At 39.6% G+C, this 61,378-nt stretch overlaps 3 protein-coding genes and 1 long non-coding RNA gene across 4 annotated transcripts; 1 reads left to right on the forward strand and 3 right to left on the reverse strand.

Moving 5' to 3' along the window:
• Positions 1–23,218: 23,218 nt before the first annotated feature.
• LOC141822453 (uncharacterized) lies at positions 23,219–25,137 on the reverse strand. The gene is made up of 4 exons (XR_012601260.1): positions 25,008–25,137; positions 23,800–23,849; positions 23,580–23,709; positions 23,219–23,355 (listed from the first exon to the last, which is right to left on the reverse strand). It is a non-coding gene; the product is annotated as an uncharacterized LOC141822453 (long non-coding RNA).
• A 549-nt stretch (positions 25,138–25,686) lies between these two features.
• On the reverse strand, positions 25,687–29,515 carry LOC141822358 (uncharacterized). The gene is made up of 4 exons (XM_074709803.1): positions 29,295–29,515; positions 29,130–29,210; positions 28,967–29,024; positions 25,687–25,980 (listed from the first exon to the last, which is right to left on the reverse strand). The coding sequence occupies exons 1-4, from the start codon at positions 29,513–29,515 to the stop codon at positions 25,921–25,923; spliced, it is 420 nt and encodes a 139-aa protein (XP_074565904.1). The 3' UTR covers positions 25,687–25,920.
• A 20,925-nt stretch (positions 29,516–50,440) lies between these two features.
• On the forward strand, positions 50,441–51,885 carry LOC141815548 (cyclin-D6-1-like). The gene is made up of 6 exons (XM_074703500.1): positions 50,441–50,652; positions 50,747–50,834; positions 50,917–51,012; positions 51,091–51,292; positions 51,405–51,535; positions 51,643–51,885. Exons 1-6 carry the CDS (start codon positions 50,492–50,494, stop codon positions 51,883–51,885), a joined length of 921 nt encoding a protein of 306 aa, XP_074559601.1. The 5' UTR covers positions 50,441–50,491.
• Positions 51,886–52,562: 677 nt separating this feature from the next.
• On the reverse strand, positions 52,563–58,035 carry LOC141819317 (uncharacterized). Its single transcript, XM_074706657.1, has 4 exons — positions 58,026–58,035; positions 57,811–57,890; positions 52,927–54,888; positions 52,563–52,739 (listed from the first exon to the last, which is right to left on the reverse strand). Exons 1-4 carry the CDS (start codon positions 58,033–58,035, stop codon positions 52,563–52,565), a joined length of 2,229 nt encoding a protein of 742 aa, XP_074562758.1.
• Between the last annotated feature and the right edge of the window lie 3,343 nt (positions 58,036–61,378).

Genomic DNA, 61,378 nt, shown 5'->3' on the forward strand with positions numbered 1-61,378 from the left:
GGGGGATGAGGTAACGGTCTTTGTGGGGCCTCTCGTCGTGCTTCCCTTTGAGGAGGTGCTGGAGCGGGTCTCCTGTCGACAGGAGGAGCGGGACAGTGTCGCCTCGCCTGGCGAGTTGGGTTTCCTCCAAATGCATGTACTTGTCAGCACGCTCCAGGAGTTTGGGGAAGCTAGGGGGCGGCTTCTTAACTAACGAACGGAAGAAGTCCCCGTCTCGCAAGCCTTGGGTTAAAGCGCTGGTGAGAACGTCAGAGGAGTGGAGGGTTGCTCCAGTGCTTCTTTATTGAAGCGATGAAGATAATCCCGCAAGGTCTCCTTGGGTTGCTGCTTCATCGCAAAAAGAGTGAGTGGAGTTTTCTGGTATCTCTTGAAGCTAGAGAACTGGTGTAGAAACATTTCCCTGAACTCGTCGAAGGAATGGATGGAGGCAGGTGGCAGGTGATTAAACCATCGTTGCGCCGATCCGGAAAGGGTATTAAGGAAAACCCGGCATTTGACTCCGTCAGGATACTGGTACAGCAGGGTCGCATTTTCGAACCTACCAAGGTGGTCTTCAGGGTCAGAGGAACCGTTGTATTCCCCTATGGGCGTAAACTTGAAATGTTGGGGCAATCCTTGCTCCAAAATTTCCGTGGAGAAGGGGTTCTTGTGTAGCTTCATAGGGGGAGCTGATGGGGAAGCTATAGGAGCCTTCCCCTTAGGATCATATCGCCTATTTCCCCCAGCATGGGATCCGTGGGAGTCTGCTTCGGTAGAGCACCCACCACGGTTCGAGGAGCCTTGGGGAGGTAGAACCTCCTCCACAGGTGAAAGTCTATGAGCCCCTACAGGGGCATTGGTTGCGGGTGCGGGAGGAGGTGGTGGCTGACCGCGAGCGATCATTGCCTCCATCACTTCCTGGATGACGGCCCGTAAGTCGCCTCCTTGCCCCAGGTTTGGGGCGCCATGACTAGTAGTATCTGGGTCTCCTTTCGTCCGTCATGCTCGCGGTTGTCGGTGGTGCGTCTGGTGGTGACCATCGCGTCGTTCAGCTCAGATTTCCCACAGACGGCGCCAAAATGTTCCGGCCAAAAACCGACGACAGTCAACCCACCGGTCAAGGATATGCCACCTCAACCTGTGCGGGCCCGAAGAAGAAGGGGACCTGCAAGATCACTGAAGAACGAACGGATTAGCTGGCGCCGGGAAGTCCCGGCAGGCCACTCCGACGCTCAAGTTAGGTTTCCGGCGGAGGAAGTAGTAGTAGTAGAATGAAGAGAACAGTAGTGAGTATGCAAGAGATTCGATGCCTTCTCCATACCTGCGAGAGAACTGATATACCTGTGAAGAGAACCTTCCATCTGCCAACGAAGCAGGCTTTGGTGGTATCCGGGGGGACAGTATCTGATGCTGTCTGACACCTGCGCCAGAGGGATGGCATCTGAGGGACAAGGGCGACATGTCTGTAACCGTCTTCCAGCGTGGCGATGTACCTTACTTCTGTCGTTTAGCCAAAAAGGGGAAGATGGCAGCCACGGAGAGGAGGATCGTGGGGACATGAGTGTAACCTTTCCCTGCACACCAGTTCACATGCTCTTTTGTCTGTAGTGTTAACCGGACTTGAGCTAGGATTACTATCGAAGTGGGAAAATATCCGGGACCGACAACGATCGGGTTTACCCGGGACCAGTTATGGTGTGTGTTGCCCGGGTGAACCAGACACCGTGGGTGAATGGCCGGGCAACTTGACAAGCCGTACTACAATGAGCAGATAAACCCAGTTTAGGTTGATTGAGTGGGGTGATTCCCGGGAAATGCATTCGGAAGGTAAATTAGGCTCGGGACTGATCATGCTTAGTATTAGCCGGGCAAGCCATGCGCCGCGGAGGGATGGCCGGGCAAATAAGCAGTATGGATACAGCGAGCAGGTTACCCGATGCGTATCCCGGGAAGCGATCCTAGGAGGCAAGAGATGCTTGGGAATGATCATGCTCCATGTGGCCGAGCAGTCCTGTGTGATAGGGATGATGGCCGAGACATAATATGAGGGTCTGGGAGTGTGTTTCCCGGGAGATGATCCAGCAGTGTAACTGACATCCGGGAGAAGGTATAGACGATGACAGCCGGGTGAACCGTGCATCGTATAGGGATGGCCGGGCACGGAACCTTAGCTGAGCAGGGTGAACCGGGAGCTGAGCTCCCGGGAGATGGTCTATCAGACCCCTCAGATTCCTTAACTGAGGGTGTCAACAACGAGACCGTGGGCCCTGGAGCTTGCCACGTCAGCCAATCTGTTGACCTTTGGGGCCATGCATGACCGGGCAAGACCACCTTGACCGTGGGCCCCGAAGCCGGCCAGGCTGGGCGATCTATTGACCGACCGCGCCACCTCAGGCCCGGCAAGACTTACCACATCAATATTAGTGTGACAATGTCATGTTAAAAAATGATCCCCTCAGTAAAATTCCTGGCTCCGCCCTAACCACCACATTGGCCGCAGCTTTGGCCGTCTTGGTTGTTGCTGTAGCCATCTCCGCCTTGCATGAATGTAAGGTGCGCGCGATAACAACGGGTCTGGATGAACCGCTATGAAATTGTCTAAATTTCATTCACCGCAAAATGATAGAAAGATGTACTGTTCAAGATGTTAGGAAGCAAGTTCCTAACATCCAAGGAAATTTCGACGTGCGCATAAGGGCCTCAAAGTAATTGCCAAGTCCGCCTTACCATGATACTTATATAATTTGCTATTAATTATGTCAAAATGGACTTTACTTGAAGGGAATATGTGTTCATGCCAATCACTATCGTTTCATTTAAAGAAATTAAAACAGAACTCGATAAAAATTAATTTCCTTGCTCACTCATTAGTCATATCATTATTTTAATCTTCTACATGTTACTTTTAGTCGGTAGAAATTACAACATCTTCACGTCATATTAACAAGATTGGACGTCCAACTATAATTCACGATATGTAATGTAATTAGTAGGAATTAGATTACATAATACTTAGGCCGACGTTCTAAAATGTCACACCTCATTCAGGCTCCATGTCTCCTCTATTACAAATTATTACGATTATAAAAAATAAATCTTCTCTTAAAAAAAAAAAAAAATCTTCTGCCATGGCCATCAATGAGAATGACCCGAGAAACAAGCTTTTGTGCAATTTGTTTCTATCAAATAAACACAAAATTCCAATGAATGTGATTTCTTATTGACTCTTCTTTTCATTGTATTTATAAATATGATAATAAATCTTTTATTTTCCACAGGAGAATAGTCATATGTTCATCTTCCATTTATATTTTATTGTCCACAACTCTATTTTCCATAGTAGCTATTGCTTGGCCAAATAGCCCTCGCTATTAAGATAAGAAAAAGACATTTCAAATCCTAACGTCTTATTAATAAAGTCTATTTTAATTGTGTGTTCTATAAAAACTTTTTTATCTATGACAACTGTTGCAAAGACTCAAGAGTCATGCAGAAGTCTTTTGCCACAATTATTATCGTAAAAAAATAATTCTAAATATTATAATTTGCAATTGAATAATGTCATCTTAAATGCTTAAAGATCTACAACCACATAATATATATATATATATATATATATATATATATATATATATATATATATATATATATATATATATATATATAAAAGGTTTCGACAATGACTTATAGCAGTGAGTGCAACATTGTCGCAAGACAATGAGATTTTATAATAAAAAATTATTTGAAAAATTAAACAACCATGAATTGCATATATATATATCAACGATATATCCAAAACTAAAAATTAATTTTCATAATCTATAAGTTGAATATGGATAAATCATTATAAATTAATTTTTTGATAAATGAGAAATTAATATTTAAAACTATTTGAGTTATTAAGAGTTGATCCAATTAAAATCAAATAAAAATAGTAACACCTTCACGAGGGAGGTCTATCTAGATGCGAACATATTAACTCTAATATGTATGAATGTTGATTTTTGTGGAACTACGAAGGGGTGGGAAATTGATTGGAAAATGAGATCTACAAAATCTTAAAAATTGATTATGTATAAAATTAAAATATTTAGAGTTCTATTTTTACGAAATCGAAGATAAGCCAGAAAAACTACAAGTGGCAACAAAAGCACAACGTACTTAGGCCACACACGTAGCCTAAAGACGTATAGCTCATGAGCCCAAAAGGCATATGCGGCCCAACGAAAAGATTGTATCTACCACGGGAAAGGGATCCTTCGATTGCCAAACAGGTGCATTGAGAATTTAAAAGAGATATAATCAACATCGTCATACTATTGCTCCACAAGATCAAGCCATTGACTTGTCAACAACCCAACTGATTGGACTATAAATTCATGGTGGTGATTGTTGCAACCTCAGAAATCCTAAATCATCGATCTTGTGTCAAAATGAAGGGAAACAAATTTAGATCTCCTTCTCTTTTCATATCATTGCGATGACTCAAACTTATACATTTTGGATTGAAAAAGTCACGATGGAAGTTGTTTGAGAGAAATATCCATAAAAAATTTTCAGGTTAAAATAAATTGATGTTTTGGCCAAATTTTTACAATACTCCTCTTTTAGCTACATAACTATGTTCTCAATTTTCTCCTTTTTTTAATTTTTTGGATCATTTAAAAAAATCTAAAATTTCTCTTCCTTTTTTTTCTTAATTAAAATTTATTGGATCTACCTTCAAAATTCCATCATGGATCACAATAGCAAGGCAATCTACCAACTAGACCCAACCCTAGGTCGGATCCGGCTCGAACCCGTAATCAAGTCAACAGACTGAATACCCATTGACTGATTAAGTGATGATATCAGTCGAGTTTCTGATCAAGTTTAGAGGCTTCTGTAAGCTGCTACAATGCTCATCAGTTCACAGATCGAATACATCAACCGATTATTATTGTAGAAAAAATATTACAATAAAATAATATTCACAGTTATTGTAGCAGCACTATAGTGATACTATAGCAACATCATAATAGTATTGTAGTAACCATATTTTTATGGTTTTGTGTTTGTTAGTCAATCAACCACTACAAAAAAAATACTATTTTAACAACGAAAATTTGCAACGAAAAAAATTCATTGCAAATTTGCAACGAAATAAATATTCGTCGTAAATTTGTGTCGAAATTAGCAATGAAAAATAATTCGTTGCCAAAATAGCAACGAATAATTTTCGTCGTAAAATTCGTTGCAAAAAGTATTTTCGTTGCAAAATTCATCGCAATATTTCCAACGAATAAAAAGTTCGTTGCAGATTTGCGACAAAGAAATTTTTCATCGCAAAATATAATAAATTAGCGACGAATCATGAATTCGTCGCCAATCGGCGAGAATTATTAGTCTGTGCCTTCTTGCACACATCTTTTGACCAGTCTTTTGTAGGGAGAGATTTTCCCTCTGCATCTTTGGGTGTCTCGAATCCATCTATAATGCTGAATCAGTTGTCAATATCATTCATAAGATAATACTCCATCCTACCTTTCCAATAGGCGAAGTCATTTTCGTCGAAGTACGGTGGTCGTGCGGTGCTATAACCCTATTAGAACGCCATGAGTTGCTCTGGTTGATTGTTAGATCTTCCGAAACGAACCGTGCTATGAAACCACTTGTTAGGATCGGTTGGTTCGTTAGAGGGGGGTGAATAGCATTTTTCGAATCTTCTTCGTTTGTTTCTCTGCAAGAGTGTTAGCGGAAGCAAAATATAATAGAGAAAACAAAGATCAGCGCTAACCCGATTCTTTTTACTTGGTATCCACCTCCGCAGAGGTGACTAATCCAAGGATCCACACGCACGCACACACCCGCTGCACTATGAATCGTCTCCTTTTCGAAAACCTCGAAGGCGGAGAAACCTTTACAACCTTTTCGATCTCCTCACAAATGATATGAAATAATATTTAGGAGGAGAGGAAGAAAGCACAGAAACAAAGAACAACACGTTCTCAGAAGAAGCGCAAAGAGACACGAGAATAGCAAAAATCTTGAGTTGATCTCGAGCATGCTTCTTTTATATTTCTGCAACATCAGTCGACTGCTGGCAGGGCCAGCCGACTGGTGGCTTCAATCGACAACAAAATCTGGCATTAAAGCGCATTAAATGCTTGCCTTCTTTCTGCAACGTTCAAATATCAGTCGACTGATCCAATACCAGTCGACTGGAATCAGTCGACTCCAATACCTCAGTCGACTGCCCAGTCGACTCCTGTCTTCCTCTGGCTCGACTGAACTTTCTGTGTGCGTCTGATTTATGAGCAGTCGACTGCTGGCAGGGCCAGTCGACTGGTGAAGCTGAAAAATCACATTTCAGCTTCTCTTGACCTAGACCTCGGCCTTCAAACACCTCCCATAGCCTCGTGCCTCCCCGGGATGCTCCATCATCCTCGCACTAGCCTGAGATGCTTCCATCAGCTTCGTCATGTCAAGTCTTTGCCAAGACTACCCACTTGGACTTTTCCTTGCCAAGACTTCCCACTTGGACTTTTCCTTGCCAATACTTCCCACTTGGACTTTTCTTTGCCAAGACTTCCCACTTGGACTTCTTTTGCCAAGACTTCCCACTTGGACTTTTCTTTTGCCAAGACTACCCACTTAGACTTTTTTTTTGCCAAGACTACCCACTTGGACTTTCCTGCAAACTTGCATCACACATGTTAGATCACAAGTATTGCCTAACTTCAAACATGGTTTAGCCAAACATTGAAACTCAATGCACTTGGGGCAAAGATTGCACCAACATTGGTAAGCTGCGTTACTTTCTAGGTCTTGAGATTTTCGACATGGCAGATGGTATCTATTTGTCCCAGGCAAAGTATGCTTCTGACCTCATCTCCCGTGCTGGCCTGACTGACAGCAAGACTGCCTCGACTCCACTTGAGGCAGACTGTCGTCTCACTCCTCTCGATGGTGCCCCTCTTGAGGACCCCACGCTCTATCGTCAGTTAGTGGGCTCCCTGATATATCTGACAGTCACTCGTCCTGACATAGCTCATGCAGTTCATATCGTTAGTCAGTTCATGACTAGTCCCTGTACAGCTCATCACTCTGCTGTATTACGTATTCTCCGCTATGTTAAGGGCACTCTCCTACATGGTCTTCACTTCTCTGCTGATTCATCATTGGTACTCACTGATTACTCTGATGCTGATTGGGCAGGCGATCCCACTGACCGACGCTCCATCACTGGTTATTGTTTCTTCTTGGGTGATTCTCTTGTTTCTTGGCGAAGCAAGAAACAGACTGTTGTTTCTCGTTTCAGTGCTGAGTCAGAGTATCATGCACTTGCTGATTCTACTTCTGAGCTTCTTTGGATTCGACGACTTATCTCTGATCTTGGCATTTCTCAACCGCCAGCCACCGATCTTCATTGTGATAGTCAAAGTGCCATTCATATTTCTCAAAATGATGTGTTTCATGAGCGCACTAAGCACATTGAGATCGATTGCCATTTTGTACGGCAGCATGTTAGTGCTGGCACTGTGCAGTTGCGGTTCGTGTCTACCGAACATCAAATTGCAGATGTCTTCACCAAGTCTCTCTTGCCGGGTCGCTTCTATATGTTATTGAGCAAACTCAAGCTGATCTCTACTCTACCACCTTGAGTTTGAGGGGGGTGTTAGAATATTAATATAGATTATTAATATATATATATTATGTTACCCGATATTATGTTACCCGATATATGTGACTCGGTCTAAAAAATATTGCATATATATATGGCTATAACCTGTATTATTTTGATTAATTCAGAAAACATATGATTATTTCTGACAAAGACTCAGTCCTAATTAGTTCGAATTAAGTGGGTTGAAACCTAAATTAGCCAAGCCCATTTAGGTTAAATAGGTCAGATCTAGAATTAGGTTAAGACTATGATAAAATAAAGGGGATGAGAAGATTTGTCTCGCTAAGACGAATCAAACAAACCTGGGTTAGGTCAAATTGAAAATCGCTTGGTTAGTGAACCAAACGAACCAAGATTGAACCAAACTGAACCAGCTTGATTTGGTTCGTACCGGAAGAGATTTTGATAGAATAAAATGGATAAAAGGATTCGTCTTGCGAAGATGAATCCAACAAAACTAGTTTGAGTCAAATCAGATATCGTTTGATTGGTAAACCAAGCGAATCAAGATTAAACCCAGTTTGCTATAGTAACCGATTCAATAGTTATAGTAAGCCTAGGTTTTTTAAAGTCGGTTTAGCTTGGTTATTGCGCCGACTAACCCACCATTACTGTATATTCCTTTTTAAATCAGGAAATCGATTCTTTAATCCCGATTCCCCTTCTCCTCTTCTCTTCTTCGTTCCTTTGCTCCTTCGCCCGCTATCTCGCCGCCATCGACGCCACTGTTGTCGCCGGATCACCAACACCTCCTCCCGTCCACCTCACACGAAGACCACCGCAACTCTGTTCCCCTCCTCTGCCGACGCCGCTGCCCCTCCTTTACTGACGATGCCACCGCTCAATGCTGAACGCCATCGCCTTCATCCTCCTCGCCGCTGCATAGGCCGCCGCCGCCGCCCCTTCACCACCTGGAGAAGATGCCCACCGCCGCCGAGGCCTCCGCCATAGCCCAGACGCCGTTCTCCTCTCGCAATCCCCTATTGCCCAGCCGCCGCCACACGCGCTGCTCAGAGACGCCGCCTCCTTCGCCGGCAAGCCTAAGGACAAGTTGATTAAGGTTTTCTTTAGTAAGTATTTTGATTTGTTGTTGGGATTTGTCGATTCCCCTAGCTTGTTCTACTTCAGTGTTAAGAATTTACGAATTTGATTTTGTGGGATCTCGGTTGGGCCCAGAGGATGGCAGAGGAGCAGCGACGATGGACCTCCTCCAAATGCTACCGCGATCTCAGGGGGGGCTCAAGCCCCCCCTCGCCCCCTTGGATCCGCCACTGCCTCGGCCTCCCCTCCTCCACTATCTCCATCATGATCTCCACCACAATAATCAATGCACCGTTCCCTTCACACAATTTCATTTTTATTAACATGGAAGCCCAAGTTCCTTCACAACTCACTTCCATTAATAGAGTCTTTGACTATTGATTTTTACCGGGACTTGACTATATATTGACTAGACTCTGTCATGTAATTCCATCTGCTTACCATATCAGTGTTATTTGAGATGCTACATCAAAAATCATCTCATTTCCTATAAATTTATTTAATATGATTCAAACAGTATATCCAAAATTAATTGGTTCATAAGATCCAAATATTATAAGGTAACACTGGATTAATAGAACTGCAAGATTTTGCAAATGGTAAAATTAAAAAACAAAAATAAAAAAATAAAAATTTGGCGCATTAGAATTAGTATAGAAAAGAAATTAAATGCAATCCATAAGTTACTACTGTTCTAAACGATTCCTCACGGAGCATCCGCATCCGATAGAAAGGAGGACTCCACGTGAGTTTGTTTCTCACTTTATTAATTGTCGTCCACTGGAAGGACAACATCTCCAACTCACTAGGTAGTACGCATTCCATTAAAAGGCTCACAGTAGTCCTCTATCAAAATTATATATATATGGATTCTTAAATTACTAAATAAGATATACCATATAAAATAAATAAATAATTAATTAATTAAACTTATCGACTTTATAATATATATATATATATATATATATGTGGATATGATTTTGCAAGACAAAATTAAAGTGTCATCGATAGTTGGAAGTCTGATATGACTTCAAAATCGAAATCTACGTTTCGCGTAGATAAATCTAGACTATTAATTTGCTCAAAACCGATTACGGGTGAATGAGAAATTAATTGACTAAAGTTGTGTCCAAAATAACGTTAAGGAAAAGATGGGGTTTTAGTCCCACATCGCTAACCGGTGCAAGCTAAAGTTTCCTTATATGTGTTGCTGTGTTAATGGAGTTAACACAAAAAGCACAGGTACTCTCTACCCATGGGCGAGCAGGTGCTCGCACCTGCGAGCCCGCCACCTGTCACGTGCGCAATGGGCGCTTTGCACTTTGCACTTTGCACTTATGCGTCGTCGCGAGGAGCATTCAGGAGCTTAAATTTATGCTCCAGGTGACATTGCAGTGCCTGCGTGGCACTCGGGTGACGTGTCAGGTGCGCATGTGACGTGGCATTGCCTGTGTGGCATCCGCGTGGGCAAGAAGAGATGACTGGGTTGTTGATTGGGCAAACAGATGACAACCGTTGATCAAAGAGGTGTGATGCATCGCTTGTGATGCGATCTGGAGCGTTGGATCGCGAAGAGTCACGATCTGACCGCTTGGGAAGAGACTTGATCTGAAGCGTCAGATTGAATGGATCATCAGATCTAGATCCGATGGCTAATGACAATAGGCGAGATCTGAGGGTTACAACCCTTCAGATCTGACGGATGAGATTAAAGTGGGCTATGTGAAGGGTTACAACCCTTCAGATTGGACGATCCAGATCGATCCAGCCCAAAGAACACATCCTCTCTTCCAAAGGGCATTCAACCTCTTCAATTGGTATAAATAGAACCCTCCAGATGCTGAAAAAATCATCGAATTCATCGATTCAAGTCTTCCTTGTGCATTCATCCATCTAGTGCATTCGGAGTCCAAAAAGCCTACGAGAAAGTTCTTCGGTCTCGGAATTTGGAGTGCTACTATTCCGAGACATTCGTCGTTGTATCTTGGGAACGAATTGCTGCTGTCCGTTAGCACCGTAGCGGAGCAATATCATTTACGAATATAGTATTCAACACTAGCCTCGACGATCCATATCAGTTTGCGTACTCCCGGAAGCTACCGGAATTAACAGTCGTAAACGATATTTGTGCAAGCTGATATGGCTACCAACGACGTTCCGACGGCCGTTCCTACCGCTATTCCGCCGACATCAATTCCGCACGGAGAGAAGCAAGAGAAGTTCAACGGAGCCAACTTCAAACGATGGCAGCAAAAGATGCTATTCTACTTGACAACGCTAAACCTCGTATGGTTTTTGCGTGAAGACCCGCCAGCCGCTACGGATGGTAGCAAGGCTGCGTGCGATGCGTGGTCGCACGGAGATTTCCTATGCCGAAATTATATTCTCAACGCATTGGACAACTCGTTGTATAACGTGTATTGTTCATTGGAGACGGCAAAATCTCTGTGGGAATCACTTGAGAAGAAATACAAGACAGAAAATGCCGGATTGAAGAAATTCATCGTCGGCCGATTTCTGGATTTCAAGATGGTGGATTCTAAGAGCGTCGCATCCCAAGTCCAGGATATGCAATTAATAGTACTGCATGATCTGGACTCAGAAGGCATGAAGCTGAACGAGTCATTCGCAGTAGCTGCAGTAATCGAGAAACTCCCTCCATCATGGAAGGATTTCAAGAATTACCTAAAGCACAAGCAAAAGGAGATGGGACTGGAAGACCTGATCCTGAGGCTACGAATAGAGGAGGATAATCGAAAGTTATCCGACTCTAGAGGAACAAAGCGGACTATCGACGAGATGTCCAACCTGATTGAGCCTAATGCCAAGAAGACGAAGCAGTTCAAAAAGAAGGCTCAAGTCAAGAAGTTCAAAGGCTCCTGCTACAACTGTGGGAAGTCAGGGCACATGTCCAAGGACTGCAGACGCCCGAAGAAGCCAACTAGCGGGCCAAAGAATGCTGCGAACCACGTCGCAACCTCTCTTGAGGACCTGGATCTCACTGCGGTCGTGTTCGAAGCCAACATGGTGGACAACCCGAAGCAATGGTGGATCGATACTAGAGCAACCCGCCACGTCTGTTCTGACAAGGCTATGTTCTCCAAGTATACCCCAATAAGTGAAAGAAAGCTTTATATGGGCAATTCCATGACATCCCCGATTGTTGGACTCGGGAAAGTGGTTCTAAAGATGACGTCCGGGAAGGAGCTAACTCTTATTGATGTGCTTCATGTTCCGGACATCAGGAAGAATTTAGTTTCTGGATCGGCACTTGTGAAAGCCGGATTTAAACTAGTGTTCCAGTCCAACAACTTTGTACTTACGAAGAACGGTGTGTTCGTAGGTAAGGGATATTTGAAACAAAATTTGTTCAAAATGGTTGTAATGACTGTACACCGTGATTTTGATGGTAATAAAATAAAAGCTTCCAGCTATGTTGTTGAGTGTTTCAATTTGTGGCATGATCGACTCGGACATGTGCATAATAATACTCTGAAATGTCTCATCAAACTGAATTTATTACCGAACGTCAATATTGACGAAACACACAAATGTGAAGTGTGTGTGGAAGCTAAGATGATGAAACTACCTTTTCATTCAGTGGAAAGGTCAACGACTCCTCTAGAGTTAATACATAGTGATCTATGTGACTTGAAATTCGTGCAAACTAGAGGAGGTAAAAAGTATTTCATTACTTTTATCGATGATTGCACGAGGTTCTGTTATGTCTATCTTTTAAGAAGTAAAGACGAAGCCTTAGAGGCATTCAGAACCTATAAAACAGAAGTTGAGAATCAACTTGACAAACGAATTAAAATAATTCGTAGCGATAGAGGTGGAGAATATGGTGCACCGTTTGATGAATTTTGTTCAGAATCTGGCATTATTCATCAAACAACGGCGTCTTACTCACCTCAATCGAATGGTGTTGCCGAACGTAAAAATCGGACACTAAAGGAGATGATGAATGCCTTGTTAATAAATTCAGGCTTACCTCAGAACTTGTGGGGGGAAGCTATTATCGGCAAATCACATTCTCAACAAAATCCCTCACAAGAAAAGTGATAAAACTCCATACGAACTATGGAAAGGCCGCGAGCCATCGTACAAATATCTAAAAATGTGGGGGTGCTTGGCAAAGGTCGAAGTACCTAAACCAAAGCAAGTAAAAAGCGAACCTAAAATGTTCGATGCGATATTTGTCGGATATGCCCATAATAGTAGTGCATATCGGTTCTTAGTTCACAAGTCAGACATTCCTGATATTCATGTGGGAACAACCATAGAATCTCAGAATGCGATATTCTTTGAAGACGTATTCCTAAAGAAGATGGGAAACGTTGAAAGTGATAACAACGGAAGTTCAAACGGAAATGACGTTACCGAACTTAGTTGTTATAAAAGGACTATTGACGATCAAAGCGAAGAGCCAAGTCGTAGCAAACGGGCTAGAGTTGAGAAATCGTTCGGGTCAGATTTCATGACTTTCATGTCGGAAATGGACCCAAGAACATTAAGTGAAGCTCTCTCTAGTCCCGATGCTCCAATGTGAAAAGAAGCTGCCAATAGTGAAATCGAGTCCATCATGAATAACCATACTTGGGAATTAGTGGACCTTCCTTCTGGTAATAAACCATTAGGTTGTAAGTGGATACTAAAACGCAAGTATAAAGCTGATGGATCGATTGACAAGTATAAAGCCAGACTTGTAGCCAAAGGGTACAAGCAAGAGAAAGGCCTTGATTACTTCGATACCTACTCACCGGTGACAAGGATTACATCCATACGAGTGCTAATAGCCATTGCAGCACTGTATGACCATGAAATCCATCAAATGGATGTTAAGACTGCGTTCTTAAATGGTGAGTTGGAAGAAGAAATTTATATGGAACAACCCGAGGGGTTCGTGGCTCCAGGAAATGAGAAAAAGGTGTGTCGACTTGTTAAGTCGTTGTACGGACTTAAACAAGCGCCTAAACAATGGCACGAAAAATTTGACAAAGTAATGTTGTCAAACAAATTCAGAATAAATGAATGTGACAAATGCATTTATGTCAAAAATACACTTGAAAGATATGTTATCGTGTGTCTATACGTAGACGACATGCTAATAATGGGTAGTAATCATGATGTAATCATGACTACAAAGAAAATGTTGACCAAGAATTTCGATATGAAAGATATGGGTCAAGCAGATGTTATATTGGGAATTAAAATTCTCAGGACATCGGATGGGATAGTTCTGACACAATCCCATTATGTAGAGTCAGTATTGAAAAGGTTCAATGCGTACGATCTCTCTACAGTGAAAACACCTATGGATCTAAGTCAACACTTAGTGAAAAACCATGGTGAGCTGATATCACAGTTGGAATATTCTCGGATAATAGGCAGTTTGATGTATCTAACAAACTGCACACGTCCAGATATTGCCTGTGTGGTCAACAAGCTGAGTCGTTTTACGAGTAATCCAAACGACACTCATTGGAAAGCATTGATGCGAGTTCTTAGATATTTGAAATATATTATGAACTATGAAATACATTATGGAAAATATTCTGCTGTGTTAGAGGGATATTGTGATGCTAATTGGATATCAGATACAAAAGACTCCAAATCCACTAGTGGATATGTATTCATGATCGGTGGGGGAGAGGTATCTTGGAAATCCACTAAACAGACGTGCATTGCTCGGTCAACTATGGAATCCGAGTTTATAGCACTAGATAAAGCAACTGAGGAAGCTGAATGGCTGCGGAATTTCTTGGAAGATATTCCGAGCTGGACGAAACCTGTGCCTGCCGTACTGATCCACTGTGATAGTCAATCGACAATTGGAAGGGCACAGAGTAGTATGTATAATGGTAAGTCACGACATATACGTCGTCGACACAATACCATTAGGCAGTTGATCTCGAACGGAGTGATTCCAATCAACTATGTCAAATCTAAAGATAATTTGGCAGATCCCCTAACGAAGGGGCTAAATCGAGATCAAGTATACTGCTCATCAAGAGGAATGTGATTAAAAATTTACAACTAAAAATGATTATAGTAGTAACCCAACCTTGTTGACTGGAGATCCCAAGATCTTGGTTCAATGGAATAACGAAGTTACAGAAGTTGTGTTACAGCACATGAGATATTTTATCTCTATCCCAATCCTAGGATGAATTTGTGTTGTCCTACCACATGTAGTGAGGTTAAGCTTATGCTTTTAATGACTTCTATACCTTATGAGGTGGAGTATGGTAAGATACTCTTGATAGAAATGTCACCTATGTGAGTGTGAAGACAGGCCGCTTCACTGAAACACTCATGAATCCAAGATGGTGTCCATGGCCGAAACGGAACCAACCATGAGAACCTAAAGTATGTGAGATAGATCTCTGTGTGGGTGTTATTGTCTTAGTATACACCAACAGCTGAGCAGTTCAAGACATCACGTTCACTGCGCAGCCTAGTATACTCGATAGCATTCCACTACGGAAGGTTCAAAGCCACAAGCTACCTCTCCCGATGCAGTGATTTATCGACTGGACTCTTGTAAAGTGTCAGCATGCATACACGCATTGCATTAATTTCCATTCATGTGGGGGATTGTTGGATATGATTTTGCAAAGCAAAATTAAAGTGTCATCGATAGTTGGAAGTCTGATATGACTTCAAAATCGAAATCTACGTTTCGCGTAGATAAATCTAGACTATTAATTTGCTCAAAACCGATTACGGGTGAATGAGAAATTAATTGACTAAAGTTATGTCCAAAATAACGTTAAGGAAAAGATGGGATTTTAGTCCCACATCGCTAACCGGTGCAAGCTAAAGTTTCCTTATATGTGTTGCTGTGTTAATAGAGTTAACACAAAAAGCACAGGTACTCTCTACCCATGGGCGAGCAGGTGCTCGCACCTGTGAGCCCGCCACCCGCCACGTGCGCAATGGGCGCTTTGCGCACTTTGCACTTTGCACGCACTTTGCACGTATGCGTCATCGCAAGGAGCATTGAGGATCTTAAATTTATGCTCCAGGTGACATTGCAGTGCCTGCGTGGCACTCGGGTGATGTGTCAGGCGTGCATGTGACTTGGCATTGCCTGTGTGGCATCCGCGTGGGCAAGAAGAGATGACTGGGTTGTTGATTGGGTAAACAGATGGCAACCGTTGATCAAATAGGTGTGATGGATCGCTTGTGATGCGATCTGGAGCGTTGGATCGCGAAGAGTCACGATCTGACCGCTTGGGAAGAGACTTGATCTGAAGCGTCAGATTGAATGGATCATCAGATCCAGATCCGATGGCTAATGACAATAGGCGAGATCTGAGGGTTACAACCCTTCAGATCTGATGGATGAGATTCCAAAGTGGGCTATGTGAAAGGTTACAACCCTTCAGATTGGACGATCCAGATCGATCCAGCCCAAAGAACACATCCTCTCTTCCAAAGGGCATTTAATCTCTTCAATTGGTATAAATAGAACCCTCCAGATGCTGAAAAAATCATCGAATTCATCGATTCAAGTCTTCCTTGTGCATTCATCCATCTAGTGCATTCGGAGTCCAAAAAGCCTACGAGAAAGTTCGTCGGTCTCGGAATTTGGAGTGCTACTATTTCGAGACATTCGTCGTTGTATCTTGGGAACGAATTGCTGCTGTCCGTTAGCACCGTAGCGGAGCAATATCGTTTACGGATATAGTGTTCAACACTAGCCTCGACGATTCATATCAGTTTGCGTACTCCTGGAAGCTACCGGAATTAACAATATATTATTTTGATTTTTTTATAGATGTCTATGAGTTAATAATCACAATATAAAATTATACACTTGGGCATAATTCTCAAGCCTCTAAATCTTTGCTGTCCAAATTGACTACAACGAAGTCATATGCTTCTGTGGTGCCCTATTCAGATGAGGCATAGTTAAAGTTATTAACTTTATAATACTTGAACTTCTAATCTCTCTTTAAAAACTTACAACATCTATCTCACAGTACTCATCTTCTATCATATATCTAACTATATAAGTGTGTATATTCTAATACATGAGACTCTGTTAACTACTGAGCAATTAAATAAGAGGTGCTTTTAATTGAGTTGCATTATTCTTAATTGAGTTGCATTGTTCTTTAATTGAGGTTTATATTTTAATTGATAATTTTAATATTTACTAGTAAAATTAAATTTGTTATGTAATTTATAATTTTTTATGGGTTGAAGTTATATTTGATTGATATTTTTTAGTTTCTTTTTACTATCTTTAATCAGTGTTTTTAATTTTTGATTATATTGATCGTAGTTAGATTTAATCAGTAATTTTGATTTTGCTAATGATTAAAATTAGGTTTTATCAATAAGTTTTTATTTTTTTTATTAATTTTGACTAATAATTTTAATTTTTTATTATCAAAGTTAGATTTAATTATAATTTATATTTTTTTATGAAAATTTGGTCAATAGTTTTTATTTTTTTATTGATCAAAATTTAATTTATCAGTCAAAGTTAAGTTTGTCTAATAAATTAAAAATATTTATTATATATTTAGTAATTGATATTTTTTTAATAAAAATTCTTTTAAAAATTCAAATATTATACTCTTATTATTATTCCCTTATTCTTTTATAAATTATTATACACATACTCTTTCTTTTTTTATAATCCATCGTTAATATTAAAAAAAATCAATTAAATATTTTTTACTAGATAAATTTGATTGATAATTTATCCAAATCAATATATTACTATTTTTAAATTAAAATTAAAATGTATATTAACTAATATTATAATAATTTGTCGACAAATTTAAATAATTTTATAAATATTCTATTGATTAAATTTAACTTTATTTAGTCGATTAAAAATATTTATTAGATAAATATATTATTTCTTTAGCAAATTATAGTTGAAAGTTTAGGGAAAGAAATTTTCTTTCAATTTTACTAATAAAGAAGTGGAATTTGACAAAGAATAACATTATTACTATGTGACTAATGAAGCCATAAAAATAATCTTTTACAATGCACTGAATTATTCTTTTAAATTTTATTATTAAAATTAAATATCAATAATACTCTATATAAAAAAGTCATTTAAAAAAATAATATTTATTTGAAAATATTAAGGCCTTAATTATTTTCTACCTAGGATCTTACAAAGTATTAAGACGGCCGTCTCCGAATATAAAAAGTATTAAAAATAATCTTTAACTTCTACGGTATTGTTACATATGGATTAATAGGAAATGTACATATGTATAAGACAATGAATAAGTTTTCATAATGAGATTATATTTTTCCAACTAATAGAAAATGGATTGCTCCACTGTTTCTTGCCGGCACATATAATTAATTAATTAATTAATTAACGATTTGGTTGTCATAGAAAATAAACCGAGTGAGATTGATAGTGAAGTGCAACGGAATAAATAAGAAATTAAGTAATCATATATATTAAGATGTATTTATGAAATAAAACTAAATGTAATGATTTAATATAATTGAATCATGTGGCAACTCAATCAACTTCTCGAGTTTACTCCTATTCACTTGGTGGTCCAAACAAACTCGATTCACTTGACTCGATCAACTTGCTCAAATCGATTTAACAAGCCCATTTAGAATTAATTAATAGAGCCTAGTTAGCCCATCTTTCTGTTTAATAGGTCCAATTCATCCAATTAATAAGAATAATGCATACAATATTTAAACTTTCCAAATTAGTTGATTTTTGAGATTTAAAAATAATTGAAATTTCGAATTAATTCCCTACATTGAGAATTAATTTAAATATAAATTTTGACTATCTAATAAAATAGACTATTTATCTATTATCTTTCGTGACAAAAATAATTTGAAATCGATGAAAGTTTTTTCAATATTTATTTTGTGACAAAAATAGACTATTTATCTTTTTTACTGTTTATTTACTATAAAATAATGATTAAATGGATTTAAAAATCCAACTATGAGTTTATCCTTTTCTCTTTCTTTTTTTTTTCCTTGAAAGTTTTTCCCACACCGTAGATTCCTTTCCGTAACGCTTTGTTTGGGAGGAGGTGAGGGAAGGGGAAGGAAGGGTAAATAAGGGGAAGGGAATTTGTAATCTTGTTTGTAAAGAAGTGAGGGAAGGGGAGAGAAGGGGAAGGAAGGGTAAGCTTTCCCCTTGCATGACCATAAATAGACACAATTCCTTACACTCCGATTTGTGTAAGGAAGGGGAAGGAAATGTGAAAACATATTTATTCCAATTTTACCTTTATATTAAAATATTAATTATTAAAATAACTTATCTATTAGATTTTTGCACCGTTGTTCCTCGTCACATAACGTAGTCGTCACTCGCACTCCTCAATGTTAACCTTCGTCGTAAATTTTTACATCAATAAATTTTTATAAAAATATATATAAAAAGTAAATTTTTATAAAAATATATATAAAAATATTGATTTATTTTTTATCGTACCAAAATGTATAAATTCTGTATTTCACATATTTTTTATATATCTATTTATTATTTTTTAAATTTTTTATTTATTTAAGTTGTAAATATTAATTTTTGTTAATTTTATGAGCTATATATATTTTTTCACATATAGATTTATTTTAAAAAATAAAGATATTTTTATAATTTTATATATTTAGTTTATAATTTCGATTGACGAACTCATTGAACGAATAGTTATAAGACATTAGATAAAATAAAATACCTAACGAACAATTATTTCTAAATTATTATAGATCTATTTTAACAAGTAAGGATATTTTTGTAATTTTATATATTTAACCTTCATTTCCTTCCCCTTCCTCCCAAACAAGGTAGCACATGTTACGTTAATGAACCTTCTCTTCCTCCCAAACAAGAAAAATATAAATACCTCCCTTCCCCTTCCTTTCCCTCCCTTCCCCTTCCTTCCCCTTCCGTTAATGAACCTTCCCTCACCCCATCCAAACAGAGTGTAAGTGGGTAAGAAACTTTCCTAACGATAACCGCTTTGAATTTTTGCCAAAAAAAAAAACACATTTAAGAAGAATTGTGGAAACGTCTCATTTCCTGAAGTTCGTTTTTTCTCTCACAAGTCTAACCTTTCTTCCGGGTGGGTCCCACTTGAATAACCAATAGAAGCTAGTAACGAAGCGACAGGTCCATAAATGCGGCGCGAAGTTGGCCAGTTGGGGTGGTGAGAGAGCAGAGCAGAGCGAGTCACAGCAGGGCGGCGGCATCGATCAGGGCAAACGATGACTTAGAGAGGATGAAAACGATGAGATCTCTCATCCATCATTTTGGTTTTGTCCAAATCGCTCTAAATCCTAAAATCCAAATCACTCTAAACCCTAAGGGCGCGTTTGGTTGAAGGTAATCGGCGATTACCTTGGTTATGTGATTACCAAGTAATCATATAACCTTGGTCATAGGGAATGAAACATAACCTTGTTTGGTTGGTTTAACCCATAATAATCGATCAAGTGATCGATTATGAACATGTGTAATCGATCACTTGATCGATTATAAGGTTTTGAGAAAAAGAGTCTTAATCGATCAAGTGATCGATTAAGGAAGGTTATAATCGATCATTTGATCGATTACAGGGTTTTTGAGAAACAGTTTACGACATTTAATCGATCACGTGGTCGATTATAAAGAGTCTTAATCGATCGTTTGATCGATTAAGGAAGGTCTTAACCCCGGAATCCAGGAAAATCTACGTTTTCCTTGGTTATCTGATTCCGAGTTGCATTACTTTTTTGCTGACGTATGCTGGCGTGTCAGGCATAAAACATTACCTGGGAATCATTGATTACCTAAACCAAACAAGGTAATCGCCGATTACCGTCGGATGGATAATCAGGTAATCGCCGATTACCTTCAACCAAACGCACCCTAAAAGCCTTAATTGGGTTATGTATTTGAGAACCCATTTTGTTTCAAATCAATATCAAAGAGGTGTAACCACTCTCAATCTTTGGTGATGCCGCTTCGATCCTATATCAATTCAACACTCCAATTCACTCAAATCTCAAATTGTGATCTCTCCTCGTAAAATTTCCTTCTCCCTTTCTCCTAGCTCTCTAAGAGTTCTAAGGTGCCAAAAGTTATCCCAATCTTGAAATAAATAATTGCTGCAATCATAAACATCTGGACAAGTTAATTATCACTTTAAAGAAAGAGGGTTCAATCTTCATGTCAACTCTATGTCTTACTAGAATGCAAGTATCGACTAAGGTGAGACGATTCATCGCCAACAATAAATAATTTTAAGATGATATTTGACAATCATGACCGAAGAAATTATCATACCTGAGGGGTTGAGAATAAGAGAAACACGAGTGTGTGTTGAGAATTCAAGATAGTTGGATCGTCATACCTGAGGGGTTTATATAGAGCAGGAGGGAGCGATACCTTCGGATCTAGGTGTCTGTGATTGGAGGAGAGGGCGGAATCACCGAGTCACGCGTGCGACAGATTCCGCAGATCGGACGGTTCATCCGCATATCTTATCTCCTTTGAAGGGTGGTGATTGAATTGGACCAAGTAAGGAGACTTGGTTTACCAGCCGCATCCTTTAGATAAGTTATGAGGAGAGACAGGCGTATCGATCCGTTGATATCATCTCCGCGTCGAGAGTGGCCGATATGTGCGGTTGGGATGCAAGGATGCAAGGTGTCCTCAACCGCGATGATGAAATGTGTTCGGTCCGTCCCGAGCTCTTTGTGTGCTTTATTACTGAAGGAATCAGTACGAGACCCTTGTCATAAGGTAGGCATGTGATGCCGCGACCAGGTCATGAGGTCGGCTTGTGATGCCAAGACCAGGTCATGAGGTCGGGAGGTGAGGCTAGGACCATGCCATGAGGCCAGTATGTGATACTGAGATCGGGTCATGAGGTCGGCCTCTGGGGTTAGTTTGCCTCCAAGGGAGCTGTGGATCATTGAATACAGTACGCCGAGGTCTGAGGGAGCTCGGCTGATGTATTGAACTTTGTTCTGACCTTGCGGGCAGGTAGGCTAGGGAGTTTTATGCGTGCCTGAGCTTGAGGGGTAATGATAGAAGCGGTATATGATCTGATAGTGAGGTCGGACCGTGCAATTTTATTACGGGTAGCTGTGGGCCAAGGTGTGTCACAGTCCAGGAGAGCTCGGTTACTGACTTAAGTTGTGTATCGATCTTTCAATAGGGTGACTCACAGATCGTTGTAAAAGATCCATGGTGAGCTGAGTCTATGACCTGATATTGAGGTCGGTTCGTAGAGTATGTGTTCTATTTTTCGCGTGGAGCGTTAGCCTAAGCTGCGAGGAGCTCGTCTGAGATATTGAGGTGTGTGCTGATCTCCAGACGAGGTGGGCAGTCAATAGCTATTCGGGTGCGAGAAGGTTGGCGCAGTTAGGAGAGGGGGCTGAATGTTTTGGGGTGAAGTCTTGAGGGCTGCCTGGTCGCGAAATACTGGGGAGGTGACTCCTTTACCGAGGACATGGGTTTGGCCTACGTACCCTCTTCTCCTCCCAGAGGGATCGGGTCATTCTCATTGGATGCTACGTCCTTGCCACGTATCCTTTTGGGGGACCCATTTTTCCTGCGTGTCCCCCCACGTCATTCCATCCGGATCAACGTGTTAGGAGTCATTCAAGATGAGAAGTACAACTCCACTTTCTGGTATGTGAAGGCTAAGTTGATCGAAGTGATTGGGAAAGTGTTAGATGGGATAAGAGAGGGTGAAAGGTTCATTATTAAAGTAGTATGTATGTGTTATTTTGGAAAGAAAAAGACATTCAAATGAAAATTAAATATATAAAATTATAAAAATATTTTTACTGTCTAAAAAAGATAATGAATGGATAGAAAGTTATAAAATTATTTTATAACTTTCTTTACCTCACAAATCAAATCAGAATATAAAAAATTATAATGATTCATAAGGTAAATTCTCTTATTCCTTATGTTTTCCTTTTCTTTTTTTTTTTTTTCCATTTCCTCCCAAACAATTTTAGTCGTGTTAATCTTTTTAAAGGTTTCAACCTTGTAATTTAGAAAATAATATTAAATGAATGGGTAAAAGAATTTCACTGGAGATTGTCAAATGCTAAAATATCTCTGTTGCATTGGACAAGGACAAGCGGGAGCCTCCTACGGCGGAGCTGAAGCCGGAGCCGGTATCTTTAAAGATGTTAGTTTCAATGAACTAGTCATCTTGATTAGTTTGGTGGATACAATTGCAACAACACTCTTTTGTATGTCTCCACTGCACTAATTTGTTCATCATTACTTTTCTCATTTGGTATATAAGACTGATCCAATTTACACCCTAAATCACTCATTTAATTGTATAATTTGATGCCTTTGCTTAATTTCCTAGACAAAATTAAGTCCGCGGATTGTGATTCTTTAGAAGTTCAAATTGTGCCACCGGCCGGCTTGAGCAATTTTTAATTGTTATTTACAGTTTTCCTATAGTTTAATTTTATGGCATGAAAAGAATAGAAATTTGCAGCATGTTGTATAAATAAATCTCTTCGAAATAATCTGATTACTACTACCTATTACAGAGAAGTCGAGCATATAATGCAAAGCTTGAGAACTTACATATTACGTAATGCTCGTGTTGACTGGAAGATAGACACCCTCTGCTGCTGCTAACCACACGTTATCCGGACGCTTCTCGCTAGCTAATTCCACAAACCTGCACACAAGAAACTTAACTAACATTTCAGACTAAGACAAACGCATGCAAGCTCTCGTCGGGTTCGTCTTAATTTTTAGTATTGGCAATGCTTACAATGTAAGTTAGAGTCTCGATTTTTAGGATCAATACTTAAGCATTAGTATAGATGTTGTGGTCTAACGTCTTTTTCTTATCTAGACAACTCTGGTTAGACGTAATTAGTAAATAAACATTGAGATTACCTCTTGTTGTCCTCCAGCTATACGGGTATATTTCTTGTCATGACAGTGTAGGTAACCACTAGTATCGATATGTCGCAGCCTTATCCTTTGGTCTTGTTTCCATGTTTTACCATTTCCCTCAATCTCTAACCTGAAACATAAAGAGAATGTCTAAATCAACAACTCTTGTGTTGCTCATAAGATGCAAAAGTAAGACAAGTAGCTCCAAAGCAGTTCTCACCGCCAAAAGTCTCCAGTATCAGATTGGTCTTCTCCACCAAAGCAACTCACCTATAGATTAGAAACAACAAAATTCAGAACGAAGCAAAGTTCGGGTCACCTTTGATTCAACTAGTAAACACAATATATGATAGTAACTCTGATATTTAAAAAGCAGTATGCTTCAGCAATCCAAACAGGGTTGAGTTTTTATTATGGAAAGACAAGATGAAAACCTTTTATGAGTATTATCTCAACTATTTGCTTCCATTGTAGTCGTAGGAAAAACTAAAGCAACGTACAAAACTTCACATTTGTGTCCTATCACCTGTCACTTGAAAACCTTCACTGTCTATATCAGGATATAGTAAAAAGGCTCACGACTGTTACTCACACTTTCATGCCTTTGCGCTTGCTAAATTTCAAGCAATGTCTAAACGGTAGTTGAGATGTAGGTTCAATGCTAATTTAACCGCCGCCGCCACGTCTGATCCTTGTTGACACAATAAGCAAGAGTTTCTATTCCAAGGCACAATAAGGATCAAGTTCGCAGAAGGATATCCAAAGGTCTCGTCAGTTTATGTTTTCTATTTTTTTTTTTTTTTTGTATTTCAAACATGAAGAATCATCATACTAACAATTCATTTTTGTTCAGAGAACTATGCTGAAGACCAGTAATGAACACCATTCAGTGCGCATATCTATTATATAGACAACAGATAGTATTTACATTGGTTTGTTGAGATAAATCAATAAACCAGCATCTGATCATAACAAGCTTGACAAAAGTTAACATAAAAAGATAACAGTAGAATGGTATATTTTCAGTTGTGTTTTGGCCATAAACAACAAGCCTTATCAAACTGAAACATTTGATAATGCAAGAAGAATCCCATCTACTTGAGTGATATCTACAGATAAGATGGTGATAGCTCAGTTCTCTTCTTTGTTAATGCAGTTACCAACATAGCAGCTGCATATATTAAGGTTGATCTTGCAGAGACAGTGTACAAAGATTTAGCTAGATAACTGAAAATGTAATTCCTTATATATATTAACAAATCTATCCATATTGTTCTTCAAGCAATGTATCCCTGGAACAAGCAGCATGCAATAGTAATTTTTCCATTAGCAAAAATATGCACACAAGCAGCATGCAGGATTCAGCAACCAAGGTCTCGAGTAAGGACAATATGTAGAAACCATATAGGAAATCAACTGCATACTAACCTCCAAATTGCCAGTAATTGGTGAAGCATGTAGGTGGCTGTGTAACCATTTTCGAGTTCACATATGCTGCAGTCTTATGATTGTTCCATTAGGGATAACATCACCTTGTTTTGCAGAAGACTCAGGTGGAGACTTCACAATCTACATTCAAATGGATTAACAATCATGTAAATATCCATATGAAATTGCTTGGAAAGATCTGTACACAAAATTATAACATCATCGGATGACCCACATTGTCAAAAGATGACCTACACGTCTTACAGGATGACGAGCTAGCTTCCAAGGAATAATCAGAAGATATGCATTTTACAGTAAGACAAGAGAGATCTTGATCTATTGATGGAGCAAGGGTGGTGATCAATCAACTTCAATTGGCAAGGCAAAGGCAGGAGCGACCAATTGACAAGTCTAGATCGTCAATCAATGTGAAAACAATGGTTGTAGATGAAGACTACAATGACGTTCTTTGCATGGTTCATGTTACTTGTACGAATACTGCTATTAATGTATGCAACAGATGGTAGTTAGTGCATTGTTATCTTGAAGACACTATGATCCTTGTGATGATGTTAAATGCAGTGTCGAAGACTGAACTTGTTGCAGGGAAGTATAACACTTTGTGATAATGTTCAATTCTATGAATGATAAACTTATATACAATAGGTGGAAAAACAAGTAGACATAAAAAAAAACTTTGTTAAGGAAGCATAACACAACAATGTGATTCTACATTCTGTAATGTTTTCTGAACCAATACAAGGAAATTAATGTTTTCAAAAAGACAGCAGCTATCGCGTGATGTTAGAACTCCATTAAATATTCCCATGGTTGAAGTATTCAGAGAGACTGTGCTGCAGCAGAGGATCACACGATTTTATTCCCTGAAAACTAGCTTACACGGAAAGGCAATTTAGGCAGTCTTTCCCTTTTTTTCTTCTTCCTCTTTCATCTTCTTTGCCCATCTACGCTTCTGCAAAATGAAAAAAAAAACCAAAAAAGATTAACATTTGACTACAATATCAAGTGTCCCAACAGCTTGGGTTGGTCAGAATTTGATCGATAAAATCCTTTTTAAAAAAATGCTTCATATAGTGTATTAAACATTAAATTGGATAAAAATGAGAGGTGGGGACTTAATTCCACTTTGTGGCAAGAGAGACATGGCTACTACCACTACTAAGTCGTGGTGGCCTTACATTAACTTTCTTAAATGAAAGGCATTTTTCAACACTAAAAGCATTTGTGTTGTAACATCCTTGGGCTCAAATATGCAAGTGATCAACATATATAAAAGCTCCACACTGACACAAGTTCAGTTACCTGACTTTCCGAGAGAATAAGAAGAGTAGAATTATTTATGATTGTGGCACTACATTGATAAATAGCCCTAAAATTCAGACGTCAAGTAATTCAGGGGACTTTGCTTTTACTAGAGATAACTGAAAGCAAAATAGTAACGACATACGAGTCCAGTTGCCTAGAACTTTGTTTGAGTATAATCTGCTTATCACTTCTCTATTGAGAAGAAAGTTCCTATACAAATTGAGAAATAATGGGGGTAGAGTTCTACAAGATTTAGGATACCCTAGTCTGGTCACACAGATGTGAGCTATTGACACAATTGAACTACAATTAACTTAAGATTGGGCATTTAAGTCAATGGTCAGCCTAACAAGTTAGTATTTTCTCATTTGGATGAGTTATAATGAGCAGATTTTAACCTAAAGGTGTTTGGAAAGAATAGTCTGTCTGATAGTGGAGCTGTCATTGAACTTTGAATGTTGCAAATTGGAGGTGATTCTCGACTTGGATCTTGGCAGCAACATCAAGCGTTGAATGTGCAGTTTATAACACCCTACTTCAGTTCAAAAAAATATGACATGCCTATATATATAAGAGTGAATAACTTGCCCCCAACCAAATTAATAGTAATTCCCTCATTAAAGAATATAGAACCCTTTTATTAATCGACAATTTTTGTGTCAGATAAAACTAGGCATCATAATCTCTCATTATTTATGCCTTGTCCCAGTTATAATCCAATCTCCAACTCATAGTTCAAAGTTATCTCTAACCAGGGGCACATATAAGGCCCAAAAATGGTATCACACATGCAGCCTATGCCAAACACTTCACGTCTATAAATGAGTCCATTTTGACATAAGTATCTAGAAGAGAACTTAACTTTGTCAGGCTCAATATTGAATCATAATTCTTCAGTCAAAGTTAATGGTAATGCTTATAAAGCCTCTTAACTAATTCACAACTTGTCATACAAGACCAACTAGGGTATTAAAAAATTGCACATGATAAAATCACTTTATCACATATAAAGTGCAAAACTTGCGCAGAAGATATTAAAAAATGTATTGGCTACTCTTTGCAGATAGGCTAACAACACAAAGTTGGAAGAAGAGTAAATGTGAATCTTAGATGTCCTTTGATGTAATGTGCCAATGTTGGATTATTAGCACCTCTTTGGTGGTTTGTGCATTATATTGTGGAAGGACAGAGGAATCTCAGGTGCAATATGGTTTCTCTTGGTTTTCAATACAATGATATAAATGTAGTAGTAACATCAGGTCAAACACTCTCTAAGACTATAGAATAGGAAGTCACTAGTCGAATGATTTCACTAGATAATCATTACTCACAATATTGATGGTAAAAATCATGAAATTCTCATATGAAGAATCAGCTAAGCCAAAAGATCAGTGAGAGCTATTGGGTAACCTACCAAATTATTTCACTTTCTTTTTGAGGGAACATGGTAGAATTTCACTTGGTAATTTAAAATGAAATTACTATGAGAAAGCCCTTACAGTCCACCACGCTTCAAGCACCAATAGAACTATGGAACTACAGTATCAGTTTCAATTACATTATTATGAGCAAGCCCTTAGAATTCGTCAAACTTCATGCACTAATAAAAGTATGGGACTACAGTAAAAGTTTCAACAAGCTAAATGATTAGAACATTAGTCATCACCACCACTACCACCACCATCATCATGGCATTTTTCTTCCAACTATTGGGATCAGTTACATGAATCTTATCTCTCCATTGAATTATATACAAGATATGACTGAAACATTAACCAAGTAATCATAAAACATAAAGAAGCAATTTCTAGGCAATCATCCAGACTACTTAGATATATATTTTCATCCAACACTTCCTCTAGTAGACAGCCTCTACCCTCCCAACAAAGTGAAGCCCAAATAACTCAACTCTGTAAGTTAAATTTTAACAACTGGCTAACTGACTGTTACCAGCTTACCATGCACTATCCCTATAGAAACCAACGATTTTCCTTGCTTCAAAACAATAACTTGGTAAAATTCACTAGTCATGAGGTTGCAAGTTAGAAGATGGAAAATCCATCATCAGACAATGCTTCTCTTACTGTTTGAACGACAATTTGCCTTTACAAGTATTTTAGTTTCACTGTTAACCAAGACTTCATTCTTATTTCATAAAATAGCCTTAAAGAATTATCAATTTGCCATTGAATATAATGAAAAAAAAAATAAGCATCTTGTGTTTTTAAGTATAAATTAGAAGCAAGTGTAACATTGTCGAAAATAGATGTATAACCTAGTGGTGTGAATTTGATTTGATTTAATTTTGTTTTGTGAAAAAAAAAAGTAGTTTGACTGAAAGATAGGAGTTTCTATGTAATTCTCTCGACAATCATGTTTGCTTTTTAGCAAGCTCTTGGTAAAACAGTTTTATCAAAGGTTCTCATGCATAAAAAATGTTTGATTAAAGAAGCTGCTTATTATCATCTTTATGCACTTATGAATCTATGGAAAGCACTGGTAAAGTCCAGCTCGTGCTAGCCAGTACCAGCAAAACTTCAATCCTTGTTTCTCACAATGCAACTAATGAAAGGTACTAGTAGGACTGCGAAAAAAAATAAATCCCTAAACCAATTTTCTGTATGAATGCTGACCTTGTAATCGAGAAGCATCTCAGACATCTTCTTCATCAATTCAGCAGTATGCGCCCTCCTGGTGAAATAAATTAGGAGATAAAGCATCAACGCTTGAGTCAAAAACCCTGGAAAACAATGAAAATAGAATTATATGATAGGGATATCTTGAAGGGAAGCGCACTTCTCCGCAGACACGCGGTCGCATTTATGTCCTTTCCTCTTGTTCCTCATCTCCTTCCTAGGCGGATCGTAAGGCCAATCCCTGACCACACCCCAAAATCGAAATAAACTTTAACAGAAGTACACAAGAACCAACTTTTAGGAGCGAAAAGAATGAAATACGAACTCTCCGGCGAGAAGGACCTCCTTCCGCAGACGTGCTTGCTTGCGGGCACTGATCGCAAGGGGCTTCCAGGCACCTAGTTCCCAGTAGCCCCATACGCCTTTGGCGAGTTCATCCTTGTGCTTGGCGAGCTTCTTCCTCCATGAGTACTGGTAGTCGTTCACCGCTGCACCTTTGGCCACTGCTGCCGCCTTCGTTGCCGCCGCCGCCAACTTCGCTGCCATTAGATCGACGAGGACAGAGGATAATCTCTCCGGCTGCACAGCGTTAGGTCGAGGAATTATCTGCAATTTGGGCTTCTTCAAAGCTCAACAGGCCGGCCCAATTATATTTGATTGATATTTTTTTTAGTTTTTTTACTATCTTTAAACAATATTTTTAATTTTTGATTGATCGTGTCATGCTGTCCGTATATCGGACTTATTCGGACTTCCTTTTTTTACTATCTTAAATCCCTAAACTAATTTTCTGTATAAATGCTGACCCTGTCATGCTGTCCGTATATCAGGCTTATTCGGACTTCCTTTATTATTTTTTTTTCTATTTGAGTATCTGCAGTTTTGACATTTCGATACTATGGCTTTATTGAGATTTGGATATTTTTATGGATCTGGGTCTTGTTATACATGCGTGGTTATGCTTGTTCAGTTTACTTGATGATGGTAGTGACCGTGGGTCACTTTGTGTGGATGTGTGTATATGACAATGGTGGTCATTTTGTTTACTTTTATCTGTCAGTATATGTCCATAGCTTGTTATAGATTGATTTTATTGTGTATGTATTGAGGGAAAGTCAATTGTTACAGGGGAGATGCTGCCGAAATTTCTTGGACAACCGTCTCAAGGGCATAACAATTATTTTTCTTCCCACTTGGCTACCAGAATTCATAAACTCTAGTACTTAACCTGGATGTCTAGAGTTCGAATCCTGGGAAAGACAAAAATCCACTGGGCGGGGGTGGGAAGACCTAGTGAGTAACGATACGACCAAGGGGTCGCCAATTAGGTCGCCCAAGGGACTGCCAAAGGGTTGCCAATTGGGTCGTCAGTTGGGCCACCCAAGGTGTTGGGTCCAAAATGATATCTATCTCCACAATGACATGATATTATCTACTTTGGGCTTAAGCCCTCATAGCTTTACTCTTGGGTTCTCCCCAAAAGGCCTCATGCCAATGGAGATACTTTTTATCCTTTTAAACCTATAATCTTTTCCATGTGCTTTAGATGTGGGACTATATTTACACCTTTGCAACCCAATAATCCCCCCTCAAACAAAGAACCACAGGCCCCCCTCAAATGGAAAGCCTCCGTTTTTTGATGTTTGAATCCTCGATCCACCAGGACTTTCTGCCCCTTGGTCCACCCGCCCTAGTAGGACTTCCACTAGCTGTCCGATCCTCCTTGAATCTAACCGGACTTTTAACCAGACTCCTCGTCTAAATTTCTGCCTAGTGTCTGGTCCTCTTAATTCAGACATGGTAGCACCTACTTCATTTGTTTAAGGTTCAGCCACATGGTTAGATCTAGATCATGACTCTTCCGGTAGTTAGTCTGGTGAAGAGCGGCCTCGCTCTGATACCAATTGTTGGGTCAAAAAGGATATCTGTATCTCCACAATGAAATCCCGCACGTCAGTATGTAATATAAAGGTTCCACTAATCCATGAGTGGATTGTATGTGTGAATCATGCACCTGTGCTACTATAATAGGAGCGACTCGACTAAAATAGGAGTAGGATGCTAATAATCGCAAGACATGCAATTACGCACACCCTTTGGTTGGTAGCCCGCATGTAGCTGACGCTGGACTCAATAACAATGAAATCCCGCACGTCAGTATGTAATATATGCAAGCATAATGTATGACACTAGTCCATGCATCATATATCCAACTACATATCTATATAATATGCTCCATGCACCACCTATCCAACTACATATCCATGTAATATGCCACAATAATCAGAATGATATAAAAATCCCATAACTAGCATATGCACTGGTAATAGAGTGATATAATCTAAGTAGCAGCATATGTACATGTAGCAGGTGATATCAGAATCCAAAAAGATTGGATAACCAAACATGACAAAGGTATCAAATGATATCAAGATAAATGAATAACTGATAACCACAATAACCAAAAGGTATCCGATACTACCAAGTAGCAGTAATAACTGATATAAAAATCAAGTCAAAGAAGCAAGTGAAATAAATATGAACAGGAACATAAATCATTGATATCTAGCAATTTACACATATCTTAAAGACCTATCTATAAAGGATAAGTCAAGGTACTCGCCTTCCGATTGGTTGCGTGTAATCGCAAAGAATCCGAGTCTGATAATATCCGCAACCAATCAACTCAAATCAATGTCCTGGATCAATGGACATACATATATAATTAGCCAAATAATACTAGCCAACTCAATCACTAACCAAATTCAAACCTTCTAACCACCAAATCTATCCGGAATTAGCAAGTATATCGAAAATCGGTTACAAAAACCTCGATTACAAAACAAATAATCGGAATGTAAATACAGCTTTTGTTACCAAGTTTTTGCGCTCCCCGGAGTGTTAATTCGGCGTCTCGGTGTTCGTTGAAGTAGCTTGAATCAGGCTTGGCACCGGCGTCGAAGATTGGAAGCTTAACGGTCGCGGGAGAAGCGTTTGAGAGCGGAATTGAATTGATGTTCGGCTCCTGCTCGCGGCCTTCTTTTATACTAGGCCTGAGTCGACTCAGATCGCCATCTGGGTCGACTCCAGCTGAGGTGGCAGATCAAACTTTATCTCTGTTAACGTTTATCTCGCCTGGGTCGACTCAGATTGCATTCTGGGTCGACTCCAGCTTAGTTGGCGGCGGAGACGATAACATTTTGACTCTGGGTCGACTCAGATTGCACTTTGGGTCGACTCCAGTCCGACTGAGCAGAAATCCTGATGCACAAACCTTGACCTTCGGCTGATTCGGCTGGAGTTGACTCCAGAACCCATCTGGGTCGACTCCAGGCCCGAAAATCAGTTTTTCGGCCTGTTTTGATCAATTTTTCTTCCTGCACGAAAGTTAGCTTAACATGTATAACAGTTATTGAGTCGGTTCGTTGAACCAACTCCGAGTCTTAACTTCGGATCTCCGGTGAGATCCTGGGTTAGACCGGCGCCTACTGTTCCTCGTAGGAACGCGTCTTCACCCACTCCACTCGGGAGAATTTACCTGATGCCAACCAAGTCCTCCTGACCCGTTGGACTTTTGCTCGGCTCTGTCGTTGCCCCCCAGGACTTGAACGCAACTGATCCTCCTGATCAGTCCATTCTTCTCTGCAACTTGGTCCTCCTGACCAAGTCCATTTCATCTGCAACTTGGTCCTCCTGACCCAAGTCCAGATCTTGCCTGGTGCACGTTGACTCTGCCAAGTCTTCTTGCCTAGCCACACTAGGACTTTACCTGTTCTCTGTAAACTCATTTCAAACTGATTAGTCAAACCACATACTTAACTTGATCCTAGTTCCATAATCAAAACATAGGTTTGACCTGCTAGTGCTTCTTGCACTAACAGTAACAAATCTGATCCAAGCCATGCATAAACCTCAATCCATCCAAAATAAAAGCTAAGGTTGAGTTTACCTGCTAATTCCCTAATCCTCCTCTCTCGACAATGAACCAAACGAACAACCTTTCCTCGTCAAATAACCAATGAACAACCTCTCCCTTCTTACACTGCCTAACACAGGTTCCTGCACCCACAATACCAGCCACCCAAAAGCTCAAAAATCCTAGCATTACCACCATAACCAAAGGAAAACACAGATACATCCTTACCTGCCCTTTTTTCGGTGATCGACAGAGAATCGAAGATGTACAGAGGTTTCCCTGTTGCAAATCAAAAACATTGCCAATTAATAACCTAATCAATACCTCCTCGAGAAATCAACTCAAGGAAACAACCAATCTGCCCTTACCGATTATCCTCCAACTTCAGCTCCTCTACCGACGGTTCACCTTGCTGCTCTAGCGCTCCGACAACTGAGAAGAGGAGGAACGACAAAGAGACTCTGCAACAGCATTGTCGAATGCACCCTAGCTCACAGCAGCGTCGACCGACAATCAAACCAAACAAGGAATCACTGGATACTAAAGTGCAAAGTCGGTGAAGGAAATCGAGCTGGAGATCTCAGCTTCGGCACCAAATCGGCCGCACGTAGAAGACAGCTTGGCCACGGATCGGCGAAGGGCTGATTGTCCGGCGTGAGTTGAACGAAGAAGATGGAAGATCAAGCAGAGGAGTCGGCAGCTCACAATCACGGTGGAGGGAATCTGGCGAAATAGGAGGAGACAGCTCAGGAATTGGAAGCCGAACACCATGCTGGTGGCGACGGCGAGGAGGCTTCCATAATCGGCTGCGTCGAGGCGGCGGCTGAAGTGCAAAGCAGTTGGAGGCAGTGGGACGCGAAATCGGGATAGGGATCGAAGGAGAGAAATCCTTTTTAACCTAAATCCCTACCGAACCAGTCGAACCAGCCCAACCCAACCCAACCGAACCTAAACCATATGAACCAGAATTCTAATCCAACTGAACCAACCCAGCTTAAACTGGTGTTGTAGCAAACCAGGTTTATATTTGGTTCGCTTGGTTCAGTGGCCAAACGACCTCCAATTTAGTCCCAACAAGTTTTGTTTGGTTTGTCTTCACAAGAAGAATGTGTTCGTATCAATAATGGAATTTTTCAGTATTTTACAAGAAGGACCTCCTTCCACAGACGTGCTCGCTTGTGGGCATTGATCGCAAGGGGCTTCTAGGCACCTAGTTCCCAGTAGCCCCATACGCCTTTGGCGAGTTGGTCCTTGTGCTTGGCGAGCTTCTCCGTCCACGAGTACTGGTAGCCATTCGCCGCTGCACCTTTGACCGTAGCCACCGCCTTCGCTGCAGCCGCCACCAACTTGGCTGCCATTAGACCGACAAAAGTACTAGAGTTTATGAATCCTAATAGCCAAGTGAAAGCTCTCTCACTTGAGTCCACCTGGTGAAATAAATTAGGAAGCAAAGCAACAACGCTTGAGTCAAAAACCCTGAAAAACAATGAAAATAGAACTATATGATAGGAATATCTCGAAGGGAAGCGCACTTCTCCGCAGATACGTGGTCGCATTTATGTCCTTTCCTCTTGTGCCTCATCTCCTTCCTAGGTGGATCGTAAGGGCAATCTCTGACCACACCTAGAAATTGAAATAAACTTCAACAGAAGTACACAAGAACCACCTTTTAGGAGTTAAAAGAAAGGAATACGAACTCTCTGGTGAGAAGAACCTCCTTCCGTAGACGTGCTCACTTGCGGGCACTGATCGCAAAGGGCTTTCAGGCACCTAGTTCCCAGTAGTCCCATACGCCTTTGGCGAGTTCGTCCTTGTGCTTAGCGAGCTTCTCCCTCCATGAGTACTGATAGTCGTTCGCCGCTGCCACCGCCTTTGCTGCGGCCGCCGCCAACTTTGCTGCCATTAGACCGACAAGTACAGAGAATGATCCCTCCGGCTGCACACCGTTAGGTCGACGAATTGTATGCAAGTAGATTTGGGCTTCTTCAAAGCTTAACAGGTTGCGCCATTTATCACATTGGTGCAATCACTTTTTATAAAAATAATCATATCTATACAAAATTAATTAATTTTAAATTCATAAAAAAGGGTTTTAATTGAGCCGCCAGTTGAGCCGCCCAATATAAGGGACCGCAGAGGGGCCGCCAGTTGGGTCGCCTAAGGGGTCGGGTCGTTACAATAAAAGGACGTCTTTTATATTGTAAAGACCCGACCCCTCAGCCCCTTGGGCGGCCCAACTGGCGGCCCCTTGGGCGGCCCAATTGACGGCCCCTTGGCGGTCCCTTGGGCGGTCCCTTGGGCGGCCCAACTGGCGACCCCTTACGTCGTCCCACTGACGACCCTCGACCATACTGTTACTCACTAAGTCTTCCCACCACTGGCCAGTGGATTTTTGTCTTCCCAAGGATTCGAACTCTAGACTTCCAAGTTAAGTACTAGAGTTTATGAATCCTAGTAGCCAAGTGAAAGCTCTCTCACTTGAGTCCGCCTGGGGAAATAAATTAGAAAACAAAGCAACAACGCTTGAGTTGAAAACCCTGGAAAATAATGAAAACAGAACTATATGACAGGAATATCTCGAAGGGAAGCGCACTTCTCTGCAGACATGCGGTCGTATTTATGTCCTTTCCTCTTGTTCTTCATCTCCTTCCTAGGCGGATCGTAAGGCCAATCCCTGACCACACCCCGAAATCGAAACAAACTTCAACAGAAGTACACAAGAACCACCTTTTAATAACGAAAAGAAAGGAGTACAAACTCTCCGACGAGAAGGATCTCCTTCCTCAGACGTGCTCGCTTGCGGGCACTGATCGCAAGGGGCTTCCAAGCACCTAGTTCCCAATGGCCCCATAAGCCTTTGGCGAGTTCGTCCTTGTTCTTAGCGAGCTTCTCCCTTCACGAGTACTAGTAGCCATTCGCCGCTGCCACCGCCTTCGCTACTATTGGGTCCAAAAGGATATCTGCATCTCCACAATGACATGAAATTGTAAAATTTGGGATCTAAACTTTCATGGCTTTGCTCTTGGACTTTACCCAAAAGGCCTCATGCCAATGAAGATACTTTTCATCCGTATAAACCCATAATCTTTTTCATGTGCTTTAGATGTGGGACTATATTTGCACTCTTGCAACCCAATAATCTCTCCTCAAACAAAGGACCACAAGCCCCCTCAAACGAAAATCCTTCATTTTTTAATGTCTGAATCCTCGACCCACCAGGACTTTCTGCCCCTCGGTCCACTCGACCTACTAGGACTTCCACCAGTTGTCCGATCCTCCCTGGATCCAATAGGACTTTCAACCAGACTCCTCGTCTGGATATCTGCCTGGTATCTGGTTCTCTTGATTCAGATACGGAAGCACCCACTTCCTTTATTTAAGGTTCAGCCACATGGTTAGATCTAGATCATGGCTCATCCGACGAATAGTCCAGTGAAGAGCGGCCTCACTCTAATACCAATTATTGGGTCCAAAAGGATGTCTGCATCTCCACAATGGCATGATATTGTTTACTTTGGGCCTAAACCTTCATGGCTTTGCTCTTGGGCTTTACCTAAAAGGTCTCATGTCAATGGAGATACTTTTCATCCTTTCAAACCCATGATCTTTTCTATGTGCTTTAGATGTGGGACTATGTCTGCACCCTTACAACCCAATAGCTGCGGCCGCTGCCAACTTGGCTGCCATTAGACCGACGAAAGTACTAGAGTTTATGAATCCTGGTAGCCAAGTGAAAGCTCTCTCACTTGAGTCCACCTGGTGAAATAAATTAGGAAACAAAGCAACAACGCTTGAGTCAAAAATCCTAGAAAACAATGAAAACAGAACTATATGACAGGAATATCTCGAAGGGAAGCGCACTTCTCCGCAGACACGTGGTCGCATTTATGTCCTTTCCTCTTGTTCCTCATCTCCTTCCTAGGCGGATCGTAAGGCCAATCCCCGACCACACCCCGAAATTGAAAAAACTTCAACAGAAGTACACAAGAATCACCTTTTAGGAGCGAAAAGAAAGGAGTACGAACTCTCCGACGAGAAGGACCTCCTTCCGCAGATGTGCTTGCTTGCGGGCACTGATCGCATGGGGCTTCAAGGCACCTAGTTCCCAGTAGCCCCATACACCTTTGGGGAGTTCGTCCTTGTGCTTGGCGAGCTTCTCCCTCCATGAGTAATGATAATCGTTCGTCGTTGCACCTTTGGCCGTTGCCACCGCCTTCGTTGCGGTCGCCGCCAACTTGGCTGCCATTAGACCGACGAAAGTACTAGAGTTTATAAATTCTGGTAGCCAAGTGAAAGCTCTCTCACTTGAGTCCGCCTGGTGAAATAAATTAGGAAATAAAGCAACAACACTTAAGTCAAAAACCCTAGAAAATAATGAAAACAGAACTATATGACAGGAATATCTCGAAGGGAAGTGCACTTCTCCGCAGACACGCAGTCGCATTTATGTCCTTTCCTCTTGTTGCTCATCTCCTTCCTAGGGGATCGTAAGGCCAATCCCTGACCACACCCCGAAATCGAAACAAACTTCAACAGAAGTATACAAGAACCACCTTTTAGGAGCGAAAAAAAAGGAGTACGAACTCTCCGACAAGAAGGACCTCCTTCCGCAGACGTGCTCACTTGCGGGCACTGATCGCAAGGGGCTTCCAGGCACCTAGTTTAATGTAGCCCCATACGCCTTTGGCGAGTTTGTCCTTGTAAGTTAAATTCTAACAACTGGCTAGCTGATCGTCACCAGCTTACCATGCACTATCCCTACAGAAACCAATGATTTTCCTTGCTTCAAAATAGTAACTTGGTAAAATTCACTAGTCATGAGTTGCAAGTTAGAAGATGGCAAATTCATCATCAGACAGTGCTTCTCTTACTGTTTAAAAGGCAATTTGCCTATACAAGTATTTTAGTTTCACTATTAACCAAGATTTCATTCTTATTTCATAAAACAGCCTTACAGAATTATTAACTTGCCATTGAATATAATGAAAAAAAATAAGCATCTTGTGTTTTAAAGTATAAATTAGAAGCAAGTGTAACATTGTCGAAAATAGATGTATAACCTAGTGGTGTGAATTTGATTTGATTTAATTTTTTTTTGTGAAAAAAAAGTAGTTTGACTAAAAGATAGGAGTTTCTATGTAATTCTCTCGATAATCCTGTTTGCATTTCTAGCAAGCTTTTGTTAAAACAGTTTTATCAAAGATTCTCATGCACAAAAAATGTTTGGTTAAAGAAGCTGCTTATTGTCATCTTTATGCACTTATGAATCTATGAAAAGCACTGGTAAAGTGCAGCTCGTGCTAGCCAGTACCAGAAAAACTTTAATCCTTGTTTCTCACAATGCAACTAATGAAAGGTGCTAGTAGGACTGCGACTAGTAAAACAAATCCCTAAATCAATTTTCTGTATGAATGTTGACCTTGTAATCGAGAAGCATCTCAGACATCTTCTTTATCAATTCAGCAATATGCGCCCACCTAGTGAAATAAATTAGGAAATAAAGCAACAATGCTTGAGTTAAAACCCTGAAAAACAATGAAAACAGAACTATATGATAGGGATATCTCCGCAGAAGGGAAGTCCTTTCCTCTTGCATTTATGTCTGACAGAAGTACACAAGAACCACCTTTTAGGAGCAAAAAGAAAGGAGTACGATCTCTCCGACGAGAAGGACCTCCTTCCGCAGGCGTGCTCGCTTCCGGGCTTCCAAGGGGCACCTAGTTCCCAGAAGCCCCATACGCCTTTGCCGAGTTCGTCCTTGTGCTTGGCGAGCTTCTCCCATTCTACGAGTACTTGTAGCCATTCGCCGCTGCACCTTTGGCCACTGCCACCTTCTTTGCTGCGGCCGCTGCCAACTTGGCTGCCATTAGACCGACAAAAGTACTAGAGTTTATGAATCATGATAGCCAAGTGAAAGCACTCTCATTTGATTCTCCACCTGGTGAAATAAATTAGGAAACAAAGCAACAACGCTTGAGTCAAAAACCCTGGAAAATAATGAAAACAGAACTATATGACAGGAATATCTCAAAGGGAAGCACACTTCTCCGCAGACACTGATCGCGGTCGCATTTATGTACGCCTTTGGCTTTCCTTGTGCTTGGCAAGCTTCTCCCTTGTCGCCACTGCACCTTTGGTCGCTGCCATCGACTTCTCAACTTGGTTCCATTAGAAAGTACTAGAGTTTATGATCGTAAGGCACTCTCACTTGAGTCCGCCTGGTGAAATAAATTAGGAAACAAAGCCAACTTGAGTCAAAAACCCCCGAAATATGACAGGAAACGAAGGGAAACTTCAGACACAGAAGTACAGATCAAGTCAATCTCTAAACCACCTTTTAGAAGAGCTTTTAAGAGCGAAAAGAAAGGAGTACGAACTCTCTGGCGAGAAGGACCTCCTTCCGCAGACGTGCTCGCTTGCGGGCACTGATCGCAAGGGGCTTTCAGGCACCTAGTTCCCAGTAGTCCCATACGCCTTTGGCGAGTTCGTCCTTGTGCTTGGCGAGCTTCTCCCTCCACGAGTACTGATAGTCGTTCGCTGCTGCACCTTTGGCCGTTGCCACCGCCTTCGCTGCGACCGCCGCCAACTTGGCTGCCATTAGATCGACGAGGACAGAGAATGATCCCTCCGGCTGCACACCGTCAGGTCGACGAATTGCATGCAAGTGGATTTGGGCTTCTTCAAAGCTCAACAAGCCGCCCCATTTATCACATTGATGCAATCACTTTTAATAAAAATAATCATAACTATACAAAATTAATTAATTTTAAATTCATAAAAAAGGGTTTTAGTTTTATAAAATATTTATCAATATAAAAAAATAATCATGTTGAGAAAAAATTAATCAAAAGGACACCTAATTTCTTAAGTTATAGAACAATCTTAATTTTATAATATAAAACATAAACATGCCCATAAAATAAATGTAATTTCAAAAATTAATTTTAGAAAATATTTGACAAAGTAAAAATAATTTAAGAAAAGAATTAAATTTTTGACATCATTTCATAAAAATAAAAGGAGAACTTTTGAAAGTATAGGTGTATTTTTTTATTTTTTTATTTTCACTCAAAATATTTTAATCTACATTGGAAAACTTATTGAATAAAAATAATATCTTAATCAATTAAAATATATGAAAAAAATTCTAAATTTTCTAGTAAAATGAGACAAGGACAAATTAAAATAATGTTTCTTAAGTTATGTTCTGAATTTCAAATGTAGTACAAAAGTTTTTGTTTTTGTTGTTGTTGTTAATTTTTAAGTTACTTTTTCATTTATAAATTGGTTTCTTTATTCATCTGTAAGATATTAACAAAATTATTTATTTTATTAATAAATTATTCTTTGATCTTATATGTACACTGTCACATGACTTTTTGCTCTTAAAAACTATAAGATAAAATTATGTAGGTTGCTGTTGAGATCGCCTAGTGGGATGCGGATGCGTAACCCGCCACGTAGCACCACGATGGACATTGTGAGGAGGAAGAAAATGATGTACTTCGGGACTTGCGTACACCAACATCGTGAGAAGGAAGGTCAGGGGTCCTTAAGCTCGACCACTCCGATGCTTAAGTCAGATACAGGGAGGAAGAAGAAGAAAATAACAAGTAGCAAGAAGAAGAAGTGAGTGATGTCTTGCGTACCTGTGCATGCAATATCAGGAAATTATATAAACAAAGAAGGAGAGAGTTATACTAGCTTATCTTGTCATTCATGAGGGAGAATATTTATGCAGTGATTTTGTCAGAGGAGACATATTTTGGAGATTATTTGTGCAGTGATTTTATCAGAGGAAATGTCTTTCGATAATTAAGGAAATATCTGCGTCGTGATTTTATCATAGGATTTGTCGACCAAGGTATGAAAAATATCTAGTCGTCGCGATCATCCGCGATTATTATGAATGGAATGTCCCCTCATAGCTCCACTGTCATGTCTCATAATTGTTTGATGGTTGTGATGTGACTGTCTGAGAGATTTGATAGGCGAAAAGAGAAGGATCGGCTTGAGTGTAGGGGCAACGGGCTTAGCCATCAAATAAGATGGGTCAAGGTAAGTGGTCGGTAGATGGGCGAGTGGTTGAATAGGAATCGTGTCCGATTAAGTCCAGTCAATCGGTCAAGTCAACCGCAACAATCGGGTCTCTACCTGTGCCACATGTTTGGATAAGTCATCTTCCTTTGTCTGACGTGTCCCGATCTGAGACTGGTCTTTACGGGCCAACTCGTAATACCTATAACAATGTATAATTGATTAATTAAATATAGTCTAATGATTTTTCAAAATTCTTCATTTACATGAATTTTATGTACCGAACTATATATTCTTTTTATCCTTCACTATGCAAGTCCATTTATTTAGCTACGTCAACTGCAGCCCAAAGTGGAGCGACAAATGAGCACAAATTGGATGATTAGGACTTATTAGGAAAGTCAATCGAATCGATGAATCGATTAAATTGGGCGAGATAGACTAGTTGATTGACCCAATTAGTGGGTCAGGCGAACGATCCCAGTGACATGGTGTTGTGAATAAGGTTGTGAATAAATTTATATGAATAAAATAATTATTCATGAAAGCACCATTATTGTTATTATCATTATTATTTATAATTCAGATTTGATTTTTTAAATCAATTGAATTTCAAAATGATCAAAATCTGATTTTATGAAAATTTTTCATTCACCATCAATATAAATAAAAAATATACGATTATCTCGTCAAGAATTGGATTTATCATCCCATAGAAAAAAAAAATCTATATTGCATTGTAATTGACAATCAAAATTTTTTTTAGATGATCATTATTTATCCCTGGGGCATGATGTCAGAGGTAGGACATTTAGATTGTATACTTACGATTTGATCCCCAATACATATTTACAAATATATATATATATATATATATATATATGATATACTGCGCAACTGTTTTGTGCGAGCCGTCCGCGACATCTGACGTGGCGAGAAGTTTCACTGTGCATCTCCGTCGACAGCGTGGCGCTAGCAATAAACAAACTTTCATCCCGCGTTTTCCAAAATCCCAAAATCCAAAATCGCGCGGCTGAATCTTCATTTGCTCCACGGCGTCGGGCGAAAATCGCTATTGGATCCCTAGCTTCCCTAGCCGGTACCAGACGCCGCTGCCACACAATCTCGGCGAGCCGTCGGCGTCCATTTGGGGCGAGAAGGCGCCGCCCCCCTGGATTCGTCAACAGACTCATCTTCGAAAGTCCCTACCTTCCCTAGCCCGTACTAGACGCTGCGCCGCCGCCACACAATCTCTGGGAGCCGTCGGCGTCCATTCCCCGCGAGAAAAAGGCGCCCCCCGTGCCTTCGTCGGCCGACTCTTCTTCGTAGTTCCATTCTCTTGTTCTATTTATGTTTGGACAGAAATACTTCTGTTCCAATCTTATGTTCCATGTCTTCCTTCTTCGATTTCTTTCAATTTCTGGTAAATAATGTCAATTGTCAATTTTTCTTTAAAAGGTAAACCGGCTGGCTGGGAAACGGTACTCAAAAGCAGACTATCAACCTCCACTCGACAATGCGTGGACGATGCACAGTGAAACTTCTCGCCACGTCAGATGTCGCGGACGGCTCGAGCAAAACAGTTGCGCAGTATATATATATATATATATATATATATATATATATATATATATATATAACCTAATCTATTATCAATTCATTAATGATAACGATTTAATTAACCAATTCTGTATATAAACCTTCACATCCAATAATTCAATTCTTTTATAATTAATTAGATTACTTAATGAATTTAATTTTTTAATGATGTATATCTGGATGTTATAAATAACATATATGTGCACCAAACATAATAAAATCTAAAAATGTTCGCCTCTGCCTTTCACAATTTTCAAGTCTCATCTAGAGATTATCAACTATCCCTTAAACATGCGAGTCTTCTTTAGTTCAAAAGAAAATTAAAAGTTGGCTCATTAAAAAGTTTATGTAACTGTAAAAGTTTATTTTCATGATTTGATTTATAATCATTAGACAAAGTTCTCTCTTCTCCTTTCTTAAAAAAAATAATATAAACATTTAACTGTTTAAAAAAAACTCCGGACCAAGACCACAACATTTGCAACCATAAACTCATGACAATTCGATGGACTCTATATATATCTTTAAAACGGTATGATATTGTTCACTTTGGGTTTACGCTCTCATGATTTTATTTTTGAGTTTTACTCAAAAGACCTCGTACTAATATCGATATCTCTATCTTACAACTCCAAGATCTTTTTCATGTATTTCTAATATGGGATTTTGATTGTATCCCAACACTACAACCCAACTACAATACTTTCTCTTGTTTTCCAACCTTATGCCCTCAGAACAATTTCAATACTTGCATATTGTACATGTGAAGCAAAAGATCAAACACCAGAAACCGCAACATATGTACCCTTTCTTCTTGAGTTCATTAGACCTAATTCTGGATAGTGTCAAATTGAGATAGGGGTCGATTCTCTTGATGGGCATATCATACATCTGCGGTGCTCAAACTATTAATGATGCTAGACTGTCAGACTACAAACCTATGCGCTTCCCAGATTTACCTACAGGCTTGTCAAAGTAAAACCTAGCCTTCCAATACTAAAAATATCAGGAAGTTTATCGGTGCGTGCCTCAATTATTTGTTATCATCTTCTCATGCATATTATGTTATTAGCATATTCTGCTTCAAAAAATGATACAATAGCTGTACTCCAATTTGTACCTACTTCTGAGCAAAAAGAGATTTAGAGCATGCCAAAATTAAGTATCCAATTCAATTTTTACTCCATAAATCAAGAGCAACTGAACAAAAGAAATCACTATATATAGCAAAGAAAGAGAGGAATGGGGACTCACCAAAGGTGCAGGTCCTCTCACAACTTTGCCTTGGTTGTTGTACTGAGATCCATGGCAAGGGCAAGTGAATTCGTTCTCAGCAGCATTCCATGGAACAACACAACCGAGATGGGTGCAAACACCATTAATGCCGTAGGTTGCAATAGTCTTATTGTCCTCCACAACAAGATAAGTAGGGTCTCCTTAGACTGCTGAAGAACTTGTTGCTTTTTCTTTCATTAATCACAAACCAAAGCTTAAGACTGTTGAAGGTTTCTAGAGGAGACTTGCAACTGGAATAATAACTTGAGTCAGCAAACAGATTCTCTAGGGGAAAACATAAGTTGTTGAATTGTATCTATATGCCATTAGTCGAACAATTCAAAGTTTCAGATTGTTGAAGGTTTCTACTGAAGAGTTGCAGCTAGAATAATGATTTGAGCCTGCAAACAGATGCTCTAACCTGAAGACATTAGCTGTTGAATTGTGTCAATCTGCCATTAGTGTAACAAATCAAAAGTTTCAGGCTGTGAAGGTTTCTTCTATAGGAAACTTGCAACTCGAATAAAAACTGGAGCCTACAAACAAATGCCCTAACCCAAAGGCATTAGTTGTTGAATCCTATCGATGTGTCATGATCGAACAAAATGGCTCCTTTTTGTAACTATTGTCAGGTGAGAAATTAATCTAGTATCAACTTTAATGAAATTTATGAAAGATAAGAAATTGTTATGAAGCATGACAAAGGTGCTAATTTAACCAAACTACTTGTTATGGAGAATATTCTTAAAGCTTCAAAAAGCCTCTGAGCCTTATGGATTGGCTCCACTTGTGCAATTCCGATGGAAAGAGTGTGTGAATATAAACTAGAGGTGGCAATCAAGCCCCCACAGTCCGGCCTGACCTAGCTCGGCTAGAGTAGCCTAATAAGATCTAGGTCGTGTCATACCAAATCTAGCCTAGTTTGTGGGCTGAATTGAGCGAGGGACGACTCAACCCCACATATATTGTGTGTGGCCTGACTAGCCCATTTTAACATCACTTAATAGTAGAAAGTGTAACATACCTTCCCATGTTCTTCTGTCATTGAAAGTACAATATTTTAAACAATGCCTTGAGTACATTTTCAACAATGTCTTTTCAAAGCCTCTACTATATTGTGGAGCATTAGTAAATCTAAAAAGAGAATGTAGCATTTGTAAATCTAAAAAGAGAATGTCCAACAACGGTATAGACAAAGGAGCCTCACACGCCTTACATGACTTCTGAACCAATTGACGCTGAGTCCTCAATCACCTAGATGAGACTATTAGAGCATATGCCCCTAAGTGGTCCAGTGCAACCATAAGTTTTGGTACTTGGGCAAAGGTAGAGTGGTTCAAGTGGTCATATGTTCTAATGTTTAGGCAAAGGGGTTAAGTTAGGCCTTATGTTTGTATTTGATATGTGTGTCTGAGTGTGCAAAAACTTACGTATACGCACATGAAGACGACTTGCTGTATCCAAGGTTATCACCATATCTTCTTCACGCTTCTTTCGTGCAACCTTGACCATATTAGAATCATCATCCTTTGATTTTGGAAATGGCTCCAACTTTAGATCAAGAATATATGCAACTTTGAAAACAGTAAGTAAGAAGAATAATTTTCCTTTCCAACGAGTAAAATTGGTGTCCATCGAATCGATCGAGTTGAATATTTGGATTGAGAAAAGATGTCATATTCTTTTCAATTTCCATTACAAAATTAAAATCTTAAAGATTGAAGGAGGAATGGATTTGTGGCATATCGAAATGCTTAAGTTGAGGCGTATTGAAATACTTTCCATTAAAGTTTTATTTGTCTTCAATACTCAAAGTTTGCTAATCAATTTTATCGATAAATTACCCCAAGATACAACAACCCTTTCAACCCAATATCCAACAAAAATATTGAGTTGTTAAAAACATACTAAATTTTTTTAGAAATCTGAATATTTATAAATAAATTGATATCTTTTCATGAATCAATATGTCTTTTTATCAAATGATGCATATACCCGTCAATTTGGGTTAGAACCGTCGAATTGGCCCGTCCTGTCAAATAATTTAGGTGGATTGGGTTGAAATGTTATTAACACATTTTAAGATGGGTTGGCCCGCTTAGGCCTGTGACCTGTGTGGGTTGGCCCATGTCGGGCTTGGATTGACCTGCGTGGGTTGGCCCATGTCGGGCTTGGATTGACCTGCGGGTTGAGAAAATTTATTTATTTATTTTAAATTTTAAAATTAAAGTAGAAAACTCAATGAATTAGTGGGTTTGATCCATTTAAATTACAATTCAAACTTAAAAATTATAATTTAAACTTAAAAATTTAAACTTAATCAATTTAAATTATAATTCAAACTTAAAATTTTTATTATTTTTAATATTTTTTATTTTTTAACGGACCCGTGGGTTGACCCGCCTAACCCGCGACCTGCCTTAAATTTGGTTGGATTGAAGATTTCCTAATTCGCCAAGTTGGTGGGTTGGCCCGTCTCGCCCCGCCATATGATGAGCCCGCCATAAGTTGACCCGCCCCGTCATAAGTTGATCTGTTTGATAGCTCTACTGATGCAACAATCACACCTTTTTAGACAAAGACATATAGATGCAACAATTCAAATGAAATGGGGCAATAGAGAGACACATTAATTCAACTTACATATATTACAATCTCTTACAAAATGTGCTAATCAAAACACAAAACTAAACGATAGACTTGATAAAATCCTCGGATCTTAAGGTTTTGTATTAATGATTACACAATTAATTAAATCTTCAGAACACTAACTAAATAGACATGAACTAACCACAAACACACCAAAACCTGAAGATAACTCAATTAAGGCATATATAGAAAATGTTACCTATAAACCCTGGGTAAGAATTCTATCACCAGGACCATGAGTATTGACCCACGCATGCAGACGCAAGAACATCAATTTTGATTATAAAATTTAAAATTCAATCAATTCAATCAAATCAAACGGTCAATATCAATTGACGTATTATGATTAATCAATTGTTAATAAACAAATCAAGTATGATAAGTTCAAAACCGATTGTTGTAATTGACTGCCCACGATCCACATATGTTATCTCATCAATCTCATCAATCGATTGTTGATAAAAAATTTTTTTGATTAATTTGATAACAGATGATATTATATCAGTTTATTTAATTTTAATGATAAATTTAGATGATTCAATTTATCATAAAATAATAATTTATACTATTTCAATTAGTCCTATTAATTTAATTTTAATTGAATGTTCAATCCGGGATGAAAGACTCATCTCCTCCTGCCACTGAAGGAGAGGTAACTGGGCCTCCGCCCACAGTTAATGGGCTTTGGCCCAACAACCGTTATAGACTTAGCCCGATAATTACTGATTGAGACTTTCACTTGTACGTGGGACTAACCTGGTTTGTTTCGATATCATGAACCAGGCGATGATCGTGAGACCAACCATGTAGAACCGCTAAGGTGACTGATTCCATCTTTTTACCGACATGAACCAGGCAAACAGGCGATGCCACGCAAAGAGCATGGCATAGATGATATTGATAGATAGACCGGCCAAGCAGCTCGCAGTCTAATAATTCTGCCATCTGCAGAGGGGAAACGCGTGGGAGAGTGCACTCATGCAACCTACCACAGCTGCATGGCTCCATCTCGAATTCTCGATGGCTTTTGTGAGTGCTGTAAATGCATGAATGATTAAACCAGCCTCTCTTTGAGTTTGACCAGTCGAAGAAACAGGTCAAATGATCCAGGCCTCTCCCTCTCTTTTTTGGCTGCAGATACACAAACACAGCAAGCACGTATTGAAACATGACCAATAGAAATTAGAGTAGAAGGTAGCAGGTGATAGAAGGCAGGGCGACAGACAGAGAGGCAAAACGTAAAGTTCAGATTGTTGCCTGGTCCACCCACTGATGTGATGACTGAGCCAGTGGCGATGGAATGGAACCTTGGCCCTTTTCTTTTCTGCTTGACCAACCGATCGAATCCAACTTTTATCTTTCTCTTCCTTCAATGCATCCACCACCGCCACTCATGAATTAACCTGTTGAAACGTTTTAAAGATGCAATTACATTCAAAAGATTGAGAAAATTCCTCTTCCCCATAGTTTTTGAGGCTGTAATTGACAATCGGTAGCCAGTTTAGTATGAATAATTACAGAAGGTGTATACGAGTTATCGACTACACTCTATGTTTTTTAGAGGCCACTTGATCTTTATGTTTGCCTTGGGATTCGCTGGGCGTATCGTGGAAAGAAAAGGAAAGAAATGGGATTGATCATCAAAGCTTAAGGAAGTTAAGGGACCACGTAAAAAAGAAGGCAGGAACAGTGATCATGTTGCTCCGAAGCTTCACTGGGGTCTTAATGTTTCCCCTTCCTCACAACACTAATCATGCCATTCTTTGATAAGCCCTCCACCTAATTATCTCAAACAAAGTTGTAGGAAGTGGCAGATCGATGAAATGGCTATCGAGATTTAACATGCTCTACGATCGGAGAGAAGCTGTCTGACAAGCTTAATGATCAATAAGGCATTTATAATAGGCACAAGCTTTCTAAGGTTTGCTTGATCACATATCATTCAAGGGATGAGGATAGATTTCCTAACAGCTATGCTATTGTCATCTCCAATTCACAAACAGGATCAGACCTTGGATCTTCGAATGGTCCGACTAGCCAATTCAAGTTGCGTTTGAGTTCGGCGTCAAGTTACTGACTCCCTCAAATCATTAGAAAACAAAAAGAGAAAGAAAACACCATTCATGCACGTTCCTTTCACTTTCACATCATGACCATTTACTTGTAGGGGTGGGGCAATGTGCTGATAGCCATAGCAGCATCTAACAAAAAAAAAAATAAGTGAAGGGATAAATTCTCATTCTAAATTAGGCCATTTGCCGAAGTAAATTGGATTCTGAATTGCTTTTCGGTTAAACTATATTTGACTGAAACGATTTCGATACCTTTATAAACTGCAGGCCAACATAATTTACATACTATAAGTCATTGAAAAAAACACAGGTTCACATATATGACCTTAGAGATTAAGCCACAAGTTGGTCTAAGCTACTACATCAGTACAAAAACAGAGTGCATGCGTACCTGGGCAAATCAACTGTTGTAATGGAATAAAGGGTATGGCAAGGAGAGCTGACCATTGCCGGATGTGGCAGTACAGGTCCAGAGATGAAATGAGGAATGCATGGGCACAACCATTAGGGTACTCTGGCCAAACATGTGGCAATGACAATAAGTTATATAACTGAAAAGATGAAAGAAGACAGACCTATGATATGAGCCCTCTCAAACTGCCTCTTCTTCTTCTTCTTCTTTTTGTCGGTACCATAATTGCTATTCCACTTTCATTAGAGGTGACTAAGAGTCCTGCCCGATTTCAAATCAGCTATTTTAAAAAATAGTAAACAGTTAGTTAGCTAAACAAAGTCTAGAAGAATAAAATGAATATTATCAAAATTATATTTGTTATTAAATACTATTAAAGTTTTCTTTAATATTTAATACTTAATATGTGATATTTTATAGTAAAATTGTCAAGCTAGACTTGGACCCAACTGTGATTGGCACATCTAACTTTCATCACATATATAATCTTCATTATCCGATTCATGCAAAATTGCAAGGTCGAGGCTAACCAACTCCACAAACATTTTAGGTGTTGATTCAGGGGGGAATCCAAATGCTGTTCTTGAAGTAAAGTTCTCTTATCTATCTACTTAACTACATATTCATTCATCTTAGCTGCTGATTAGGGCATCTAGTTGCACTTTAAAAGAAAGAATAAGGTCGGTGATTATTAACTATATATATTGACCTCCTTGGGATATGGAATAGTAATCCAATTCCATTATCCAGGTCAATACAGACAGAGTCAATTACAAACATATCCTAGTCTCTTGTATCCATGCTCATTTATTGAGGTAACGCCAAATCCTAGGTCAATACAATCCTATTCTTATTTGACAAAGAACAAATTAAAAAGAAACACAGAAACGCCAAATCGAAATCATGCAGTGAGAAGTATAAGATTTGACTGGGGAGATTACTTGAAAGAAGCAAGGAAGGTTAGACACACAAAATCCTCGTGGGAGACGATGATGTGCATGACATTTGACAATGGAAGAAGCGGCAGCAGGCATCATCATTCAGTCCATGCAATGGATGCAAACGGTGGTGCTGCTGCCTATTGGACTTGTGTTGCTTCACTCCTTGCTAACTGTGACTGCTATTTCTACCAGACTATCTGCCGCCGTTGCGTCCCCGTCCCCATCCCCGGCCCCCCATACTACAGCGACACCTGCACACTTTTCCCGACACCTCTCATTGCCTCCTCCCTTCGCTTTCAAGTTTCCTTCCTCCTCACATCACTTCACTTCCTCGATTTAACCACCATTATATTAACCATTAGATGGCACTGTTAACAAGCAAAAGGAAGGGAGGAAGCAGGCATCTATCTGCTAAAGAAAGACGTAGAGGGAGGAGAGCGACATTGGATCGTCTCTCTCCTCTCCCCTGTTTAATTGGCCTTCCTCTCTTTACAGTCTGTTCGCCTAGCTATAAACTACCCCCGTTCCACTCCTTGCCTCTTCATTGTCCTTTACCAGTCTCGTCTGGATGCTTCTGCACCTAAAAACCACAACTTTACCAATCTGTTGCTGGGGAAGAGAATGGACTTCGATCTGGAGAACCCACTCACCAGCAGCGATGACGAGCAGCAGCACTCCGGCTCCGTTGCGGAGCTCTTCGCCGCGGAATCCGACCACATGATCGCCTCCATCGGCACTATCGACATTGCCGCCCGGAGGGATGCCGTCGCGCTGGTCCTGCAGGTAAAGTGAAGAAAAAGATGATTTTTTTTTTGTATGTAAATTGTTTGATTGCTCGTTTGGTTTTCATTTCGGCGATGTGTGTTTCGGTGGGCTGGCGCAGTTCGGCTGCAATCTCGATCCGTCTGTCGCTTACCTTGCGATCAACTACATCGATCGGTTCCTTTGCAAGCGCGAAATCTCGGTAGGAATGAGTTGTGATGATGGGCATATGCAATGTAGGGAGGTTTGATCACAATGTAGGTTGTTAATCCCTTTGGTTGCAGCAGGAGAAGCCATGGATCGTTCGGCTATTCTCCATCTCGTGTCTCTCCCTCGCCTCGAAGATGAAGAAGAGCAGATTGATGCTCGCGGATATCCAAGTACTGTAAATCCATCTCTTTTTTCCCCTGACAAGATTTCGTAGTTGGATCAATCTGTCTCACGGTTCGATATCACAGGGGGCGGAAGGGATCATCTTCGATGGCCAAACAGTTCGGCGTATGGAGCTGCTAGTGCTCGGGACCTTGGATTGGAGAATGCGACCGATCACTCCGATCTCCTTCCTTCGATTCTTTGTCTCCTTCTTCACGCCTACTCAAGAACCTTTGATCCGAGCCCTCAAATCCCACGCGACGCAGATCATCCTCAAAACCCAAAGTGGTAATGGATTTATCCAACCCTAAACGCCCAAATGACGATTTTTGGTATTTGTACAAGGAGATTTTAGCGATATTTCATTTACCGAATTAAATGCCAAAAAAAATTGCAACAGAGATGAAGATGCTAACGTTCAAACATTCGGTGGTGGCGGCCGCCGCGCTGCTCTCCGCCGCCTACGAGCTCTTCCCCGTCCAGTTCCCCGCTTTCCGCGCCGCCATCTTCTCCTGCGAATTTGTAAATAAAGTAATAGCCGGCCGCTAGATCCTTTCCCCATTTCATTGATCCACTCTTTTCGCCATCAATTTCTTCCTAAAAGCTTCAATTTTGTTTCCTCTTCTGATACAAAATAGGAGAAGCTGTGGGAATGCAGCAATTCAATGGGCAACCTCGCGGCGGACGTCTGCGACTCTCCGACCTCGGACACCCCGGTGACCGTCTTCGCCCGCCACTGCTCCAGCTCCGAGAGCGAGCCAGTCGTCGGATCCTCCTCCTCTGCCGTCGACCGCGAGGTGAAGAAGCGTCGGGTCACCTCCTCCGGCCACGCTCCGCCTGCGCCCCCAGCAGCGGACACCGACAAAGATTCGATATTTTAAGGAAGAGGACAGAAGCAAAAAAAAAAAAAAGGAAAAAAAAATCTCTCTTTTGTGAAGAAGAAATGATGGTTAACTTAACCATGTGGTTTATCTAAATTACAATCATATTATTAGAAAAATATCCAACAAACAATAAATGCATTTTATTAAATATTTAAAATGGCTGGTAAAGAGTTGGGTAACGAGGGCACGGGGCGTGCTGCGGAAGGACGCGTGGCGACGGGGAAAAAGGTGAAGCGGTCGGGGAGTTTCGAGGCGTGGCGGAACGATTCTCGTAATAAATAAAAGAAACGTTTGACCCGGTGGATAGAGTAGCTGACTGAGACTGAGTCGACGTGGCGACAGAAGTGTAAACGAGTACATGAAAACGATCTACTCATTTAAATCCAAAAATTACCCAAAGATATATATTAAGAACCTAAGTACAACCTTAACTTAGCAATATTGAAAAGGATATATAAATACTTTTAACTCTCATTCATAATCTTATCCACACAAACAAAGTCATTGTGAATATCAAATTTTAGTTAATAATGAAGTGAATTATAAATTTAGATTTAACTTTTAGTGTTGTCTAATAAAACTGAGTCATTGTGACATAGCAATCAATAAATCTCCCAAAACATAATAACTAACCATCAGAATTTAGAACAAGAACAAAACAGAACAGAGCAAAACTAATCAAAGAGGGAGAATCCCATGTCCTCATCACTCTCCTCTTTCTCTTCCTTCTTTTCCTCAGCAGGAGGTGCCTCTGGAGCAGCACCACCACCACCACCAGAACCAGCAACTGCGCCTCCTGACGGTGCACCACCGCCGATGAATGCACCACCACCTCCGCCGCCGATAATTACCTGTTCCATATAAAATACACACGAAGCAACAAAATGATTAGTGCAAAGAGTTCAAAATGCACAACGGTGTTAAATACATCAAATAGTCCGAGGATGTAAAAATAATGTTCTTCATTTACCTCTAACTAAAAGGAATTCGACGTTCTTTTAAATTTTCAAAGTCTTCAATGATAGCTTCTATGCTCACATTTTTAGCAATTTCCCTCTCAATATATACCATTAACGTATCTGAGAGAAAAGCATCCTCCATTTTGCTCCGAAGCCTTGTTTTCACGATATTCATCGCAGAAAATGATCGTTCAGTAGTAGCAGTGGAAACCGGAAGAGTAAGCACAAGTATGATCACTCTAAAAACAAGGTTATATGTAACTGACTTGTTAGTCTTCACCAACCATTGACATAATTCTGGAATTGTTGATAAATTTTTGTAGTCGGACCCTTTGACTACATTATACTCATAATGCTTCAATTGTATCTCCAATTGCTCTTTTTCATCACTTGTAAAATCTTGGACATAAAACTTTTCAACTAATTTACATATATCCTCAATTCTGAAAGACTCCATTGCATTTTTAGGATTCAAGGCATTACTAAGAATGAGCAATTCCATAGCATCAGCATTAAAGCGCCCATTAATTTCTTGCAATTGTGAATCTATTGAAGCATAAAAGAGGTCCACCTGATAATGATGCTCAATGGTGAAATTGTCTTGATGAGCACGAGCTCGACCTCGTCTATTAATATACGGAGCATTGAAATCAGGAATATCAATATTTCGAAGTTCACAAAAAGATTTCACTTTTGCAAGTAAATCATTCCACTTGTTATCCCTCATTTGTTGAAGTAAATTCTTGGTAGATAATACAAGCTCCATTGCATTTATAATATCCTGAGACTTACTTTGTAAAGCCTGACAAAGAATATCTGTGATCTCCATAATCTCTTTCATAAGATGCAAGATGAATACAAAATCAAAAGTAGTCATTTCATCATAAACAGATGTTGCATCTGCTCGTTGAGAAGGAAGCCCATCATCCATAACCTTAAGCAATACCATGCATGATGCACTAAACATTTTAATTAGGCCTTTCAACGATCTTAAATGAGAACTCCAACGTGTATCGGCAGCTCGTTGTAAAGTACCTATTTGATTAAGTCCACGTCCTGTATCAAGTTCATTAATAGCAATCAAATGTGCAATATCATCAGCATGAGCATTCTTTAATTCATCATTACGCTTACATGAAGAACCAACAATATTAACTATAAAAGTTAATTTGTCAAAAAACTGATGAATAGGTGTCATATTTTTTGATGCTGCTACTAATGCCAATTGTAATCGATGAGCAAAACAATGAACATAATAAGCACTTCTACAATCATTTATAATCAAAGCTTGCAATCCATTAAACTCACCCCTCATATTACTAGCGCCATCATAGCCTTGACCTCTAATATTTTGAACATCCAAATTGTAGTGAGCTAAAGCAGAATATATAGCATCCTTTAAAGTCAAAGCCGTGGTATCAGATACATGAACAAGCCCAAAAAAACGTTCTTGAATGAATCCATTAGTATCCACGAACCTCAATACTATAGACATTTGCTCTCTTTTTGACTCATCTCGGGCTTCATCAACAATTATACAATACTTGGCAACTCCAATTTCTTCACGAATTGCATTTTTCACTCTCACCGAAAGCACATGAAGTATTTGTTTCTGAATATCATGACTTGTATATTTGGCATTTTTTGGAGCTTTCTCAATTGCCAGTGAAAGTTCGTCATTGTACTTGGTTAACACATCCAAAAATTCAAGAAAATTACCACGATTAGATGAACTTGATTTCTCATCATGCCCTCTAAATGGAATTCCTTGAAGTGCAAGAAACAACACCACATGTATGTGAGCCTTTAACCGAAGACGATTAGTTGCTACTTGTTCATCATTAAAATTATCGAATCTCCTTGATATATGTTGTGGTTGATTCATCAGATCCTCACATGCCTTTTCAGCATTACGATGGGGTGAAGATACATTATCTTTCCCTATATGGCCTAGGAAAGCACAAGCTTTTCCATTTCGAACTTTCTTCCAATTATCAAATCCATCAACGGTAAATGCAGTTTGATTTGAGCATCCTGATGGCTTGTTGAAGATAAAACATGGAAAACAATATGCTTTATCTTTAGCTGGTGAATACTCCAACCAAGGGAATTGTTCATACCAAGTAGATTGAAATCTTCGAGGGTGCTTGATATTTTTATTTAAAGGATATTCTCGAAGAATAGGTTGATATGCCTTCATATTCAAATAAGCTCGACGAATTTCCTCATGTTGGTTGGGATGATATTCCCAAATTTGTTGACGCAATCCTGGATCACGCTCTAAAGAATTGAGATCAACCACTTCAACTTCTGCATTTTTGAATCTTTTAGGAGGAATTTCAGGTGGAAGATTATTGTTATTTGATCTTGTTGATGAAGTTATAAGAGCCGCTGGATCAAGTTCATTTGCTCTCTTCCTTTGAAAAAATTTATCAATCGTTTTGGTTTTCCCCATTTGAAACCTTTAATACTGAAAAGCTGGAATTATTTCAAATAGGTAAATAATAATTAATAACAATAATATTAAATCAAATATTAAGTTAGTGAATAATAACAACATTAAAAAATAATTCTCTGATTCTAGATGAACCTGTGAATGGACAGAAATGACATTTCACTTGTGCGAAAGAATTAAAAAGAAAATATAACAAACATATTTAGTCATGTTCCTATCCAATTCGTCCTACTCTTCAAGAGGAGGAGAATGTGTATATATGTAATCTCTTCTAGGTTTTAACAAAGAGAAGGAGAATGTCATGTGCTTTTATCCTCCTTGGACTTCATTCCAGAAGGCAATAGGGCAAAGACCTCCTTCCTTCCAGCAACAAGCCTATGTTGACACAATATGGGGGAAACCTCACAAAGGTAACGACAAAAGGGACATAGGTTGCCAAGCATTGGATGTTGGTTGGTGCAGAAGAGCAAGGACAATTAAATCAGGGTTATGAAGATCTATAGATCCACAACAAGCAACAACATGTTGAAAAGGGTCCAGAGATGAGGAATCATTAGTCAAGAGCACCTTATCTGAAATGTCTTCAAGCAAGGGCACAATGGAGATGGAACTCAAAAGTGTGACATGTGTGATTCATAAGTCGCAACAAACAAAAATGTTCGACTCATCTGATCGTTACAGTAAGTTCATGAATCAATTCACAATTCCTGGATAAGTAGGCCTGATTTGTGGACTGAGTTAGCTCAGCGAGGTTATTTAATCATATGATCTAACAATTCTACATAAACTTACTCCAAAATATGCAAGGCAGATAGACTTACATAGTTTACAAGAATATGAGAGATCACAGGGGCATCACTGCAAGCAATGGGCAAAAGGGGAACAAGGAAACCAACACGTTCATGAGGGTCACATGGATGAAGAGCAAAGAAAGCAAGGGCGGTGGTGCAATAAATAATGCATGGCCACAAATATTTTTGGCATTGACTAGATGATAGCTTAGTCACCCAAAATGTTATATGCAAGCAATTAGCCAACCCCTTAAATAATAAACCATAGTTACAAACTTACAATATTAAACTGTATTCCATGGTAATTCAGAGTAGCAACCCTATTACCAACACAATTATAACAATGATGAAATAAACGGACAAGTTAGTCCAAAGCAATAACCATCTAAACAAGTAAACAACTAGTTATAAGATAAGCGGATTTATCCAAAAATAAGCATAGTGATCATTTCTCAGCCTAGAAGAACGGTGATGCTAATCATACCAATCATGATAGGCTAACACAAAGGTTCAGCGCACAATTTTAAGTTCACTCATCAAGAAATAGACGTTGATGATGGTAGCTTTGGATGGAAGGGAAGCAAGAGTACTCACGAAGGGGATCCTACGAAGTTTGTCGCCGCGCCCGTCGCCCGACGAAGACACGAAGAAGACGCACGCGATCGGGACCCAATGAAGGCATTCTCGCGATTTCTAGGGCAACTGGAAGTTATCGGGTTGGTTTAGGATCCAATACATCAATAACCCATTAACCCTAAAACCTATCAACCATTAATCCTAACTCCCTAAAGGTTTAATCTAAATTTCAACTTGGGTTGGGGGGGCCATGGCCCCCCCCCCCCCCCCCCCCCCCCCCCCCCCCGGGCCCCTTAATACATCCGCCCCTGGGTTGATACAAGAGAAGAGTGTGTTGGATTTAATTTGTGAAGATAGATTTAATTATAATTTATATATACAGAGACGAATCAAATTTATTTAAGGGATCTAATTAAGATTTATTAGGTTTTGAATTATTAAATATGGATTAAATATGTAGAATTTATTAGTCTGATCTGTTATTATCTATGGACTGATAACAAATTGGATTTCTATATATAGGATTTGGTCTGTAAGGGTTTAGGGTTAATTTACATCTTATTTTCGTTTCTCATTGATGAAAATTTTGCGATGTCATCATCTTAATTCCCTTGAAAGACTGTCCTCTTGCTTTCGCTTGATCTTCTTCCACAGGGATCTAATAGTTGACGCTATAGAACAAGAATAATGACTATCCAATCAAGTTCTTTGTCGTTGTTTATGTATTTTTTTTTTATATTGTTATGTCATGTTTCGTTGAAACTAGATCCTTGTTCTTGTATTTTTAATTATCCAAGTTCTTATTTGGTTTATAAAATTTATGTGGATTAGGATTTATAAGTTCTATCAATTGTTATCAGAGTCATGGTCTATGTGGAGCAATGTGAAAACTCTCAGGAAAAATAAAGGAATGGTTAGGGGGGCTTGGAGCCGGACCATGAGGATAATAGTTGGGGAGCTTCTAGTAGGGGAGGCTTAGGCTCGGACTATGAAGATAATGGTCAGGGGGCTCCCAATGATCCTTTGTTTGAGAGGAGGATTGTTGGGATACAATCAAAAGTGGTCCTTTATTTGAGAGGAAGATTATTGGGATACAATTAAAATCTCACATTGAAAATATATTGTGTTCCGGTCAATATACCGTGGATGGTTCCAACACTGGTTCAAGGCTCGCCGACATGCATGCTCCTGTGATGAAGTTGCGGAAGGAGAAGAAGAAGCCTATAAAATACTCAAAAAGAGGATTAAAATGGCACCGGAGATGGATCCTGGCAAGCCACTCCGACACTCAAGTTAGGGTTCGGCGCAAGAAGGGAGTTTAATGACTTGGGGAAGTTAGAGTTTATGTGTGTGTACCTGTACCCATGGGCATAAGTTACCTTTTTATAGTAGTTGAATTCTGAAATATTAGCAACTGATTGAGAAATATTCGGGCATACCTCTTCTTCTCTAGAAAGATTCAGTCCGGTGATATATATTTGAGAGTGCGTTCTTGTTTCCACAGAAGAATTAATTTTGTCCTTCCCGATTTAGGCGGAATGACCATGTCTGATGCAGGAGGCGTGCCGAGACGAAGTCATGAGGTTGGCATATGCTTAAGGAAGCATACCGAGACCGGAGCAGGAGGTCGGCATATGCTTAAGGAAGCATACCGAGACCGGAGCAAGAAGTCAACATATGCTTAAGGAAGCATACCGGGATCGAAGTAGGAGGTCGGCATATGCTTAAGAAAGCATACCGAGACTGGAGCAGAAAGTTGGCATATGCTTAAGGAAGCATACCGGGACCGGAGTAGGATGTCGAGGGGTTTATTTGGGTTCATGAAATAACCTCTCGACAAATAATGGATACTTATATTCACCCTATTTCCCTCATACTCCTTCTTACCCAACATCCACGTAATCAATAAATAACCCTACCGGATCATAAGCCTCCCGAATTAGTCTAATCGAAGGAGGTTAAGTCCAACTGACTAGACTTGAGTTAAGCTAGAGGCCTCAAGTTGTACGAGGGTTTTATTTTGATCGGCTTAAGCTAAGCAAAGACATTCCCTTATCTTATGCTTTTTGTATTATTTATCAACTTACTCTATCCCTTGATCTGGCTTCCAACGGCGGAGATCAGGTGGTCGTTTGACTTAAACGGGGTATTTGCTTTCTCTCCCATCGTCCCTTTTTTTTTTAAAGCAAAACCCTACCTTTTTGCGGCATATTTGCTTTCGCGCTTCCTCCCTCTTCTCCTCCCGACGACACAACCTCTTCTTCATCTCCTTCCTCCGACGTCATAGTTCCTCCTCATCCTTTGTCACTATCGCATTTGCCTAGTAAGTCCTCTCTGTTAGACCGTTCTTTTCTTGTCCCTTTTTTTCTTCGAGTGTCGTTGCCCAATGAGTTTTAGTCATTTTAGGTTTTCGCTCTTTCCTTTGCTTGTATTTTCTTCGCCACTGCTCTGCCCTAGTGAACCCTAACTGTCGGATTTCTTAACCCTAGTGTGTGTCCATGGCTACATCCGTCCCTTGGTATGAGACCCAAGAGTCTGCCCTATCCTTAGGAGATGAGGTGTTACTAAGAGAGCAATTTGGGATCCCTTTAGACCACAGGATTAGACTCCCTTCTCCCGACCAGCGATCTCATGAACCCCCTCCTGGCTACATTACTTTCTTTCAGGGACAACTGGAAGGGGATTTACGGTTTTCATTGTCCTCTTTTTTTTTCAGAATCTAGCCACATACTTTCAATGCTCTTTATCTCAACTGACCCCAAATTCTTACCGATTGATCTGTAGTGCGTCCATTATCTTCCAAGTCTACCAGATTCCTCTTGATTCCCAGCTTTTTCACTAATTCTTCTATCCTAAACGAGAGGATATTGGGGTTATATATTTCGCTGCATGATCCGATTGTAACTTCCTGACTAAGTACCCGACTTTTCATAAAGGGTGGAAGAATAGGTATTTCTTTATAAAGTCACCTCAGCCCTACACCTGGCCGACCTTCTGGCGTCTTAATCCCCCTCCTCAGTCGATCTTAGGTCAATATAGATTAGAGTCTTCTTTCCTATATACTACAGAGATCTTATCAGACTTAAAATTTAATGTAAACTCTCTGGTGAATAATGAAGCCCTCTTGTTCCGAGCAGGCCTAAGTCATAACGTCATCCTGCTAGAGGACTCATTGAGTAAGTTGAATCTAATTGTAATTTATATATACAGATACAAATCGAATTCATTTAAAGGATCTAATTAAGATTTATTAGGTTTTGGATTATTGAATACGAATTAAATATATAGAACTTGTTAATCTGAACTGTTGTAAACTATACTCGTGAGATACTATCTCCCCTATTCAAGGCTTGATGCCCTTGTTAAGAGTTGAAGTCCAATTCATATTCCAAAACCCTAATTGGCAGCATGCATGACCCAGTGGTAGCTTTGCAACACCTCACAATACTTAAGGCTAAGTCTATGCTGATTCGATAGATATCAATTTTCCATACTTGTATAAACTAGAAACTAGTCTATTAATTTGTCAAGCCTACCTATTAACTCATGACGCTTAACTGTAAATATAATGCACGAGCTACATATTTGACTTCTCAACTTTTCAAATAGTTGGACAATTGGACAAAAATAACCCATTCTTGCAATTAAAATTTTCTTTTTCTTGCCATTGCAAGGACAAATAGAACTTGTTAGATCCATGTTGTGCTCATCTGTGGATTCAGTTGATTGTGTTAAGAGTTATATATAGCGAAAATAGGATAAAACCTTACAAATAATATAGAATGCTAATAAAGTTATTTATGTCCATTGAAGCCTAGTTCATAGCCCACTCATCGTTGGTGAATCACTCCTCAAATGCACTATAAAAAAATCTCTTCTTTATAGAGGTAGAGAGATCTTATAGTAGTTGTTTAATAGAAAACCCTAATCAACTCAAGACTTTGGGAACTATAGTATATTAATTCTACATACATTGACTAAAACAACAATGGACAAATACATTTGTAGAAGATAAAAAAAAACCTTCAAATAAAGGAAAACCCTATAAAAATCTTGTATCAAAGCAAGAAAACCTATATGTGAAAGCACTGAGGACAATAAAAGGTGATAGATATCAATTACTGTGTTGCACTGAGGCAAAGTAAACCTATCAATATTGCCATAAGAGCTTCAGTGGCCGTCGATGTTCTTTGGAGAAAAAGTTTTTTTGTATTTTTCTTTTTTTGGTTAATATACCACCAGAATAGGAGTTTGGGCGACAACTATTGCATGTAAAATGAAATTCTTCAGGCACGATAGAAGAGGTGATGGTTTGGTGGCACAGGCATTGGTACAGTGTGGATGGTTCAAGTAAGGAATACAAACAGAGGGATATTTTAGAAACAACCTTTTATATGGAAACTAGCTATGCTATCATATCCCATAATTTACGGAATCATGATCCCATGATTTATGAAATATTTTTAGCTTAATTTTAGGATATACATGATTATAAAATTATATTTTCCTACACAATTTATATTGCTATTGGACTTAGTGACTTAAGAGAATTGTACCACAGAATTATGAAATGTATACCTTTGAAGAATCTTTTTCTTTGTTTTTTTAATGAATTTATTTGAAGAGCTTCAAGCACTTTGATCTCTAGAAATTTAGATATGTTGTTATTGTGGTAGCTCCCATTTTGGTTGTTTAAGAGATGATCTCAA

The sequence above is a fragment of the Curcuma longa genome, chromosome 2 (assembly GCF_044706935.1).
Source record: "Curcuma longa cultivar G26 ecotype Majalengka, Jawa Barat chromosome 2, ITB_CL_G26_1.1, whole genome shotgun sequence".
Taxonomy (NCBI): Eukaryota; Viridiplantae; Streptophyta; class Magnoliopsida; order Zingiberales; family Zingiberaceae; genus Curcuma; species Curcuma longa.

Bases quoted from the DNA above. Each gene is read 5' to 3' on its own strand.
- LOC141822358 (XM_074709803.1), bottom strand. From the start codon at position 29,515: ATGGCAGCGAAGTTGGCGGCGGCGGCAACGAAGGCGGCAGCAGTGGCC. The intron at 29,025-29,129 runs GTGCGCTTCCCT...TTATTTCACCAG, and splicing joins GACCGCGTGTCTGCGGAGAA to GAGGGCGCATACTGCTGAAT. The intron at 25,981-28,966 runs GTCAGCATTCAT...TTCATTTTGCAG, and splicing joins AGATGCTTCTCGATTACAAG to AAGCGTAGATGGGCAAAGAA.
- LOC141815548 (XM_074703500.1), top strand. From the start codon at position 50,492: ATGGACTTCGATCTGGAGAACCCACTCACCAGCAGCGATGACGAGCAG. The intron at 50,835-50,916 runs GTAGGAATGAGT...CTTTGGTTGCAG, and splicing joins TTTGCAAGCGCGAAATCTCG to CAGGAGAAGCCATGGATCGT. The intron at 51,293-51,404 runs GTAATGGATTTA...AAATTGCAACAG, and splicing joins CATCCTCAAAACCCAAAGTG to AGATGAAGATGCTAACGTTC.
- LOC141819317 (XM_074706657.1), bottom strand. The intron at 54,889-57,810 runs GTATATTGACCG...ATCTTCAACAAG, and splicing joins CAGTGTTGGAACCATCCACG to CCATCAGGATGCTCAAATCA. The intron at 52,740-52,926 runs GTGAGCATAGAA...TATATGGAACAG, and splicing joins AGAGGGAAATTGCTAAAAAT to GTAATTATCGGCGGCGGAGG.